The 71,930-nt window shown below is 46.4% G+C and overlaps 1 protein-coding gene across 1 annotated transcript; it reads left to right on the forward strand.

Moving 5' to 3' along the window:
- The first annotated feature begins 34,052 nt into the window (after nucleotides 1-34,052).
- On the forward strand, nucleotides 34,053-41,634 carry DYNLL2 (dynein light chain LC8-type 2). The gene is made up of 3 exons (XM_081218428.1): nucleotides 34,053-34,355; nucleotides 37,375-37,513; nucleotides 39,596-41,634. Exons 2-3 carry the CDS (start codon nucleotides 37,382-37,384, stop codon nucleotides 39,731-39,733), a joined length of 270 nt encoding a protein of 89 aa, XP_081074554.1. The 5' UTR covers nucleotides 34,053-34,355; nucleotides 37,375-37,381; the 3' UTR covers nucleotides 39,734-41,634.
- Nucleotides 41,635-71,930: the final 30,296 nt, after the last annotated feature.

Below are 71,930 nucleotides of genomic sequence, written 5' to 3' on the forward strand. Positions count from 1 at the left end.
GCATAGTGGCATTTGGAAGATTTGCTGGAATCCCAGCCTAGGAAAAGTTAGCTTGTGGTTTGGTGTAGGAGCAAAGGATAGATGATCTCCTGTACTTTGAAGCTTGATTCTGAAGGCCCCAAAACTTATGCAAAAACCCATCCTCATAATGAACAGAGATTCAAACTTGCTTTTACCTTTAAGTCTCAGATGTGGCTATGTGGCTTCAGCTTTTCAGAATTTTCTTTTCCACTAATTCCCTGATAAAAATCCACATAAGAGGGAACAGAACCTTTTGCTCTATAATGAGAAATGAGAGTTAACTGGCCTCTCCCACCTGGGGCACTGTTTTTCACACTAAAGGTCTCAACCCACTGTTGGGTCATGCAATCAATTTATCAAGAGAACATATCAGGGCTTCCCTGGTGGCGCGGTGGTTGAGAGTCCGCCTGCCGATTCAGGGGACACAGGTTCGTGCCCCGGTCCGGGAAGATCCCACATGCCGTGGAGAGGCTGGGCCCGTGAGCCATGGCCACTGAGCCTGCGCATCCGGAGCCTGTGCTCAGCAACGGGAGAGGCCACAACAGTAAGAGGCCCGCGTACCGCAAAAAAAAAAAAAAAAAAAAAAGAGAACATATCAGAATACATTACATTTGATTTGGATAAGTATTGTTTCATGAAACTTTTGTGTCTTCTGTTTTATCTACCTATATGTATGTGTGTCTTGGGTCATTAGGTAAAATGTATTTTTTTTTCCTGTGGGTCACAGGAAAAAAAAGTTCAAGACTACCTTCCTAGGAGAGGTCACAGACTTCACACTGAGACTGAAACTGCTAAGGCAGACCCTCCCCCAGAGCTGGTTCCTTAGGGAAGGAGAAAGAGTAGGCTGCAGGGGGTGGGGGTGGGGGGGATGGAGCCTGACCAAGGGCGTGAGGACAAACAGTGCAGAAAGGAGAAAGGGGCCTGAGTAGAAGCCCACTTCCTATCCCCTCCACCACGGCAGCCACAACGCACTGAGGGTCAACAGCACACCAGGCACTCTGCTGAGTACCTTAAATGAGTTATCCCTTTCAAGTCTCACCACACCTCATAAGGAAGGTGAGTACTATTATTACTGTCCCATTTTATAGATGGGGGAACTGCAGCTTGTCAACTACAAATTGGCATTTTCCACTGACACTTGCCATCTACCTCTACAAGGATTAAATCATATGCTGCTGCAGCTGCTGACTTTCAACACCTCCTGAGAGGAGTTCAGGCGGAGAGCAGAAATGAGGTACTCTGTGCTCTGGGAAAAACTGGCAGAACAGGTCTTCAGATAGTTAGATGTTTTCAGGAGCCAATTTTATGAGCCCAATTCTTGTGTCTCCTCATATCTAGAAAAGCACTAAAATCCTTCATGGTGACGTCTGCTCCTCCTGAGTAGCACTAACCCACAAGAGACTAGCAGAAACCTTCTGTAAAAACATACGTGCTCGGCTGCATGCACTCCCCCTCCCCCAGAACCACGTCTATACTGACCTTCCCCCTGCCTCTGTGGAGCGATGTCTCAGAGCCATCTGGAATGCTGTCTCCCGGGCTGCAGTCCTCATTTTGCCCCAAATAAAATTTACCTCACGGGCTTCCCTGGTGGCTCAGTGGTTAAGAATCCGCCTGCCAATGCAGGGGACACGGGTTTGAGCCCTGGTCTGGGAAGATCCCACATGCCAAGGAGCAACTAAGCTCGTGCGCCACAACTACTGAGCCTGAGCTCAAGAGTCTGCGAGCCACAGCTAGTGAGCCCGCGTGCCACAACTACTGAAGCCCATGCACCTTAGAGCCTGCGCTCTGCAGCAAGAGAAGCCACCGCAATGAGAAGGCCACACACTGCAACGAAGAGTAGTCCCACCTCGCCACAACTAGAGAAAGCCTGCGCGCAGCAACGAAGACCCAAAGCAGCCCAACATAAGGAAATAAAATAAATTTATTAAAAAAAAACCTTGCAACTCTCACGTTATGAATTTTTGTTTAAGTCTACAGGCTCAAGAGGTTAAATAACCTGCCTGAGGTCACACAGCTTGTAGTTGCAGACAACTTGGTCTCACATTCAGGCGTGCCTGATTTTTCAGCTCATGCTCTCATGCAGCCACAGTAAGGAGTTCCTCTTTGGCCTAAGAACAGGATTTGGTGTTGGCCCAGTATCAATGATCTACATAGGCCAGCCATGGGCCTTGCCCCTGGGTGCAGGGCAGGCAGGGCCAGGAAGCAAAGGAGTCCAGGTTTCCGAGCCCAGGGCCAAAGCTGGTGGCTGTGAGGGTGGCAGCCCTCCCCCAGCCCTGTTCCTGCTTGATGCAGGCTGTAGCTTTGCCATCGCAGAATATGCAGCTAATTATAACCAAACAATGAGCAATCACAGCCTGCTGGTGGTTTAGCTCTCCTTAGAGGCCTGGCAGGCTTTTCATCAGGACTTCTCTGCCTCTTGAAGGCAGTGGCAGGAGCTCTGGGCTCCAGCTCCCTCCCCACTTTCTGCTCCCTTCTCTTTGAGCTAGGTGAGCTAGGTCTGTCTAATTCAGTGAGTGTTTCCTTAGCTTCTGAGTCGTGCAGGCTGTGTTCAGTGCTGCAGGGGGGGATTCTGAGGCAGAACTTTGTTCCTGCCTTCAGTGAGCTCACCATTCTCCCAGCAGTCTATTGATCAGAACCAAAAAACCAGACCCATTTGAGCCTGGCAGAGAGCAGAGAGGTTTTGGACAGCTTTGTGTCCTTGGCTGCTTCTCTCTGAGGCCCTTTCTTGGGCATGGTGAGAATTTATTTCTGACCTTTAATAATGTGGGGTACAAAAGCGCTTGCTCTGTATAATTGATCTCTAATGGTGCTCATTTCTACAGGATGTCACAGGGAGAGGAACTCTTTCCAAGTCTTGGGACATGTAAACCTGGGCCAACAAGAGAGACGCATAAAGTCACCATAAACCTTGGAACCCAGGAGAGTTTCTCAAATGCTTTTTTTTTTTTTTTTTTTTTTGGCTGCTTGCACAGCTTGCAGGATCCTAGTTCCCCAACCAGGGATTGAACCCCGGCCCTTGGCAGTGAGGAGTCCTAACCACCAGGGAATTCCCTCAAATGCCTATTTTAAGGGCTTTGGGAAGGGTTTCAGGAAATAGCCTCAGATTGTAGAGAATCTGCTTCTGAGAAAAGGTACACTGGTTACTGTTCCTGGGCCAAACTTCAGAGTCCTTCAGGTTTATCTTTTGCCTCTTCAGCTCTCTTCACCCTTCCTGACATCTAACTTCCTTCAGGTGTACTCTGGGGACCATTCTTCCTGCTTCCATATTAGGGCTTCCTTATCTGCTATCAACCAATCACATTAAGGTCTTCGTTGAAAATCCGTCAAGATAGTATCCCTCCAGGAACCATCATAAACATGAGGGATACTGGGTCTGGATCACTGAGGAATCCCTAATGCCTCCCTAGCAGAATGCCTGCTCAGAGGAGTAGAACATGGTCCATAGTTGCGGGGTGAATGAGTGAGAAGCTGGGAGGGACTTGAAAGGGCATCTGGTCTTCATTTTCCAGGTGAAGGCCTAAAGCCCAGAGGTAGAGTGACACACTGTCTCCGTTTGCCGAGGAATGAGGGATTTCCATGACATGGGACTTTCAGTTTTAAAACCAGACAGGTGGATCACCCTATAAGGGGTGGTGATGAGTAAACCCATGTGGACAAAGTAGGAAGGAAAGAGGACTTGGTCAGATCTTGTTCAGCAGAAAGATGGGAAGCATCTTTCCAGAGGCCTGTGGGAAGGCAATTCTAAAAGAAGAAATAGATATGGCCAATAAACACATTTAAACTGTTTGAAATTACTGGTAATATCAAAATACAAACTAAAGCAATTTTCACTTATTTGTCAAAGATTTTTAAATATATAGGGAATTCCCTAGCGGTCCAGTGGTTAGGACTCTGTGCTTTCACTGTGGAGGGCTCGGGTTCAATTCCTGGTTGGGGAACTAAGATCCTGCAAGCTGCGCAGCACGGCCAAAAAAACCCCACACACTCACACACACACACACACACACACACACACACACACATACTGGGAAGCCAAGACTCATTCACTGTTTCAGGCGTTCTGGAGGGCAATTTGTTTAAAAATGTTTTTAAGATATCCATGCCCTTAGACCAAATAATTGCATTTCTTAGAATCTGGTCTTAAGGAAATAATTAGAGATATGATCAAGATTTGAGTACTTATTTGTTCATGACAGCTTCATAACAAAGTCAGGTTGAAGACAACCTAAAATTTCTCCTTGGGAGGCCAAATGGAAAAAACAAATTCTTTTGGGCTTCCCTGGTGGTGCAGTGGTTGAGAGTCCGCCTGCCAATGCAGGGGACACGGGTTCATGCCCCGGTCCAGGAAGATCCCACATGCCACGGAGTGGCTAGGCCCGTGAGCCATGGCCGCTGAGCCTGCGCGTCCGGAGCCTGTGCTCTGCAATGGGAGAGGCCACAACAGTGAGAGGCCCGCATATCGTAAAAAAAAAAAGAAGAAAGAAAAAAAATTCTTTTTGATTTTTATTTATTTATATTTTAATATTTATTTATTTGGTTGCTTCGGGTCTTAGTTGTGGCAGGCGGGCTCCTCAGTTGCGACTCACCAGCTCCTTAGTTGCAGCATGCATGTGGGATCTAGCTTCCGGACCAGGGATCGAACCCGGGCCCCCTGCATGGGGAGCGTGTAGTCTTAACCACTGTGACGCCAGGGAAGTCCCTCCTTCTGATTTTTAAGCAAAGCAATTCAACTCTCCTTTCGTTCTGCCCTCTACTTTCACATTATGCCTAAAAGCCTATATTTTAGACTCAAACAACTCTTTCCAAAGAGGAATTTTGCCATTGGCCCTTTAAATATTGTTTCCAGCCACTCTTGGTTATCACTGGTCACACAGTCTATCCCAGGACGTTTTTGGTTCTAAATAACAGAAACCAACTCATATTGTCTCAAGAAGGAGAAGAAAAGAATGGTAGCAGATATTGTTAGATGTGGGGGACCCAGGCAAAACTGACCAATGGAGCCTCAGGGAGGGTTCACTTAAGACCTTCTGAGATCGGCTCTTTCTCTCATTTAACATGACTCTGAGTCTGAGTCCCTCACCCTGGCCCTCACTAGCTGTGTGCCCCTAAGCAAGTTACTTAACCTCTCTGTACCTCAGTGGCTTCATCTATAACAAGGGATTATTAATACCTTACATAACACTTATTATGAGGCAGGCTGTGGTATAATAGAATATATTGGGTCTTTGTCCTTCGTTCTGGCACAGAGCTCCTAAAACTCATGGAATTTCCGGAGTGATAGTGGTGTCTTTTGTTATCCATAATGAGCCCTTTTGGACCACACCAGAGTTTATGCTACTGAGATGACTCAGGGTGAAGCCCCTAGAGAGCTTCACGATGGAGGCTGGCCACAAGAAAGACCTAACACGTAAATTTAGAGGATGGGAACTTTCAGTCCCATCCCCCAATTTCTGGAGAAAGAGGAGGTCCCAAGACTGTTCAAGATAAAAACTCTTGAACAGCAAGATTCAAAGAGCTTCTGGGTCGGTGAATCATACATCCACATGCAGGAAGGGTGATGCATCCCAACTCCACAGGACAGAGGTTCTTGCATCAGGACCCTTCCTGACCTACCCTGTGTACCTCTTCATCCAGCTGTTCATTTGTGTTCTTTACTCAAGAAGTGTAAGTACAGTGTTCTCCTGAGTTCTGTGAGTCACTCTAGTATCCGTACACTTGGCATCATTCCTGCGCCCTTCAATGCCTATTAGATGATCTGCCTTTCCATTAATTAATCTCCTCCCACCTCAGTCACCTACTTCTGTCATCTTATCCTAGGTCTTGTCACCAGCACCAACTGTGCCAAGCCCAAAAATCTTCATTTCAAGCCTCTCTCTCTGGCCACTACCTCACGTCTGTTCAATTTGCTTCCCGCTCCGAGATTCTTCCACCCATTCAGTGACCTCTTTTCCATTCAGTGATTCTCTAGTCCATTCATTCATCCCTCTAGACCATCAGTTCTCTCCCTTCCTAGCTTAGAGTTCATGGTCCACAAGAAACTCACTTGCATATATCTTTGTCCTTTGTAATGACATTAAAATATGTCTGCAAGTTCTTTGACACTTGTGTTAGTCCTCTTGGGCTGCCATAACAAAATATCATAGAGTGAGTGGCTTAAACAACAGAAATTAATTTATTCACTATTCTGGAGGCTAGAAGTCTAAGATCAAAGTTCTGGCCAATTCAGTTTCTGGTAAGGGCTCTCTTCTCGGCTTGAAGAAGCAGCGAGCTGAGTCTCTTCTTCTTTTTTCTAATCACTAAGAAAATGTTAAATCTTTTTTTTTTCATTGTTAATTTAGTTCTAAATATATTTCTTTTTTAAAAATTTTTTTATTTTATACTGGAGTATAGTTGATTAACAATGTTGTGTTAGTTTCAGGTGTACAACAGAGTGACTCAGTTATAGGTATATGTGTATCTACTCTTTTTCAAATTCTTTTCCCATTTAGGTTATTATAAAGTATTGATCAGCTGTGTTTCTTCTTATAAAGACATAATCCTATCAGATCACAGTCCCATCTTCATGATCTCCTATAACCTTAATAACTTCCTTCAAGGCCCCATCTCCTAATATAGCTATACTGGAGGTTTAAAGCTTCAACATATAAATTTTGGGGGGACACAAATGTTCAGTTCATAAAAACACTTCTCTCTTCATAAGGTGGAGTCTAATTCCCCTCCCCTTGAACATGAGCTGAACTTGGTGACTTGCTTCTAACAAATTGAATGTGGCCAAGCAATCAATCCATTGTGACCTGAGTCTAGGTCAGAAAAAGATAGCGTCAGCTTAGTTCTCCCTCTTGGATTGCTATCTCTGTGAGAAGCCACATGTCATGTTGTAAGGACGCATGAACACCCTGTGCAGAGGCTCACATGAAGAGGAACTGGATCCGTTTGCCAACAACCACCTCTGGTTTGCCAGTCACGTACGTGAGCCATGGTGGAAGCAGAGTCTCCAGCCCCAGTCAAGCTTTCAGATGACCGACGCCATGATAACACCTTGACTGCATCCTCATGACAGACCCCAGAGCTGCCCAGCCATGCTGCTTCCAAATTCTAAGTTCTATCTCTCAAAAACTGTGAGATAATAAATGTCTATGTTTTAAGCCACTAAGTGTTGGGAACATTTTTTTAACAGCAATTGATAACTAATACAACCACCTTGACCCTCTTCCCTCCCAACCTGTGGGCCTAGCAAGGGCCCAACACTAGTCAAATTAACTTTCATCTATTCTGCGCTTGTACTCCAGCTGCCGAAAGTGGCTGGAGAAAAACACATGACTGTGCTGAAAGGTCTCCCTTTAAAATCATGGCCTTTAACCTCAGGAGGACCATATTGTTGCCCAGCAATCCTACAATCTCTCCCCAGGCAAGCCACTCTCCTACTTTTTGTGATAACTGTATCATACTCCTCCCTTCCCAGGCCTTCACACAACTATCCCTGCTTCTCACTTTCAGCCAATGATAGCATTTTTTTTTCCCCACTGAGAAAATAGAAGAAATCAGAAAAAAAAAACCCAAAACCTTACCATCCCACCACCAAAAATACCAACGTCCAGTATCCAGGTCCTTTTACCCCGCCTCCATCCTCTTATGATGAATGGACCATCCACGCATCTAGCTGAGGCCAGGCCCCCCACACCTTGCGCACTGGATCTCTTCCCTTCCTGCTTATTCAAAGGTATCACTCCAGCAATTATCTGCTCTCTCAAATGCATTGTCAAATTTTCTCTCTCTAGTGCACCATACCCATTAGCATACTAAATGGGATATAATTCTCATCTTTAAAAAAAGAATCCTAGACCCTACTTTCCCCTCCAGTTACTTCACCGTTTGTCTGCTAATCATTCAGAGCAAAATTTAAAAACAATGTCTGGACTGTTTCTATTTCCTCACCTCCTATTCTTTGTCACACACCCTCCAACCAGGCTTGTGTCCCTATCATGACAGTAAAACCACATTTATCAAGGGACTTCTATGATGACAGATTCAATGGTCAATTCTCCATTCTTATTTGACCCATCAGCAAAAATTTAAGTCATTTGGTCACTCACTTGAAACAATTTCTCAGTTGCTTCCAAATACCAGAGTTTTCCAATCTTCCTCCTACGTCACCAGCTATTCCTTTTCCATGTTCTTTCCTGGATTCACTTTTTCCCCCTTTCACAAGCTCTAAGATCGGAGTGTCCCTGGGCTCAGTTCTTGTCTATCCTCACCCCTCCTCTCTTTCCTGCCCTGTCCTCTTCTCTGCTCAGTCCTTCCTCCTGGGTGTCTTATCTAGCCCATGGCTTTAAGCACCATCCATAATGCTGCAGACTCCCTGTTTATATCTCTAATCCAGAGCCTCTCCCCTGAGCCCAGGATGAATAAAGGCAACGTGTGTCTTCAACTTCCTCCCTTTTTGCCATGTTTCTCCCCACCTCTCTGTGGTTTCACTTTCTTCTCCTCATATTCAGTTTATTCCTACTCCAGGGTAACTGGTAGGATTAAAACATTAACTAGTGTTCAGCAGTGCCTTGCACATAATGGAAATATTCATCAAATGTAACTAAATGTCTCCCTTCAGGGCAATATTTACATTTGGCCTAAAGGCGAAGTTATACCTCTTTACTGATGAAATTTCAGATACGGGCAGACATGGTTTCATCCTAATCAGGCCTGGGATGGAAATGGGGGATGTGTGTGGATTTTTTGGAGTGAGAGGCTTTTTCAGAGTAGCTCAGATCATGTTGATCCCTGACTCAGTCTTTCTGTGGCATGTACTTGGCATTCTTCTATCTTTTTTGGTCTTGTTGTGGTCAGGATACGGTAAACTGGCTGGGAAGTGCAGCAAAGTCCCACCCGAATTTTAGTGGTTCCTGTCTGGTTAGGGTAGTCCCATAGTTAGATCACGATAGTGACACGCTGTGGATTCATTTTCCACTGAGCTTTTCAGAGAGACACTGTTCTTCAGCCACTGACTAAATCCTTAACTTGGCCAAAAATGGTAGATATTCCAGACCAAAGATGCAAGTTAGACCTGGACATTTGGCTGAATCATTGTTGAAAGTTTTACATGTCAGAACCTCCATAAATAAGAATGTAATGCTTCCTCCCTCCCCTGTCCACTTCACAATGATAAGGTGAGACTCCAGGAGGTAACAAGTCTGTGAAAGTCAGGGGCTCTGAATCAGTCCACATCCTGTCACTCCAGGCAGTGAGGAGAGCTGGATGAAGGAGCTGTTTACAGGGTTCAGACAAGCGACAAGAGTGAGGAAGCCAGGGAAGGTGGTAACGAGTCCCAGGGACCAGCAGCTACAGGGACTCGCTACTGCCTCCAGGCTGAAGGGGAAAGTGGGAGTAGTGACCGGAGCCCAGGGGCAGCTGCAGCTAGGAGAGGGCCTGGGATGGGAGTCTGAGCTAACCATCAGCTCAGCAGCGGGGGAGCTGTTGGAATAAACATCCCAACCTCCTGCTTCCCATCTCTCGTCAATGCCTCCCATTGGCCAAACCCAACCAGGAGCCAGACAGCGAGGGAGCCTCTAGGTATAGACCACACAGGTCGGCCTCCTGGATCTCAGAGCAGGGTCGAGAAGGCTGGAGAGTGGAGCTGGAGGAGCCAGTGGAGAATATCCTGTGGACTTGTTCTGAGTAACAACCACAGGAGTAGAAGGTATGAGAAGGCAATGTTCTCCAGGTGGACGGTTCATGACCGCCCCCCCATCCACAACAGCCAAAACCACTAAAGCTGATGTCCTACTTCCAGATGGGGTATGTGATGTTGATTTTATGTGTCAACTTGACTGGGCTAAGGGATGCCCAGAGAGCCAGTAAAACATTATTTCTGGGTGTGTCTGTGAGGATGTTTCTGGAAGAGATTAGCATTTAGAATCAGTAGACTGAGTAAAGAAGATCTGCCCTCATCAGTGTGGGTGGGCATCATCCAACCCAAGGAGGGCCCTAATAAAGCAAAAAGGTGGGGGAAAGGTGAATTCCCCCCTCTCTTCTTGAGCTGGGACGTCCATCTTCTCCTGCCCTCAGACATAGGAATTCCTGGCTCTTGGGTCTTCGGACTCCAGGACTTATACCAGTGGCTCCCTGGATTCTCTGGCCTTTGGACTTGGACTGAATTATACCAGCATCTAGGCTTCCTGGTTTTTGAGCTTGCAGACGGCAGATCATGCAACTTCTTGGCCTCCATAACCGTGTGAGCCAATTCCTACAATAAATCTCACAAATACATACATATATATATATATATATATATATATATATATATATATATATATATCCTAAAAAACCCTATGGGCTCTTTCCCTGGAATACATAGCACTAAAAGAATTTATATGTATATGAGACTGGAAGTCTGTTTCCCCAGTGATGCTTATGTGACAGGGACAAGGTTTATTGAAGTGTGTGAGTACTCTAAAAAGAGTTCTGGCTCAACTTTGATAAAGATCTTTTGGGATGTAGAACTGGGAGAATGAGTGGGAAGAGAGCCCAGAGGAAATGGAACAGGACCTGACACAAGAGATTAAATCACCCTCCATAATAAAAAGTTCCAGGGACTTCCCTGGTGGTGCAGTGTTTAAGAATCCGCCTGCCAGTGCAGGGGACACAGGTTCGAGCCCTGGTCCGGGAAGATCCCACATGCCGCGGAGCAACTAAGCCCGCGTGCCACAACTACTGAGCCCGCGAGCCACAACTACTGAAGCCCGTGCGCCTAGAGCCCGTGCTCCGCAGCAAGAGAAGCCACCGCAATGGGAAGCCCGAGCACCACAACGAAGCGTAGCCCCCACTCCGGCCGCAACCAGAGAAAGCCAGCCCACAGCAGTGAAGACCCAACGCAGCCAAAAATAAATAAATAAATAAAAATCAATTAAAACAAAATAATAAAGAGCTCCAAAAGAGGGGAGACATTTGGGTGCTGGAGAGAGCGTGGGAGCTTCTGACATATAAAATGCTCTTGAGTAGCTAGGGATGTGAGAGAATTAGGGATGAGAAAAGGGGGCTTTAGAAAAACTCTGCAAAGTGTTTATATCTCTTCAAAAGATTTAAATAAATAATTGGATTTTTTTTTGGAATTTTGCCTTTTTAAAAAATTTTTATTTATTTATTTATTTATTTATGGCTGTGTTGGCTCTTCGTTTCTGTGTGAGGGCTTTCTCTAGTTGCGTCAAGTGGGGGCCACTCCTCATCGCGGTGCACGGGCCTCTCACTATCGCGGCCCCCCGTTGCGGAGCACAGACTCCAGACACGTAGGCTCAGTAATCGTGGCTCACGCGGCTAGTTGCTCCGCGGCATGTGGGATCCTCCCAGACCAGGGCTCGAACCCGTGTCCCCTGCATCGGCATGCAGACTCTCAACCACTGCGCCACCAGGGAAGCCCAATAATTGGATTTTTTTAAAAAAACATCACTTTCAGTTGCTGAGCCATGTTTCTTTATATGAGCTCCAAACAGTGCCAGAGCCACATGGGACCTGAAGTTTTGGAGTTACACTAACAGACCTTCTGGATGGTTCTGGCAATTGATGACTGGCCCCAAACCACTCCACATACCACATTCTCGATCCTCTGTGATGTAGCACAGAATCCTGGAAACTTCTGAGGACTCAGCTTCATTCCAAGCTGTCGTACCTTACACAGGATCACTGTAAAAGTGAAGGGATGACCATTTCACTCTTTTTGTAGAGAGGCCAGAGAGGATAAGCACGTCGTTCATGATCATTTAAGCCTTCTAAGGAGGAAAGAGGCAAACCCCAGCTCTCTGACTCCCTGTGTGGCCCACATTCCACTCAGCTGACTGGCTGCAGATTCTGTTGCCTTCCCTTTCTAGAAAGTGAAAATCCATCTCCTCTTTCCTTCCTGAGAAGGCCCAGGCTTTTGCCCAGGGCCTGTGTGGGACAAAACCAGAGCCTGAGCTTTTATAAAATCATTTCTTTTGAGTCCTTCATTCCTTTCTTGAAAGCAGTTTAAATTGCAGAGGAGGCCGAGACCAAGGGCTTGGAGGTCTGAGCACTGAGGCAAGCCATCTGTACCATGTTCTGAATTTCCCAGCCAGGCAGCACTCCAAGGACAGAGGCTCTGATCAGGATGGGATGTTTCCCAGCGTGGGCTAATGAGATGTGGGGACACATTGACTGAGGGGTTCTGGAAAGAAGCTTCCACTTTCGTTCATGGAAACTATCAAAAAAGCAGCTTGCTCTCTCTCCCGAGAATGAATGAAGGTGCATAGAGCTTTGGTTGCTGCTGGCGACCGTGTTGCAACTTTGAAGGCTGAGAGTCTTAGGATGAAGTTGACACCGTGGAGGAGGGTGGAGAGACAAAAGGAAACAACACAGAGCAAATGAATCAGACCTTGCATAAAGCCCAGACACCTCAAATTTTTTTTTACTGTCACGGACCGGTAGATCCCTTTTATTGTTTAAGTCAGTTTGAGCTGTGTCTTCTGTTACTGCGATAAAGGTCATCCATCCTCCTGACACCTAACAGCAGCTCAGACTTTGTATTGCAGGCTCAGGAATGGAGAGGCACTGTCTGGTGTGAGGTCCTGTCCTGACACAGTGATGTGTCACTGCATCACTGGGTTTTGACCCTCTTTCTTGGGGAGGGAGGGAAGGTCAGGCAAGTTAATCTTGCAGCTTGGGGCGAGGGGGTAATGTGTTAGTCATTCAGCAACGACACAGCTAAAAGGAAGCCTCATGTGCTTGAACGTGACACTCTGGAAGCTCAGAGGGCAGATCCAGGTGGGGCAGATGCTCTTTGCCTGGGGTGACTGGACTCCTAGGAAAGGCGTCAGAAAGTCCATGAAACCCTGAAACTGTATGGGAAATTTTGTGTGTGTACGTATTCACCAGGTTTTCAAAAGGAAGGTATCACTGCTCTATGTTTAAATGGTATAAAGCCCTCTAACCGCCCCCTGCCTGGGTTTCCCCTTGTTGTAAAGCAGGAGTGACTACTTCTCTTCCTTCTTACTCTTCAGGAGGGATCCTAGACGATAGATAAACCTATTAGATAGAAATTAAAAAAAAATACGATCAGGGACTGTGCCATGCTATTGGGAGAGGAGAGCAGGGGGCAAGTACTGAAGAGGGAAAGTCTATTCAGATGTGAAGACAGCCACGAGCTTAGGTGAAGGAGAGCAAAGAAGATCAGTCCTGCCCTCTCTATAGGAAATCCAGGTACACGGATATACGTGACACGTACCCATGCATGCCACACACCACGTGTGTGTATGTGATAACAGCATTTGCATTGTCTGATGGCTTTCAACGGGCATTTCCATAACACTTGCCTCAGACAGATCATGGCACCTAGGTCTCACACACGTTTCCCCCAGGGTTTAGAGGGTGCAGTGCCCAGGGTTCTTCAATAAATGGTGATGCTGCGACCCAAATTCAGGTGTTCCACTTCCTCTCCTGGGGCTCTGTCCTCTACAGCAGTGGTTTCTAAACCTGGCCAATCAGCAACAGCACCTGGATGCTCCCCTACAATGTCCAATGTCTTGAGCTCGGCTCCAGCCCTAGAAATTTTGATTCAGTATGAATGGGGCAGGGCCTGTGTACCTGCATTTTTGGAAGCATCCCAGGTGAATCTGAACATGACTTAGGTTTTTGGACCAATTGCTCTCTATAAAGAGCACTGTGTGTGTGCATGCAGGTATGTGTGTGTATGTGTGTACACGCATGTGTCCTCCCACAAGCAGGCCTTGCAAACCTGTAAAGTAGGTAATATGTCTTGGATGCCTCTCATCTCCTCTTTTAGGGTTCTTCTACCAACCCTTTGGTCATCCTCCCCGATGTCTCACGGTTCTTTTGCTAACCCCTCATCCGATGGTAACTTAGTCCCTTTTAGGGGTTGGCTCATTGTCACAGTGGACTCTTAGGGATGGATAATCACTCAAGTTCAAAAGTGGTAAATCTCTAGTGGTGGCATTTCAGGCTTTGGGATGGGCCAATGGATGTGGGAGATGTTTTAGGAGGAGAGATGTCTTATCACGCTGTGCGGTGGTTGTGTATTTGCCATGAAAGCTCTCCACCACAGAACTCCCATGTGTCTATCATATGCTTGCATGTATACTGTACAAATATAGTACTCACAAAACTCTCAAAATAAAAAGCAAGCACATATAACAAGCAGGTGGATTTTTAGAACATGCAACCTTTTTTAGGGAAAAAAAATTATGAAGGCATTTTCAGTGTTGAGTCTCATCATAAGGCATCCTCTCGAAGCTGGAAGAGAGACATGCAGAAACACGAGTTTGTCATGGAAACGCCGACAGGGCTTCAGCAGAAGGATGCTCACAGGTGCAGCTTGGAATGGCACAGCCTCTCGTGGCTTATTTACAACCCTGCACACTGAATGAATTCTCTTTTCCTGGTTCCTGGTCCCTGGAAAGTCAGCTGGCCTTCAGGGACCTGGGGGCTTCTTACCAGAAAGGTGGCTGTGTTTCTCTGGGTGGTGGTATTCAGACTTCTGGAGCAGGGAATTGAGGGGGTCTTAGGATCCGGTTCACATCTGGGAGAAGGGCTCCTGGAGGGAGTAGAGAAAGGAAGGCAGGGAGGAAGGAGGGAAGGGAAACATACTGATTCTAAATGCTAAGCACTTCTAGTCTCAGAAGCTTATAGCATCATCTTCATGTCTTTATCACCACCAGCTGTAACCCAGTCAGTTATAAAATGTTATTTCCATGTAACAGGGAAGGAAACAGGCTGGCAGCTCCCAGAGCGGGAGCTTACACCTGCATCCTTGGGGAGACTAGGTGGCCGGGAGGTGTAAGGATTAAGAAGCTGACCCTGAACCCATCACTTCTGTTGATGCCAAAGCCCTCAGGCGGGGCACAAAGGCCTTCCCTTGACAGCAGAGAGAAAGCTGGGAAGGCAATGCCTCCTGGGAGAGGCTGCGTAGCGACCAGCCTTGGGTCTGTCAAGGGGTAGGTGACTGACCACAGACCCTGTGCTGTGGGCTCTGGGTCCCTGAAGATATGGGCTCTCTCTTCTTTTAGGCTGGGCCCCAGGAGTCCTGGCAGGAGCCAGAGAAAGCCATCAGCTGCTTTAGGGAGCCCATGGGCAGGACCTGAGAGGCTGTGGTGAGGATGGTTGGGAAAGGGAAAAGCTGGCTTCTGCCTAGGGGAAGTTTCCATTCGGTGGGGAAAGTGTCGTTCCTTAGGGGCTCCCAATCCCATACAACAAGAGCTCTGCACACGAGGAGTCCAAGGGAGACAGAGGAAAGAAGGCACAGTCCACGCATTCCAAGGGCTCACATTCTGGAGAGAGAAAGACCAGCTTCTTCCATCCTGGCCACAGCCTGTCCCACCCTGGACTGCGGCAAGAGCTGGGGTGAGATAGACCCCCCAGCCCTCTCCTGCACACCTGCAGGGCCTCAAAGCATCCTCCTGCAGCCCTTTCTGTCAGAGCTGCCGCTCCCCACGCCCCCCAAGCCCCCAGGCCGGCAGCTTTGGCCAGGCCCAGCAGCTCTGCTGGGAGGCTGGTTTGCAATCAGGGCTGCTCCGATCGGCCCACCTTTCCTTCCCTTCCCCACCAGGAGCCTTGGGAGCTTGGGAGACATTCCAGCGCTGGCTCTGACATGAATTTGCTGCTCCGTGCGCCAGGCGATCAGAGCTGAGTCCTCTCCCTTTTCCCTTGGAGGTGTTGATAGTAACAGCAGAGCCGAGCTGCCAAGTTGGCAGGAGAGCAGAGGGACTGTGCACTGCGGATGGAGGGGGCGGGGAGCAGCAAGCCGGCGGAGGGCTGGGCCAGAGAGACAGTTTGTTTATCCTGAGATCGATAGGGGTCCCTCCGGTCTGGCAGCCGGCACCTTGCACGAGGAGGGGAGACTACGGAAGAAGGTGGAGGCCCCAGGGGAGGCCTGGGACGGTGGTACAGCATGAGCCATCTGGGAGGCTCCCAGGAGTGGGTGCTGCCAGAGTCTGTGGGAGGGACCTTCTGGCTGGGCCTGAAGCCACCAGCCAGCCTGGCCCCCAGAGGGAGGATAGAGATCCACCTTTGTTCCTGCTGTGATGAAGCAGCTGTGGAGTTTCCAAACAGAAATGGACCTGGGGTGGGGAGCTGGGGAGCTGAAGCTGCTTCCTACCAAAGAGGACCTTAGGAAGGTACCCATGATGTCAATCAAACGGACCTGGTGCAAGTCATCTGACTTCTCCGAGCCTCAGAGATGAGTATCTATATACTTCAGAGCTTTGTGTGAGGCTTCAACACAGCAGTAATAGCAACAACTTACCTACAGCTTACTGCATGGCAGACACTGTTTGAAGAGCTATATGTCTGTGAATGTACTTGATCTTCCAATGACTTCATCAGGTGGGTGCTATTATTATTCCCATTTTATTAATGAAGTAACTGAGGCCCAGAGAGGTTAAGTGACTTGCCCAAGGTCACAGAGCTGGTGAGTATCAAAGTTGGGCTTCAGCCCAGTCTTGTGTCACTTAGGCCACGTTCCCAGCCCTTACACAAAACCGCCTTCATAGTGCAACAGAGTTCTCAGCGCGGTGCCTGGCACAGAGCAAGTGTTTGTAAATGTGAGCTCTCACTGTGACTTCCCAAGAGCAGTTCCAGACAGGGGATCCAGGCTCCTGACATCCTCCACAGGACTCCACGGGGCCCTATGGTTGTCTTCCCTTCCATCTTTGGTCCATACTACCTCACTTATCCTAGGGGGGAAGATAACTGCTTTGGCGTGAGAGCCGCTGGCCTTCCCTCCCCCCTCGGCCTGCCTGCCTGCCGCCTGCCGGCCCGAGGCTGAGCAGAACGGAGCGGAGGAATTCTCAGCTCCCTCTAGGTACCCTCAGCCTGCAAAGAACACAGTCTGCTGTGCTTGCTGCCAGCTCATCTCTGGTGACAGCCATAACCCATCTGCTCAGCGCCAGCCCCAGCCTGTGCTGTGAGTAGAGCCAGGAGCTGGACCCCAGCCTCCTGCAGGAGGTCCTGGGCCCATCACTTCAAGGCTGGGCCTTGGGGGCTGGTCAAAGGGAAAGGTAGACCAAATGATTTCTCGAGGCCCTCTTGGCTCTAAGAGCTATCTGTGCCTGAAGGTTGGTGTGCTGAGTTCACAGCCTCTTCCTAGGGTAGGAAGTCCATTGTACAAGCATGTTTCCCATACTTGACTGCCCGGGGAGGGGGGGCGGGGAGGAGGATCATTAGCGCCGCCTTGCAAATTAGTAACCAGCTTTCCAAGACAACTAAACTGTGCTACCGGCCACCTCTTAGGAGATACCAGGGAATGAATCCTTTGCCACTTTCTGGGCAGCCAAATCTGCCTCCAGTCAGTCAGCTGTGACGTAGTCAAACCAGAGACAAGAGCCTGGACTACTGACTGCTTCCCAGGCCTGAGTTTCCCCCCTGGGACAATTAAACCCCAGCCATCATGACGGAAAAGAACTGCAGAGCAGATGTCTCAAAACAACACTCTTGGGCTTCCCTGGTGGCGCAGTGGTTGAGAGTCCGCCTGCCGATGCAGGGCACGCGGGTTCGTGCCCCGGTCCGGGAAGATCCCACGTGCCGCGGAGCGGCTGGGCCCGTGAGCTGTGGCTGCTGAGCCTGCGCGTCCGGAGCCTGTGCTCCGCGACGGGAGAGGCCACAACAGTGAGAGGCCCGCGTATCGCAAAAAAAAAAAACCACTCTTCTGCTTATGTGTGCTGGGAAGCGTCGTGGGTACGTTGGCTACCGATTCACATCCTAAATTGTTTCCTTCACGTAATGACTGCTGACAGGAGGAGACCAGGTGGGGTTGGGAAGCTGGGGCTGAAATTTTGCCATGGATAATTCAGGAGAAAATGAAATAGTCTACATTTTATACTTAGAACAGAGAAAGCAGGGATATCATGTCTGCTAGTTGGAAACCTTTAATTAAAGGAATGTTCAGTCCCCAGGGATCAGCTGGAGCACCGTGGCCAAGAATTATGAACAGAGAGGCTGTCACAACCGTATAACTCCCTTCTCTGCACTAACTACCCCAGCAGCCCTTAGGCATCTTTAGGCCTGGGCCAGGGGGCTGGAGGGGAGACCAAGGCTCGGAAGCGGAAGACCGGTCCTGAGGTGTTGCAAGGGGCACCCAGAAGGCAGTCGCCCATCATCACACGGGGCTGACCACTGTCCTGGTCTTTGGGGTCCAAAATATTGAACTTGCTTTATTGGAGATTTGCTTCTTCCTAGGAGAAGAATATTCTTCTGTTGTAACAAAAGTCAGAGAGAGAAAGGGCTGCCTTGCAGTTAGCTTGCTGACATATATCAGTTCTGTAAAGTTACAAAGGTCTTTATCCATTGCTTCCAGAGATGCACGTACTCAGTCCGACCCTGAGGGGCTCATGTACAGTGGATGACAAAGAGTCTGGCGGGGCGCGGTATAGAGGGGAGACCCCAGAGGAGTGGGGAGCCACTCCCTTCCTCTTGCTGTTGATTCCATTTGGTGACAAGCAGTAGTCAGAAGAACGGTAGGAAGTCAGGAGAGGTGAGAAGCAAAGAGCTGGAGCTGAAAGACAGGGAGAGTCTACTGGGGGTGAGAGAATGAAGGTAAGAGCCCCAGGGAACGGGAAGGAGGGAGACTACGGCCAGGAGAGGGAGGGCCTCCCCGGTGGGGATAGTAGGCAGAGGGCACAGGCCCCAGCCTTGACCTCCTTGGATGGGGTACATGGCAGGCCAGCCTGGAGGCAGGGAGATGCCCAAGATGGCCTGTAAGGTTTCCTTCCCTCTGGAGGCCTCTGTAGAAATCCAGAATGGGTGAGCAGAAGTGGGTTGAGGTTCGATTTTCCTGAAGAAGCCCTGAGCGGGAGACAGGATGCGTTGACTCTTTATTTATTTACGAGGCTATGGATTCGAATGCAGCTTTTCCACCGGATCCCGAGGTCGCTGGAGTTGGGAGAAGAAACCTCTCACCAGTTAGCTTCCTCTGCCCTCCAGATTCCAGGCGCTCAGATAAGCTGTCCCCACCCTCCCTCCGTTCCTCCTCCTCTCTTCACCCCCCTGCACCCTGAAGGTTGGGGGCTCCAGGCAGCCCCTCTAGTTTCCTCTTTCTCAGGTCTAGCTGTTCTGGGTTCCTTCCAATATTTAGGGCACACTCCAGCAGCCCAAATCCTAACAGCAGGGCATTGCTTCACTCAAGCAGAGATGTTAAATTGCCAAGCTGTAGAAGACCTCTGAGATCCTCCCAGCAAAAACCTCTTGTTTTACTGAGAAGGAACACAGGTCAAGGGGAAGTAATTTCCCCGAAGCTGCGCAAAGAGAGCGGCACACCCTGGACAAGAGCGAGGCCAGGCCTCCTGAGTCCCCCGACGAGAACCCTGTGAGCTGCTCCACGTTGCCTCCCAGTCTGGCCCCTCAACCCAGAGGTGGGGATGCCCCTGAGCTGGGACCCACTCGCTGAGACCTCTGCCCCCTTTTGCAGTCTCCCAGCAGGGCTTCTCCTAAGTTTGTTTTGCACTTGATGAACCTTTGCTCTCAGTCTGCCCCACTCCGAAGTAGGATTGAAAACGTTCTATATAACCACAGAGGAAAGTGGAGGCTGGTGATGATGACTAGGGGGCTGCTCAGCCCCACCTGGCCCTAAACACCCTACATTCCCACCGCCCCCCCTACTGGCCATCTTTCATGAGGCCTCTCCCAGCCTTTGTGCCCCAACACCAGCCTTCAGGTGGGCCGACATGCCCACGTCTACTCATCCTTGTGAAAGAAGATGGCTCTTCTCCCTCAGCCTTGATTCCAGAGCTCAGTCTGCCAGAGAGGCAGAAATAAGCCTTTCTAGGTGGGTAGAATATAGGAGACAGGCCAACACTGCACCAAGCCCCAGGGGCTGCCTCCCCATCTTTGGACACCCTGAAGTTTGGCCCAACTGAACATAACTCTAAAGAGCTATGTTCTGATCAGTTGCTTCCACACATTTCTGATCAGTTGCTTCCCTGGTGGCACAGTGGTTTAGAATCTGCCTGCCAGTGCAGGGGACGCGGGTTTGAGCCCTGGTCCGGGAAGCAACTAAGCCCATGCGCCACAATTACTGAGCCTGCGAGCCACAACTACTGAGCCCACGTGCCACAACTACTGAAGCCCTCGCGCCTAGAGCCCGTGCTCCACAATAAGAGAAGACACTGCAATGAGAAGCCCGCGCACCGCAACGAAAAGTAGCCCCCGCTCGCCACAACTAGAGAAAGCCAACGCGCAGTGACAAAGACAACGCAGCCAAATATAAATAAATAAATAAATAAATAAATTGTAAAAATAAATAAATAAATAAAGATGAGGACCATTGCTCGAGGCCAGGTGGGCACTCTGCCTTCTTAAGGTTGTCTATATTACTGTACTTTTCCTTAGGTTCATTTTGGCATTCAGTGTTCCCAGGTTTAACCTCAACACAATTTACTGGCTTCACCTCTTCTTTCTTCCCTTCTCACAGGCTGCAGCCAAAAGGAATTCCATACAGCACCACATTTTCTTCCTGTGGCCTGACTGTTCTGGAATGCCCTACCCTCCTGCTCCACACATGCAGAAAACCCGTGTTCTAAGCCACTTTCCCTGATTCTAGCAGCTGACATCCATTGAGCTCTACCAGGTGCTGGACCCTGCACTTTATCTTCGCAATAACCTCAAAATTCTCCCAATTTCTCCATAAGTTACAGAGCAAGTGGCAAAGTCGAGATCTGAACCCAGGCCTGTGGTCTCCAGGGCCTATACTTTCAGCCACTACACTTTATTACCTCTCAAGAAACAGCAACCCTTTCCAAAATTATCTTTCTCTTATCTAGGATTTGATCAGCATTTTCCTTTTCTCGCATCGCTTTTTGATTTTTGACTGCAACTACTTAGATCATATGCTTTCACTCTCTCACTAGACTGTGAGTCTTCAAAAGTAGGGCCTGGGTCACATTTGGTGTGTCCCCAGCGTCAGGCTCAGTGCTAGCACATGGCAGGAGGCCATTAAATCTGTTTCCAATGAAAGAATGAATAAACGACCAAATGGATTTGAATCATAGCGAGGGCTAATGTCTGCCCATGGTGGAGCAGGGCGTTGGAACTAACTTTTCTAAAGGCCCCAGCTTCACATTTCCTTTTTAAAGGCACCAAGGGAAATGAAGGGAACGGAAGCGTTTCATAGATGAGTGAGAACAGGAACGCAAACCCCTGCATGTCTGTAATTGCAGAGCCTCTTCATGCCGGCTGCTGCTGGCCGCACGCTGGGGAACGTGTTTTCAGTTAGTTCTCCAGGTTGGGAACTGCAGGTACTACCAATTGCTTTGTGTGAGCTGACATGGCTGTGAAAGGAAAAGAGAGAAGAGGATAATAAACCCTGGGAGCCATGGCTTTGCCAGGTGCAGGGTCTGCCCCGAGGGGAAGGGCCTCCGGCGTGCAGCCCACCTTCAAGACCCACTGGGCAGGGCGGAGGGGCCTCTAGTCACTCTTTCTGTGCCAGACTCTTTTGGGATCAGGGACTCCACATGCAACAGCCCAGGGCAGGGTGGTCTCTGGCTGGGTTAAGGGCAGGGTCAATCCACTGGGAGTCCTTCGAAGTTGAGAAGGGGTAACTAGAGGCTCTTGGGTGCAAGGCAGCGGGCAGAGGACCTGGCGTGTGGGCCTCATCTACACAGGGCGTGTGTTTGTGTGTGCCTGTGTGTTCATACTCTCCTGAGTGTGTCAGAAGCAGTGAGGGAACCCAAATTCAGACTGTGCTTCTTTCAGGTCCCAAGGTTAGGGAACCACCTGGGCAAACTTTCTCCAAGGCTCTGCTCAGGACTCAGCTTTTCTGGTCCAAGGTTAGAACAGGCAGATCAGGCTGCTGGGCCATGGCTTGGGAGGGTGGTTTCTACTCTGCCTTCATGTAAACCCACTTTTGTCTTAAGCTCTAGGTCCCCATCCCCCACCTCCTTCACCTCTCATCTCCTGAGAGGCTCACACTTCATTAGCACCATGCACATGGATTCTCCTGGTGCTGGGTAAACAGACACCCTCCTCAGCGCCTCCCCCTATTCCTACCCACCTCCCCCCCACCCAGGAGGAAGCTCATCTCTGTGAGAATCCTCAGCATAGCTCTTTCTGAAAATGCTGAGGACATGCCAGGGAGCTTTCCTGGGAGGAGAGTCAGTGCTGTTTGCCCTTGCTGGGATGGAGGACGGGACAGTGGTGGCCTGGGTCTCCACAAACGGGCCAGTGCAGGCCTGGAACAGAACCGAAGACCAGGCCACATGTTACAAGTTTCCCTCTGCCTCGCCTCCCAAACTGGGAGCTTAACGGTCACTGGGTGGCGAGACTTAGAAGTCATCTAGTCTGGCCCTACGCTGACACTTTGTTTATCTGGCTTTGGAGTGGGTCATTCATTGATTCAGCACACGCTTGTTGCCTACTGACCACGTGCCGGCTCTAGGTGCTGGGGATACTACAGTGAACATGACAGGCACATTTCTGATCAGTCTGGAAAAGGACACAGTTAGCGGGCACAGTCATTTGTGGGTGGGTGGGGTGAGGTCAGGATAGAGAAGTAATGGGAGCTCAGAGAATCAGGGTAGCTGGGAAGAGATGCATCTAAGCCAAGGCTGGAGTGATGAGTGGAGCACTAAGCCACCCAAGAAGGGAGAGAGCGGAACAGACACAGGGCCCCGGGGCTAGAGAGCACCTGGTACATTTAAGAAACTGAAAGGAGTGCAAGGGGAAGGTGGAGGGAAGGAGGAGGTGGTGAAAGATGAGGCTGCAGGGCAAGGCGGGGGCTGGACCGTGGAGGGCTTGAAAGCCACATTGAGTGGAAGGAGCTTTAGCCTAAAGACAGCGAAAGGTTCTCAGAAGGTGTGTGATGTGTTCAGATTTGAGTTTCAGAAAGATGCTTTTTGCTTTTGTGTGGAGCAGTGCTATTTGATAGATATACAATGAGAGCCACAAATGTAGTTTTATTTTTTATTTTATTTTTTTAATGAAATTTATTTATTTTATTTATTTATTTTTGGCTGTGTTGGGTCTTTGTTGCTGCGCATGGGCTTTCTCTAGTTGCGGCCAGCAGGGCTTACTCTTCGCTGTGGTGCGCAGGCTTCTCATGGCGGTGGCTCTCTGGCCTCAGTAGTTGTGGCTCGCGGGCTCTAGAGCGCAGGCTCAGTAGTTGTGGCACACAGGCTCAGTTGCTCCGTGGCATGTGGGATCTTCCTGGACCAGGGACTGAACCCGTGTCCCCTGCCTTGGCAGGTGGATTCTTAACCACTGTGCCACTAGGGAAGTCCCACAAACGTAGTTTAAAATTTTCTAGTAGCCACATTAAAAATCTGAAAAGACAGGTGAAATTAATTTTAAATACTATATTTTATTTAATCCTATGTATCAAAGCTATTATCATTTAACAGAAAACTTAAGATACTTTCCATTTTTTCATATTAAGCCCTTGAAATCCAGTGTGTATTTTGCACTTACAGTGCATCTCAGTTTGGACTAGCCATCTTTTGAGTACTCAGTGGCCACATGTTGTTTGGTGGCTAACATGTCAGACAGTGTAGATGTAGAGAATGCATTTGAGAGGAGCAGGAATGGTGAAGTTGTTGCAGGTGACCAGGAGGAGGATGGTGGCCTGGGGATAGAGACAAAGTGACAGATTTCAGAGACATGAGCCCCAGGTTGTCATCCCAGGTTTGGACTTAATACCTCTGAACTCCTTTTATCTGAAAGAGAAATCTTGTTTGGGCCATTTTACTTGGGGTTTCCCCTCTACTCATGGCTGGACCTAATTTTAATGAAAATAGCACCTAAATGGAGATGTCCAATGGACAGCTGGATCTGATAGGTCTAAATAAGCAGAGAGGTCTGAGAAAGCCACCTAGAGATTTGGGAGTTCCCAATCCATATTTGGTCCTTGAAGCCATGGCAACATATGAGATCTACAAAGGAGAATGTTCTAGTGAGGAGAGAAAGGATCTAGAACAGAACTCTGAGGCACACCAACACTTAGGATGGGCAGAGGAAGAGGAGCCTGCTGAGGAGACTGCAAAGGAGCAGCCAGAGAGGTAAGAAGGAAATCAGGGAAGTGCTGCACCACGGAAGCATAGGGAGGAGAGAGTCTCAAGGACGTGGTGATCAACCGGGGTAAAGATTGCTGTCTCTGCTTGCTTCTAAGCATGAGGAGGCCACCAGGGAGGCTGAATAAATCAACCTAGGCTTCTGTTGTGGCCCCAAACTCCAGCAAAGGCTGGTCATGTCATCCTCCAGCTCAGTGCCCTTCAGTGGGCTCCAAGTGTTTTAAGGACGAAGTTCTAGTTCCCTAGCACATACTTTAGGCTCCTCCAAAGTCTGGCCCTAGCTTTTCTGTCCAGCCTGTCCTTTCCCCAGCACACTCTGCCCCTGCGAGGCCTGGCTTCCTACCATTCCCTGCCTTGGTTTGTGTGCTTCTCTCTGACTGAAGAAGCTTCCCTCCTTCCCTTTTTCTCCCCCAATCCTGCCATGCTTCAAGACTTACCTCAAATGCCAGCTCTTCTGTGCCCTGACTCTTCCAGACAGAAGACCTCCCAACCCCAGCCCCCCACGAGCATTTTTCTCACTCTCAATCACAGCTCTCATTGTAGTCCAGCCTGTGTTAAAGCTGGCTGTGTACATGTGTGCCTTCCCAGCTAGACGGTGAGGTTGGACAGTCTGAGGCTGCTTCTCGCTACTCAGCCCTGTCCTTGGTGCCTTCCACATAGCTTGTAACAGATGTTTAAGAAATGTTTATGGATTTAATGGAACTGTTGTCCCTCACAGCCCCCAAGTAACAACGTGGTCTCTGTCTTTTTTGTCATATTACTCCGGGGGGATGAGGGAGACACTAAAATAGAGAGAAATAGACAAGGAGATGAGTTTGAATCTAGCTGCTCAAAGGAATAGTCCCAGTCTGAGCTTCCCCTGACCTAAGCAGCTTGTATCATCTGGGTGCTCAAGAAACACCTTATTAACAGAAAGGCAATAGAAAACAGTTAGTGAAATTAAAAGTTGGTTCTTGGAAGAGATGAACAGAATTGACAAATCTTTTAGCTAGACAGACTAAGAAAAAAGAGAAGACTCAAGTTACTAAAATCAGGAATGAAAGAAGAGATCTTAAAGAAATAAAAAGGATTATACAGGAATACTATGAACAAGTATATGCTATGAAATTAGAAAACCTAGATAAAATGGACAAATTCTCAGAAAGACACAAACTACTGAAACTACTTCAATAGATAATCTGAATAGACCTAAAAGAAGTAAAGAGATTGCACTAGTATTTTCAAAACCTCCCACAAAGAAAAATCCAGGCTTAGATGGCTTCACTGGTGAATTCTACCAAATGTTTAAAGAATTAATGTCAATCCTTCACAGTCTTCCAAAAAATAGATTAGGAGGGAACACTTCCAACTCATTCCATGAGTCCAATATTACTCAGATACCAAAACCAGACAAAGACACCACAAGAAAACTATATATCAATATCACTTACGAATATAGATACAAAAATCCTCAACAAAATACTAGCAAAATGAACCCAGCAACATATAAAAATGATTATACATCATGGCCAAGTGACATTTATCCCAGGAATGAAATATTGGTTTAATATTTGAAAACCAATGTAATGCACCATATTGATAGGTTAAAGGAACCAAGCCATATGATCGTCTCAATAGATGCAGAACAAGTATTTGAAAAAACTCAATACATTTTCATGATAAAAACACTCAACAACCTAGGAATAGAAGTGAACTTCCTCAACATGATAAAGAGCATCTACGAAAACTCCACATCTAACGTTAGACTTAATGGTGAAAGGCTGAAAGCTTCCCCCCTGAGACCAGGAACAAGACAAGGATGTCTGCTCTCACCAATTCTATTCAACACTGTACTGAAAGTTCTAGCTAGGACAATTGGCAAGAAAAGGGAAAAAAAGGCACTCAGCTTGGACAGAAAGAAGTAATACTATCTCTATTCATAGATAATATGGTCTTGCATATAGAAAATTCTAAAGAATACACACACACACACACACACACACATGCAAACTATTAGGGGTTAATGAATGAGATCAGCAAGGTTGCAGAATATAAAATATAATATACAGCAATCAATTGTATTTCTATACACTAGCAATGAACAACCTGAACATGAAATTAAGAGAATAATTCAATTTACAATAACATCAAAAAGAATAAAATACTTAACAATATATTTACAAAACGAAGTGCGAGACATGTACACTGAAAATTATTTCACATTATTGAAAGAAACTAAAGAAGACCTAATAAAACTTAATACTGTTAAGATAGCAATACTGCCCAAATTGATCTATGATACAACATAATCTCTATCAAAATCCCAGCTGATTTTTTTTTAACAGAAATTGGTAATCTGGTCCTAAAAGTCATATGGAAATTGAAGGGACCCTGATTAGACAAAGAATCTTGAAAAAGGCAAAGTTGGAAGACTCACACTTCCAGATTTCACAACTTACTGCTAAGCTACAGTAATGAAGACAGTGTGGTACTGGCATAAGGATATATAGACCAGTGGAAAATAATTGATAGTCCAGAAATAAGCTCTTCTATTTATGGTCAACTTATCTTTGATCATTTAGTGATGAAAAAATAGTCTTTTTAACAACAGACGTAGGACAATTGGATATCTACATGCAAAACAATGAAGTCAGACCCAAACACGAAAATGAACACAAAATGGATCATTTAGCAAGAGCTAAAACTCTTAGAAGAAAACATAGGACACATCTTTGTGATCTTGGGTTAGGCAATGATTTCTTGGATGTGACATCGCAAGCACAAGGGACAAAAGGAAAAACAGGCAAATTGGTCTGCATCAAAATTGAAAACTTTAGTGCTTCAAGGATCACTATCAAGAAAGTGAAAATACAATCCATAATGTGGAAGAAAATACTTCTGAACCATGCCTCTGATGAGGGTCTGTTATCCAGAATATATAAAGAACTCTTACAACTCAATAATAAAAAGACAACGTAATTTTAAAAATGAAAAGATCTGAATAGACATGTCTCCAAAGAAAATACACAAATTGGGACTTCCCTGGTGGTCCAGTGTTAAAGAATCCGCCTTCCAATTCAGGTGATGTGGGTTCGATCCCTGGTCAGGGAACTAAGATCTCACATGCCACAGGGCAACTAAACCAGCGTGCCACAACTACTGAGCCCATGTGCTGCAAACTACAGAGCCCACGTGCTCTGGAGCCCGTGCGCCACAACTAGAGAGAGAAAACCCACACGCCGCAACTAGAGAGAAGCCCGCACGCCACAATGAAGAGCCGCCACAACGAAAGATCCCGCACGCCTCAACAAAGACCCCCTGTGCCACAACTAAGACCCGATGCAGCCAAAAAGTAAAATAAAATAAATATTAAAAAAAGAAAATACACAAATTGCCAATAAACACATGAAATGATGCTCAACATCATTAGCTACCAAGGAAATACAAATGAAAACCACAGTGAGATACCCTTTCACACACACTAGGCTGGCTGTAATCAAAAAGACAGATAATAACAGGTGTTGGTGAATACGTGGAGAAATCGCAACCCTCACGCACTGCTGACAGGAATGTAGAATGGTGCAGCTGCTTTGGAAAACAGTCTGACCGTTCCTCAAAAAGTTAAGCACAGAGTTACCATAAATCCCAGCAATTCCACACCTAGGTGTATATCTAAGAGCATTGAAAGTATATATCCATACAAAACTTGTACGTGGATGCTTATAGAGGCATTATCTACAATAGCTAAAAAGTGGAAACAACCCAAATGTTCACCAGCTGGTGAATGGCTAAACAAAATATGGTATGCTCATACAATGAAATATTAACCAGCCATCTAAAGGAGTGAAGTGCAGAGTCATGCTACACCATGGATGAATCTTGAAAATATTATACGTAGTGCAATAAGACAGTTGCAAAAACCATAACCATATATTTTATGATTCCATATATATGAAATGTCCAGAATAGGCAAATACATAGAGGAAGAAAGTAAATGAGTGGGGTTTGGGGGGAAATGGAAGAATGACTGACAATGAGTATGGAGTTTATTTTGGGGGTGGTGAAAATGCTCTAAAAGTAGATGGTGGTGATGGTTGCACAGCTCTGTGAATATACTAAAAACCACTAAATTGTGTACTTTAAAAAGGTGAAATTTATATGTGAATAATATCTCAATAAAGTAGTTATATATGTGTATAAATATATATGATTATGTTGAAATGTAAGGTGGGCCTCCATTTCCTAGTGGGAAGATAATTTTTTTTTTTTTTTTTGCCAGCTGGAGTATATCACAATATACCTGACAAGGCAAGGTTTTCCTCCAAAATTTTCCTCTGAAAGGACGGCAAAGTTGTGCAGACCTCATTTTTTAGAGCTCTTCTCATCATTTCCCACCTCACCCTAAGGGACTGAGGGTGAGAGAGCAGAGTGTTTTTATGACTGTGGGGATGAGGATCTCCCTCATAAATAAATAACATTGGCTCCCACTCTTGAGGCTCTCCAAGGTAGATATCTGTGGTTTCTGCCTGCCCAGTATGCACTCTCTTGCTTCTTGTAACTGCATGTAGATTTTCCTTCTGTCAGCTATCCGCCCCCTCCATCTCAGAAGGTTTACCAGTCTGGTTGCCCTTTATTTCCATCGCCAAAATGTGGACTTATGACCCAGTTTGTCCAATCAGATGCCCTTCTTTGGGAATTTGAATTGAGAGTCGGGTGACTCAAAGAAAAAGCCAGTGATGTGCCACACTGAGATGCCCTGTGGAAACTGTTCCATGGTTCCTGCTGCCTGGAGTCAGGGGAGCTATTCAGGTACTGTTTTCTTCTTCAGGTGTTTCTTGCACCCAAGAACCTAACTTCATCTTTTGGATATTCAAGGGCTGACACATTCCACGTCATTGTCTTGGTTCTCCCGCAGCAGGGGCAGGGTTCCTCAGAACTGTCCATACAACGAAGGAGGAAGACTCCTAAATCCTAAGGAGTCATGACCTAGAAACCACGAGCTCCATTGGAACATCTTTTCTTTGGCTCCTTCTTGGTGACCATTTGCTTTATAAATTTATGTATTTATTTATTTTGGCTGGGTTGGGTCTTCGTTGCTGCACGCGGGCTTTCTCTAGTAGAGTAGCACGCGGGCTACTCTTCATTGCGGTGCGTGGGCTTCTCTTTGCGGTGGCTTCTCTTGTTGCTGAGCATGGGCTCTAGGCGCGCGGGCTTCAGTAGCTGTGGTGCGTGGGCTCAGTAGTTGTGGTTCGCAGGCTCTAGGGCGCAGACTCAGGAGTTGTGGCACACGGGCTTAGTTGCTCTGAGGCATGTGGGATCTTCCTGGACTAGGGCTGGAACCCACGTCCCCTGCACTGGCAGGCAGATTCTTAACCACTATGCCACCAGGAAGTCCCATGACCATTTGCTTTAATATTTTAATTGAAGCTCTAAACATTAATTGAATCTTAACTATGTCAAGTTGCTTTGTTACTTGAAGGAGTAAAAGATGAACAGAATTATCTCCCAACTTCGGTGGGTGGTGTGAGTGTAGAGAAATTCTCTTTGAATTCTGACCACACGGACAGAGAGAAAGAACAGAAAAGGGGCATTTAAAGTTGGCCTGAGGTAGAGGCTCCTAGCCTGAGAAATTTCTCCCATCCACATGGAATGTGCCCTTTGGGATGGGGTATTGAAATAAGAGAATCATAGACTTTGGGGCTGACAGGGACTTTACAGACATGACTTGACTAGAGCCAAATTGGGCTTAAGACTTCTCCTTTGACTCCCAGTCCAGGGCTCACCTCACTAGCTCCCAGTCATGTGGTTGACCTTGGCAATCCTCCTCTAAGGGGATTGGAGAGGAGGAGGGGCAATATTTGGGGCTTGGTAAATGGTTGCCTAGGGAAGTATGTCTTGCAAGGCCACCCAAGAAATCAGCAATGAACTGGAGCAAATTCCAGTAGTCCTAGTCACACTGTTTCTTCCTTAAGTTTTCCCAGTGGGGACGTGGCAGAAGGGACTGATAGCAGGGTTTGCACTGCAGTGTGTCAATGTGTGTGTTCCCACCCTCTTCCATCCTCCTGGAGCTCTTGAAGCAAGTCAATAGCAAAAGGGATTTGGTGAAATGACCTCTGTCACTGCCATGGTCTCTCTTCTGTAGGTGACCTAGTCAGCTGGGGTGGGAGAGCCTTGCTAGTCTTTACCTGTAAGGTGTAAGGATATCAGGCAAATAACCAGAGAGTGTGAGAAGGAAATCAATTCAGAAATCAGGCCTGGACTTCCCCCAGGGCTGACAGTGTTTTACCTTAGTTAGCAACTTGCACTGGGCAGGAAGGACCCAGTGTAAATAGTGTGCATTGTTGGTTCTAGGGAAAGAGACAGAAGAGCCCAGACAAGGTTCTTTGGGTGGAGAAGAGATGAAGTGTGTCCTTCCAAAATGTATTTTTCAGCCATTAATGGGCATGATCAGTTTAACTAATACTGACAGAGAATTTCCCATGTTCCAAGAACTGTGTCAGGTTCTGCAGCCCACACATAAGTAAGATGTGATCCCTGTATGCAAGGAACTACAGACAAACAAAAGACCAACAAGTTTAATAAAATGGGGTGGTTGATAAGCCCTGGATGTTACCAAAGCATAGAGGCGGGGTATGCTTCCCAACTGGGATTCAGGGAAGGCTTCCTAGAGGACAAAGAGCCAGGAAAGAAAGCCACGAGCCTCACAGGCAAGAGAACCACATAAACAAAGGTGTGGAATCTGGGTTCTGGGGGGAAACCACAGGCAACAGCTGATGGTGTTACTAGAGCCTGAAGAGGGAGATGGGAAGTGTGGGGAGATAAGGCAGAGAGGCTGGGGTGTGTGTGGCTGGGAGGGCAAGTAAGTTATGGGAAAGAGCATGGGTCTTTTTTCAGAGCAGGGAAGAGGGAAGTGCCTGGGAGATTTGTATTTTAGATAGATCACTGCAGTGTGGATTTGGGGAGGAGGAGTTAAGAATGGGGGCAGGAAGCCTACTGGAAGTGATGATGAGTACTAGATGCAAGGTATTCACAATGAGAATGAGGCACTCCTTATGAAAGGGGCGTGGACTGGAGACACGGCCAGGAGGTGAGTGATGATAGAAATGTGGTAGGGGAGGGAGAGACACAAATCCAGAGGGGACCGCAGGTTTCTGACTTGGTACCTGGATGGATAATGGGGCGAGGAACTGAGATAAGAAATGCAGGAAAGTGGGGCTTCCCTGGTGGCGCAGTGGTTAAGAATCCGCCTGCCAATGCAGGGCACACGGGTATTCGAGCCCTGGTCCAGGAAGATCCCACATGCCACGGTGCAGCTGAGCCCGTGCACCACAACTACTGAGCCTGCGCTCTAGAGCCCGTGAGCCACAGATACTGAGCCTGAATGCCACAACTACTGAAGCCCGTGCACCTAGAGCCCGTGCTCCGCAACAAGAGAAGCTACCGCAATGAGAAGCCTGCCTGCACACAGCAATGAAGAGTAGGCCCCGCTCATTGCAGCTAGAGAAAGCCCACGCAGCTAGAGAAAGACCCAATGCAGCCAAAATAAACAAATAAAATAAATTTTAAAAAAACCCCAATGCATTAAAAAAAAAAAAAAAGAAATGCAGGAAAGGGAAATAAATCTGGAAGAGAGATGTTGGTGATAGCTAACATTTATTAATCACTTATATGGACCACACATTGTGCCAAGAGTTTTTCGTGCATTTTCCTCATAACTCTATAAAGTAGATATTATTAGTCTCAATTTATAGATGAGGAAAATGAAATTTTGAGATGTTGAATAGGTTGGCCAGATCTGCACAGCTGGTTGAGTGGTGGAAAGAGGTTAAAACCCAGGCATTCTGGCTCCCGGGCCAATGCTCTTAATGACCAGGCAGTATATATGTGTATGCGAAGAGTCCCAAAGAGCCTGTGGGACACCCACAGTGGAGGTCTGGAATTTAGACAGGTCATCAAGGCTCAGATCATGGTATAAACTACTTAAGTTGACCACAGTGCCCTGGGGAACCCTTAAGTTAAAGAAACAGCCAGTGGGTAAGGGGCTCACAGATGAGACAAAAACAAAAGTCCCATCTGATTTTTAAATCTGAAGACATGGCTCTGCTATCGGGGCAACAGGAAACTGGACAATCATGAACATGTAGTGGCATCAAATAGAAATGTCCACCAAGTTAAGTAGACATATTAATTACAACAGTTACTATGTTGCATAGTAATTATCCTAAACAGTAAGCAGTTTACATAAATAGTAGTAATTAGCATAGCACAAGTTTCCCAAACTGTGTCCTGTGGAATAGTAGCTCCTGGAGATGTTAATAAATGTTTGGATAAAAAAGGTCTTTGGAGTCAGATAACCTTAGAAAATGCTGGTATAATTTAGATAGGACACCCAACACCTAGTTTACAGTTTTATCTTTTTTCTGTCAGGAGGATAGTGGAAAGGCTAAAAGTGTAGGCACTGGGAATTAAATACTGCTGCTGACAAGCTGGGGAATTTTGGGCAAGTTACTGAAATTCTCTAAGAGGTAGTTTCCTCCTCCCCACACATGCCCCGCCCCCCATTCATTCACACTGAAGCTGACATCAGAATACCCTTGGTGTGAGGGGAAACCACAGGGCTTGCCTATTTCTTTCAAATCTCCCCATTGAGGTTGAAGATGATAGAGCAGGTTGGGAAAGCATAAGTGAGAGGGGATGATTTTCTAGGTTTCCCCTGACTTATAATGAACACTAAATTATGATGCTCCAAATCAGAGCAGGTCAGGGCCAGAACAAGCCTGACTTCCTGACCATGGTTTGGGGCAATGAAGGGTTAGGGTTAGGGTTATAGGATGAACGGAAGCTTCTTAATCCATACTGTGTGGCCCAAATGCTTGGCTTCCCATAAAGACCCTCACCACCCCTTTAGGTAGACACTTCCTTTGGAAAGAAAAGAGCAGCTGCTTCCCGTTCTCCTTAGGAGGTGGGTGGTGTGGCATGGACGGCAGGCACTCCCCCAGTGTGCACAGGCACTTACACACACCCCCACAAACCCCAGGGGGACTGCTGCCTAGAAGCACCACTTTTCAGCCTAGGAGCCAGGTCCAGGCCTGACCTGTGGTGGTCTGGCAAGGGCTCCCCCCTCTCTGTTCCTTGTTTCTCTCCTTTATAAGGTGAGGAATATGGATGGGGTGAATTTTAAGGCTCCTGGCTGTACAGACATGCTTTGGTTTGTACCTCTAGGGGATTCTATTCCCTCCCCTCTAGTCCTGTCTAACCAGACGGGTAGACTGACTGGAAATGGCTTACTCTCATCTCTCTTCCTGGGGCCTGTGTATCAAAGACAAACCTCCCCTCTCACAATCGTGCTTAGGGTTTGCCTCCATTGCTCTTGAAGGGAAACAGCACCTGGGGCCCCAGCTGGGAGTTTAGGTCCTGTGGCCTTGAGACTCCGGAACAAAGGCAGAGCAGGAAGGGGAAGGGGCCTTCCCAGAAAGTGAGAGGGGGGAGCCCTGCGGCTGTTTGTGGCTTTACCTCTCCATAGGGCTGGCTGTCCTCTCCTTCCCACAGCTTTGGGGGGACGGAAGGGGTCCTGTCTTTTCCTCTAAAACCGATGACGTCACCTCCTCCCCCTTCCTCGTTCTAAGGTCAGGATCGCTACTCCTTCCCCATGGACTCCCAGGGTCTGAAATCTCCATCCCACTCTCTTCCTTTATTCTTCTTCGAATTAGGGTCTTTACGCCCCTCCCTCTTTTTCTCTCTCATTGAACCCGGCCTCTTTATTCCTCTTTAGGCCTGGCCTCTCCAGCCCTGGATAGTGGGGTCTGTACACTTCTTTTATCTCGTCTGAAGGCCACGTCTCCCTCCCCCAACCTTTTCCAGCTCCCCCTCCCCACCCCCTCCCTCCGCCCCGAGGCATTGTGGGAGGAAACAAGATGTGGGGCGAGAGCGGCGCGGGGAGAAGCCCGCAGTGCGGGGCCGAACGGGCCCAGCCAATGGGGAGCGCGGACGGCGGCGCGCGCGGCGGGGGGGGCGGGGCGGGGCGCTATTTCAGCGGGGGGTCGTGCGTGCGCCGAGCTCGAGGCCGAGCGGAGCGGAGCTGTGAGGTGCCAGCGCGGAGCCGGCTAGCTGGCAAGCAGGCGGGCCGGCGGGCTCGAGGCGGAGCGCGGGCGGCGGGAGAAGCTCGAGGGCGGAGGGCGGCGGCGCGAGTGCTCGGCCCGGGCCTGCGGGAGCCGGAGACCGCGGCGGCGGCGGCGGCGGCGGCTGCGGCTGCTGCCAGAGGCGCCGAGGGGACACCGCCCTGCCCGCGCTCTGCCGCAGGCCATCCCTGCTCCCCCCGGGACCCCGCGCGGACTCGCCTCCGTAAAGGTGAGCGGTGGGTGGAGGCTGCCCCGGGGCGGCGGCCCGACGCGGGGGGTCCGGCCCCGAGGCCCGGAGCAGTGCTGGCCTCGGCGTGACGCCCCCGGCGCCTCTCCTGCCCAGGGCTGCGCCACCCTGTGCCCTCCCGAGCCCGGGGCCCCCGGCTGCAGCGGTGAGGCCTCCCGACCCCCCGGGATCTCTCTGCGTGCTCGGAGGCCCTTGCTGTCTGGGCCGAGGGAGAGCCGCGGAGCGGGCTCGGGCGTGACGCGGTTCGTCCCGCGGTCGCCACCCTCTGGGGCGTCCTTCCTGCAGCGAGGACGCCCAGTCACTACGGCGCTGCTCTAGGCCGGCCGGGGGAGGGCGGCCGGCCGGGCGGAGGTGCGGGGGGAGGAGGCTTTCTCTTGGCCCAGGTGCCGGCCTTCGGGATCGCAGCCACTGGAGGACGGGGTGGTGGAGGGAGACGGCCCCGTGGGGATCCGAAGGGAGGAAATACAAGCGTTTGTGCGTGTTGGGGGCTGGGGAGGGCGGGTCGTGTCGTTCGGAGGCTTGGTCTTTTTGTTGCAGGGCCGGGGAGAGAGGAGAGTGAGCTGTCCTGGAGTGCCCTCTTCGCTTTTCAGAGGAGCCCCCGGCTCGTGACTGAGGCAGCTGGCCTGGGGCCCTGTGGTCATCCTTCAATCTGGAGGCCCAGGTCCCTCGCCTTTTTCTTTCTTTTTTTTTTTTTTTTTTTCGTTCCCGGGGGGGAGGGGCTACGTTGGCCCCTCCCTTTCCTTTTCTCATTGGCACCTTGGACAGGGGAGCCTGGGGCTGGGCCTCACCTCTCGGACGCCTGGGGGGTCGGGGGTGAAGAATCGTGGCATTGTAGTCACGAGAGCAACGTTATGTAACTGCAGGCTCTCCTGGAGGGTGAGGTTGTTTTCATTACTGTGACCACGTTGTTCCTTTGGACTTTGGGAATGCGGCAGTGGGCAGGTGCGCTTGCTGGGGAAACGGTGCCGGTTTCAGACTTCAATCAGGCCCCACCCCAGCCTTGGATTTGCAAACAGTGCCCCCTGCTGAGTGGTAACCTGGGGTAGGCCACCAGGTGACACTAGTTTTCTTCCCTGTGCTGCTGCTGTTGTACTTTTGCGCAAACCCGTTGAAGTTGCCACATGTATCTGATGTTGGCCATTGTTTTTTAAAAAGATGTTGGTTTGCCCCGGGTCACATAGACAGCTCGGCCTTGAACAGGGGTCTCCTGGCCTTTTCCTCCGCCCCAGCTGGTGCCCACAGACTCCTCTTGAGGCTCGGACTTTCCCTCTCGGGCGTGTGGGCGCAGAGGGTGCTGGGGCACTAACCCTTTGCTCTACCAGCCTTTGCAGGAGTGGAACCAGCCCTGCTTAATTGGCCAGTGTGAGACCGCGGTGCCCCGGATGCAGTAAAGGGTTGCCTGGCTGGCAGCTGGCACGCACGCGTTCTTTGCATCTAGTGAAGGCTGAAGAAGCAGTCATGAATTTTGCTTCCCTTTTCAGCCCACCCAGCCCACAGGCTAGTGTGGACTCAGATCAGGGTGGCCTGGAATGATACCAGGGATCTCTCCTTGAGCAGTCAGGTCCCTGGGTAGCTTTGTGTCGGACAGGGCTGCAACGACAACATCTTTTATCCACTGGGCAGGCCACAGAGTGGCGCTTTGGGGGAGTAGCACATGGGGTGGGGGGTGGATTGCTACTGCTCTCTGTGATGGAACTGTGGTCAAGGCCAGAGGATAGGGTTTTGCAGCTCATCTCTTTCCCTGCAAAGCACCTCACATGCCATAGACTGCTAGGCAGGCCGAGGCCAGCCCTCTTGGAATTCCTGTCATCCTAGGAGGGGACCATGCAAGGTGAGCTCAGGAACTCTGGTTGCTATAGGATGAATGCAGTGTCTTTGACAGCATGGATATGAAAGAGTGCTATTAAAATCATAATTCTTTACCTTTTGTTGTCTCGGTCACCACTGGGCATTGGTAGCCTAGGGCTTGGCAGTCTTTTTCTGTGAAGGACCAGATAGTAAATATTTTAGGCTTTACAGGCCATACAGTTTCTTACAACTGTTCAACTCTGCCATTGTAGTGTGTTCCTATGAAACTGTTTACAAAAGCAGGTGGTGGGCTGAATCTGGCTAACGGGTGAGACCACTGTATAGACTGTACTTGTTTGCAGTGTTCTCATAGAACCTTAATTAATCCTTACAACAGCTCTTGATAGAGAGATATCCTCATTGCTAAAATAGAGGTAATCAAATGCAGAAAGGCTAAGTAACTTGTCCACGAACCAGAAGTCAGGCCTAATTCATCTTTCCACTTTGATATCAACGATATAATCATAGTCATTAAATCAAGGACTTATTATATTCAGGTGTTACACCACCAGGCTTACCCTGAGGTTAACTCAAGTCCGCATTTTAAGATGATGAATGAGAGCACAAAGTTTAAGCAACTTGCCCAAGGACACAGCTGGTAGATGGTATATTGTAATATCTTGGCTATTGGTGCTATTCAAAATATTGGAAACAGATAAATTTAGAGTTGGAAAAGCCTCATTTTACATGTGATAACAACTGATGGCTTATTATGTTTTTATAATTATTTACCTTGTGTTTCCCAGACTTGGCAACCACGTGTCTGCTAAAATCTTAGGAGCTCCCTTTTCTTTTTCTTTTTTTTTTTTTTTTTTTGCGGTACGCGGGCCTCTCATTGTTGTGGCCTCTCCCGTTGCGGAGCACAGGCTCCGGACGCGCAGGCTCAGCGGCCATGGCTCACGGGCCCAGCCACTCCGCGGCATGTGGGATCTTCCCGGACCGGGGCGCGAACCCATGTCCCCTGCCTCGGCAGGCGGACTCTCAACCACTGCGCCACCAGGGAAGCCCAGGAGCTCCCTTTTCTAATGCCTCATATCTCTGTTTTCTATTGCCCTCATCTTCTGTGCTCTCCGCTCCCAGCCCCACGCCCAGCTGTTAGTGTTCACTGCCCAGAGCATGGGATTGCAGCCTCACCTCTCTGCTTCTTCTGCAGTGTCACGATGTCTGACCGGAAGGCAGTGATCAAGAACGCAGACATGTCTGAGGACATGCAACAAGATGCCGTTGACTGCGCGACGCAGGCTATGGAGAAGTATAACATAGAGAAGGACATTGCTGCCTATATCAAGAAGGTGTGCGAGCTGGGCGAGCTGTGCTTGGTGGTCGGGGGAGGGGTGGACAGCTGAGCTATGCCCCAGGGAGGGCTGGAGGAGGCCTAGGAAAGTAGGTACATTCCATGCAAACAGAAACCTACGAACTTGCAAAGGAGATAAGTTAGGGGATGATTCTTATTTATTAAAGCATGTACCTTAAGAGTTCTTAATAGGAACTCTGCTGGGGTTGTGTGTACGTTTACAGATAGTTATGTGACTGCAAAAGCAATGGGGAGAGAAGCTTCAGGATTAAATATAACTGCCCCAATTCAGAACTATTCAAAATGAAGATCAAGGATGTTTGACTGGATAACATAAGATCATATACGAATTTTCAGGGAGCTACATCATTTAAAGTGGGGTAGCCCTATAAGTGATTCTCATTATGTAGGAGGTGTCCTTTTCTTTAAAAGGACTCAGGTGGGGAGTTCCCTGGCCATCCAGTGGTTAAGACCTCGGTGCTTTCACTGCCATGGCCCGGGTTCAGTCCCTGGTCAGGGAACTAACATCCCACAAGCCGAGCTGTGCTGCCAAAAAAAAAGTGACTCACATACTAAATCGTCCACTTCTCCCTACCTTCTTGAGGAAAGGGTGGGCTTGAATATATATATATATATATATATATATATATATATATATATTTTAATAGATGAGCATTATTGGGGCAATGGGTTTAGTCCCTGAAGAATTCCTGGGTGAATGGATATAGTTTACATATATATAGTGAGGAAGCTGCTGAGCTAGAGGTGAAAGGTGGTACCCAGGGTCCCTGATACCCAGTCAGGATCCATGTCCGTTGGTGGCATAGTCCCAGTCTTTGATATTCTTAACTCTGGTATCCCAAGGCTGCCTAAGAGCCATGGCATTCTGGTCCATACAGGTGGTAGAGTGTCCTTGAGTTTTACAGAACTCTTTCCTGTCTGTATGGGTGGTATGAGAAGAGGAAACGGGGGTCCTGAGAGACTTTTTCTTTCTGTGTGTGTAGCCAGGCGTGCAGAGCTGGCAAGGCTGCTAGGCGTGCTGCTTCCTTGTTGAGTGATGGTTTTTCTGTTCTATTCAGGGAGAAAATGTAGAATCATGGACTCCTAGGGCCAGAAGAATCGCTTTCTCGTTTTGCTGATGGGGGAAATGGGGAAGCAACTATGGCTCTCCTGTGTGACACAGGGTCTTCAGTGAGGAATAAAGCTGAGTGGTGACCCATGCCCTTTCCACCGTTTCCTAATACCTTTTGGAGTTACGTGGTATGGGGGCTAAACAAGTTGCAGGTGGAGCCCCTAGGGGCCAGAGCCCCAAGGGTGGCAGCATTGCTGGGCCCATGGGGGGGGGGGTTGCTGTCCTTTCACAGCCGTGGCAGCAGCTAGAACTGAGCCATCTGTTTCCTGCTGGGTCCACAGGGTGGGAAGGTCTGTCTGATAAGGTCGTGAGGATTTCCTTGCTGGCTCTGATGCTGAACTTGTACTACCCCTGAGAGAAGTGAGGGAATTGCCTTGATCTCATGGTTGAGGTCCTTTCTCTGGTGTTTACAGCCCACATAGTACCTGGCACACGGGAGTGTCTTTAATGTTGGCTTACACAGAATTGCTTCCTGGTACTCCTGCAAGTACTCCTGGTACTTTTGTTCCCCATCTTGCTTTAGTGTCTTGGTTTTTGGCATTTGGAAGTGCTGGTTTAGTAATGTGAGAGGTGGCAAGTCAGGGAGGCTTGCTCCTCTTTCACTCAATGCTGTGTGACACTGGAGTGGTCCTTTATTCCACTGGCTTTTCTGATTCCCTTGCTGAAGAATTGTGGGGTGGGCTTTTGAAAAGCAGGGTAGCTAGAGGAACGAGAGATGATCGGGGTGTAAAGTGCTAGAGAGAAATAATGGAGCCTTTGTGGTGTTACATTATTAATGAAGGAGTGTCCTAGCCAACCTCAGAACCTGAGCTCCTGAGGCTCAGAGAACCAAGGCCGTGGACTGGGGGTGGGGTGGGGGTGACAGCTAAACTAATCAAACTCTCATTCTGATTTCTCATCCTCCAGCTGTCCTAATCACCTTTTTTCTCTTTTTTATTCTTCTTTCAGGAATTTGACAAGAAATATAACCCTACCTGGCATTGTATTGTGGGCCGAAATTTTGGCAGCTACGTTACACACGAGACAAAGCACTTCATCTATTTTTACTTGGGTCAAGTTGCAATCCTCCTCTTCAAGTCAGGCTAGGTGGCCGCAGTGAAGGTGTCAGTGGCGGCGGCAGTGATGGCAGGCAGGCGGCCTTGCTGGGACTGTTTTGCACTGGGGCCAGCATCAGGATGTCCTCTCCAATGGCTGTGCTACTGCATGGACTGTATACTCGATTTCATGTGTATGTCGCAGTAAACAAAACCAAACTTCTTTCTGTTTAGTTGCCTGGGGAAGAAGGCTGCTTTATGTTTATTTTTCAAGACTTAATTTTTTTTTTTTTTTCTTGGTTGTATTGCACTAGGAAATCTCTCCCACCCCTCTCTTTTCTCTTTCTCTCCTATACAAATAAAAAGCCCTCAACAAAGCCTGTGAGACTAGGAGGGCTGGGGAAAGGAAATAGGTTTCTGGAGGTGGAACTAAAACTGTAGCTGCCTCTTCCTGGTGGTGGATGCTGCTTTGGGAGGGCCAGGGAGGCTGCACGGGGGACAGTGTTAGGATTGACAAGGGGAGAGGGATAGGAAGGAGAGTAGGGAGATGGATCTAGTACCAGGGAGAATATTCCACTGAACTGTGATTCCACGCCTTGGGGCAGGGGGTGGGGCAGGGGCTGGATTCTTTAAGGGGCCCTGAGACGTGTTTGTCTGTGGTGTGTGGGCGTGGGGAGCAGACTTAACTTGCTGTCTTTGTCAGAATGAGTTTCTGAGTGAGGGCTGTGTCTTTTATTCTTTTATTCTTCCTGCCAGAGCTCATGCTAGGAGGATGTTGAGGGTGGGATTAGCTTGATTTTTTTTTCTTTTCATTCTTCTCTCCTCCTGTCTGCTTCCTGCTTAGCTCTCTGTTTTCTCATTCCTCCAGAGTTCTCTTAGAGCAGCCCCTGGTAGTTGGCTGGTAAGGGAATTTCTGGTGACTAGTTCTTAGTTAGGTCTTAGCAATCAAACCAAATCAGTGTGTCCCTTGATTTTCCTCTGTATATGTGTGTGAGTGTGTGTATATCTTGGTTTGGGGTAGAGGGGAGGGAGGGGCAGGACTGTGGAATCTCTAAGGTCTATGGGTAGACAAGTGGGCCTTTATGTTAAAAACCTCTGGGGGCCTCTATTTTGGGGGTGAAGACGGGTATCACCCTGCCCCCCCTCAGCCATCTGGCCTTGACACTGCTTGCCCTGTGGCTGTCTGCTCCCAGGAGGGCTTTAGGAGGATAGTCCAGGATGAGGTGGTCATGCTACCATCCGTCCTGGAGCCTGGGTCTCAGTGGAGAGGGAAAGTGACTTTGTGCATGGTGGCAGCCTCTTGTGGGAGGCCGGGGTGGAAGTGTGATAAAGGGCTGTTGAGGGGTTTTGGGGGAACTTTGGAGGTCAGTCTTGCAGTGGTGAAGCCAGGAATCGGGGGATGGAACAGGACCGCTAGTGGGAGGAGATTCCAAGGGGAGTGCTCGGGAAATCTTGTCTGTGGATCAAACAGTGATGGGGTGGGGGATGGGGTGGGGGAGTCATTACTGATTGAGCTGTTGATTCTTGTAGATCGCATTAAAAACTCTCATGTGTAGGGTTGATGCTGTGGAGGGGGTTTGGGATCCAGCTCATTCTCTCTTTTTTTTTTTTCCAAGTTCATCCTAGAGGTTGGTGGGGAGGCAGGAGAATGCCCCCTTCTCAAGCCTTCTGTGTGTGCTGAGCTTTCTTTTTGACGTTGACAAGGGAGAGTGGGGACCGGGATGGTGAGTGAGTTCCCTATATAAAACCCTTCGGTGTTGAGTTTAGGTTTATTTTTTTATGAGTGTCCAGATCCGTTTCCCCCTGCCCTCCCAGACTTGTGTGGCCAGTTGGAAATGTCTGGTTTGTGTTCATCTCTCCCTCATTTCTGGAGCAGGGGCTGAGACCCCGCCACATCTCCTGTGCTCTGCATCCACGCCTCTTTTGGACATTAAAGATCGATTGATGCACTTCTGAGCTGTTTGGGTTTCTTTGGGGGTAAAGGGGATGGCCTGGTGGCGGTGGTGCCACACATGGGTGGGGTGGGTATCTAGGGTGGAGTAGAATGGGGTCCAAAGAGATACTGAATCAGGTCTTAGAGGGCCTAGGCTTGGGCCCCTTAAGTGGAGGAAAATAACCAGCAGCACTCACCCACAAGATTTCTTGGGTCATTGGTGGAGGTGGTCTGGTGAGCTGCATTTTGAGTCTTCCATATAATAGATGCTGAGACCTGGAGACTTTATATCAGCTCTAGCCACTCAGGAATGGAGAAGCTGAGGGTCTTCAGAAAGGTGGAACCTGAGTGGTTCTCTGACTCTTGGGTTATCCTGGTTGTCCCACTTGGGGCTCCTGCCCACACACACCTGGAGAAGTCGGCAGTACCAAGACGCTTGTGAGAGTATCTGCGCACCCCTGTGACCCTATGCCACTGGTGTCTGGGCTCGTGGCTACAACTCTTGTGGAGGGTGTCTGGGAGCAGAGATGCTTTGTACTCATCTCTGTTGTCAGTTATTCACTGAAAGACGTTTCTGAGTTTTATACGTGGGCCAAGGACGCTGTTCACATAGGAGAACAGGACAGGAAGTTCTGTTCTTTCACGGCACGTACATTGTAGTGGACAGAGCAGACGTACACACTAAAAAGTCAGTAGTGATCAATACTATCGAGGAAGTAAACGGGGCAATGAGCTATTGGTGTTGGAGGTAGGTGGATCCGGCTCCTCCACATAGTTGAAAGTTGGTGGGCTGGATCCTGGGGAGAAAAACCTCCAGGGCAGTGAGGTCCTAAGGGAGTAAGACGAGGGGCTCTAGAACCTCCACTTCTGTTCCCACCTTTGCTGGTATGAATGATTTGACAGAGCTGGAGCTTTGGAGGAGGAGAGGAGGCCACAGTCCACATTTCATCTGCGATGGGTGCCTCTAGGGTCCAAACTCATCCTGTCCTGATGGGAGAGGCAGTCCAGGTAGCATCTGTGGACAGCACACTCCTGCACAGGTAGGTTCATGGTGCTCATCTAGAAGGTTAATCCTGCCACGCTTCCTGATGAGCCCCCACCCCATGGGGCCCAGGAGGGGCAACATGGGAGGATCGACTACAGAAGGGGCTGTGGAAGGCAGATGGGAACTGTGGCAAAGAGGAAGTCAGCCACTGTCGGAACTGTGGCCACGCAGAGGAAGCAGGAGCTTCAGTATCCCACCTCTCTTTCATCCTGTTCTCCAGTCTTCTGGGGACCTCCTTTTGGCTGAACCTAACAAAAGTCAGCAGAGGACAAGGCTGACCCTGGGATGCAGTCTGTAGGGGTCAACCCCCCTCCCCCCAGGGAACATAGCAGGAGAATGAATCTAAGAGGGGCAAACCAAACCAGCCTGGTAGGAAATTCTCTGTTGCCGTGGACAACGTGTCTGTCTCTCCCCAGAGCTCTAGTGTCCTCTAGCCTAGACAGAAGGTGTGGCTGTCTCCTAAACTATCCCCTTACTTCCTTCAGGTCTTTCCTCAAGCATCCTCTTATCAGAGGGGCCTGCTGACATCCTACAGAAAAGAGTACCACTCCCCCATCACTGTTAACCTTACCCAGTTTAGTTCAGCATAGCACCTGCCAGAGCTTGACATTCGTTTACTTATTGATCTTTCACAAGTAGAACATAAGCTTGAGAGCAGAACCATTTTCTCTTTTCTTCACTGCTTTATCTTCAAGCCCCCAGAACAGCATCTGTGCTGTCGGGAATGCTTGATAAATGTTGATTGGCCAAATGAAAAAAGAGTGCAAGCAAGCATGGGCAACTCGGCTTTTCCTGAAGATACTTTTGCTTTTGGCTTGACTCCCCCTTGCTGGCCAAGCCCTGGAGAGGCGTCAGTGGGTCATTCTCCAAGTGTGTTCAGGCCCCAGCCGTTCTTCCTTATCAGCTATGGGAGAATGAAAGAGTGTGTTCATAAAGTACATTTTATTTATTTTTTTTTGTTTTTATTTTTTGCGGTACGCGGGCCTCTCACCGTGTGGCCTCTCCCCTTGCGGAGCACAGGCTCCGGACGCGCAGGCTCAGCAGCCATGGCTCATGGGCCCAGCCACTCCGCGGCATGTGGGATCTTCCCAGACCAGGGCACGAACCTGTGTCCCCTGCATTGGCAGGTGGACTCTCAACCACTGCGCCACCAGGGAAGCCCAAGTACATTTTATTTTTAAAACATTTCCGTTTATGTCCCTGAAACCTCCAAGCACCCCTCTGAGCTAGACCCCAGGCAGTCATTAGCCATGTTTTTGGATAGCAAACTGAATCAGAGAGGGTGGTTGACTTGCCAAAGCACACATAGCTGGTAGCGTTACTAGTGCCCAGGCACTGTGACTTATAAGGGCTGACCTGGGTTTGACAGCAGTGGTCTCACTGATACTCCTTGAGATTTAGGCCCAGCTCTCTGAGCTTGGGAGTGTCAATGCCCTGTTCACTGACGTTTCCTTTCCTGGGCTCTGCTTCAGCAAAGGCAATGAGGGTAATTCCCAGGCCTTCTCTTCTCCTCACTACTCTTGTCTACTAAGCATTGAGGAAGTGCCCCTTCCTTCTTGAAGCTTCATGAAAGGGGTAATGAGCCTTCTGGATTTAGGAGAGAACAGACTCCCAGAGTTCTGGCTCAGGACTCCCCTGAACTAAAGGCATAGCTTCCCCACCACGCTGGTAACAAGGAGTGACCTCTCATCTGTTGAGGTCATGGGTACCGGTATGTATATCTTTGTGACACCATGGGCTTGGTGTCCACACCAGTGTACATGCATGCTCCTACGCACAGACGGCTGCTGTACCAGTGTAGAAGGGTTCATAAGAAAAGGTCAAGGAGGACCCAAGTCCTTGTGCCTCTCCTCCCTTGCTTTGTCCAAACAAAGATGTGTTTGTAGTGAGGCTGCTGGACATGGCTGTCTTGGGCTTTAGAGAGAGGCCAAGCATGCAAAAACAGTGTGCTGTTGTGGGCAGAACTGGGGTTGAGTCCCAGCTCCTACACTTAACCACTGTGTGAACTTGGGCAAGTCGTTTGACTCTGAGGTTTAATTTCTTCATCTGTAAAATGGGGATAATACCTATCTACCCTAAAGGGTGGTTATGAGGATCAAATGGCATCATGTATGTGAACGTGCTTTGAAATGGGAACATGATGATGATGAAGATGCTGGTTATTAGGGTCAGTGATGATAAATCTTGGGGAAAGAATAAAGGACTCTGGGAAATCAGGCCCCCCCGAATCTCCCCTCATGTCTCATTGTACTGGCCTTCTCCTGCATTGTCCAATTGTATCTATTATAGAGAAGGAAATTAAGAACCAGACAGGGAAACAAACTTACCTAAGATCTCATGGATGCTTGGGATAATTGGGATGTAGAACTTGGTCCCCTAACTCCCTGGCTGGTTTGATCCTGAGGTGGTAGAGGGGACTAACTTATCACTCGGTGCTAAGCCCCCTACTGAACTCTGAAATGCCCTGTGCTTGGTGATGGTGTACAATTCAGTGGTTTTTAGTATATTCAAACAGATGTGCAACCATCACCACTATCTAATTCCAGAACATTGTCACCACTCCTCAGAGAAACCTTGCACCCATTTGCAGTCACTCCTCATTCTTCTCTCTAGCCCCTGTAAACCACTAATGTATTTTCTATCACTGTGAATTTGCCTAGTCTGGACATTTCATATAAATGGAATCATACAATATATGGCCTTTTGTGTCTGACTTCTCTCACTTAGCGTAACGTGTTCCAGGTTCATCTGTGTTGTAACATTTAGCAGTACTTCATTCCTTTTTCTGGCCAGGTAATGTTCCACTGTGTGGATATATCATATTTTGTCATTTTGTTTATGTATCAGTTGAGTGACTTTTGGGTTGGTTCCACTTTTTGCCTATTGTGACTAGTGCTGCTGTGAACATTAATGTGTAATTTTTTTTTTTTTTTTTTTTGCGGTACGCAGGCCTCTCACTGTTGTGGCCTCTCCCGTTGCGGAGCACAGGCTCCAGATGTGCAGGCTCAGCGGCCATGGCCCACGGGCCCAGCCGCTCCGCGGCATGTGGGATCTTCCCGGACCAAGGCACGAACCCGTGTCCCCTGCATCGGCAGGCGGACTCTCAACCACTGCGCCACCAGGGAAGCCCAATGTGTAAGTTTTTGTGTGGACAGATGTTTTCAATTCTCTTGGGTCATTTTTTTTTTAATGTCAGTTTACTTTTCTATTAAAAAAATCTAGATTGATATTGGAAAATTTTTTCTGTAAAGGGTCTGATTGTAAGTATTTTAGGCTTTGTGGGCCATATGACATTGTGTATGTTGTGTATGTAGTTGTTCCAATTACTGAACTCTGCCATTGCAGCTTGAAAGCAGCCATAGCCAGTATGTAAACAAATAACATAAATGTGTTCCAGTAAAACTTTAAACAGGCAGTGGGTCAGATTTGGCCTGTGGTGTACAGTTTGCCAATCCCTAATTTAGATGACAGACTCACATAATCCAACATTCCAGAAGTACAAACAGTGAAAATCCTCCCTCCCACTTCTGTCCCAGAGCCCAGGGGCTCCCCTCCTTAGAAGCAATTAATATTATGCGATTTTGTATCCCCTTTCAGGGGCAGTTGATAAAGAGCATATTTTTTTAAATTAATTCATTAATTGATTTGGGGGCTGCATTGGGTCTTCGCTGATGTGTGCGGCTCTCTCCAGTTGCAGCGAGCGGGGGCCACTCCTTGTTGTGGTGCGCGGGCCTCTCATTGCGGTGGCTTTTCTTGTTGCGGAGCTCGGGCTCTATGCGTGTGGGCTTCAGTACTTGTGGCATGCGGGCTTAGTAGTTGTGGCTCGTGGGCTCTGGAGTGCAGGCTCAGTAGTTGTGGCGCACGGGCTTAGTTCCTCCGCGGCACGTGGGATCTTCCCGGACCAGGGCTCGAACCTGTGTCCCCTGCATTGGCAGGTGGATTCTTAACCACTACGCCACCAGGGAAGCCCTATAAAGAGCATATTTTTAAGTGGCCGTGTAGCATTCCACTGCGTTACAGATAGTTTAATAAATATGAAAGGACTAACATATCCGAAGGCATGCCCTGAAAGACGGAACACTATTCTAGGAGTGTCGCCCTGACCTGCCCAATTGATTCCTCCATTAGAATAATCCTTTGAACTCCTGGAATTTGCCCAGGAGTTTTGGGGGCATGTCTGATAAATATGTTGACTGATCCCTTTTGGATCAAAAACAAGCTCTGACTCTCAAGGGATGCAAGATTTTCTTAGGTGGTTTTTGTGGCAGTCAGTTCCACCGCAGAGAGAGCGCGATGCAAGCTGTGGATATCTATCCATCCATCCTCTATCTTTCACTTATCTATCAGTCAATTTATCTATTGTATCTATCTGTATCTATCTATCTATCAATCTATATTTGTTGCGAGGAATTGGCTTTTGTAACTGTAGGGCCCAGTTAGGCAAGTCTGGAATCTGTAGTGCATGCCATGAGGAAGGTCAGGCTGCAAACTCTTAGGCAGGTGCTGACGCTGCAGTACACAGGTGGAATTTCTTGAGGGAAACCTCGGGCCTTTCACTTGGCTGGATCAGGTCCACCCAGATTATCCAGGAAATTTCCTGTACGTAAAGTTGACTGATTGTAGGTGTTGTCACACTCACAAAATACTTTCACAGCAACACCTAGGCTAGTGTTTGATTGAATATCTAGATGCTAGAGCCTAGCCAACCGGACACATAAAACTGATCATCACAGACCACATCTGGTCAACCTGGCACCAGTACACATCTCCCAAACCATACTTAATCTCCAAATAAAGACAATAACAAAGCCATACTTCCACCTAACATGATACAATTATCCTGTGTACAATTGAAAATGTGCTAGCCCTTTCCCCAGAAGAGGAGGCAAAGTCTGTGGATGATGTTCACTCCTCTCCTTGATAATCCTATAACTTCTATAATGTAAACTTAATTTTTTTTTTTTTTTTTTTTTTTTTTTGCGGTACGCGGGCTTCTCACTGTTGTGGCCTCTCCCGTTGCGGAGCACGGGCTCCGGACGCGCAGGCTCAGCGGCCAAGGCTCACGGGCCCAGCCGCTCCGCGGCATGTGGGATCTTCCCGGACCGGGGCACGAACCCGCGTCCTCTGCATCGGCAGGCGGACTCTCAACCACTGCGCCGCCAGGGAAGCCCCTAAACTTAATTTTTATTGATACATTTTATGTTAGATGACAAGGGGATAAGAGGGGGAAGAAAAAATACACAAACATTCTCACAATAAAATAAGGAGTAAATACTCATAATAATACAGCCTTCAGTTCTGAAATTGCTCAGGTGGTCGTAGCTGGTATTTATAACTACCTTCTTCTACTACCCATTCCATATTTCCTTTACCCTCAGCAAGCACCTCAGTGCTGGTTGTGGTTCTTTTCCTGGTGGGATGCCCCCAAACATCCGTTCTTGAAGGGTCTGTGCCATTAGAAGTCTTGCCTGAATTGTGTTGTTATAGTATTTCATTGGCTTTAGTCACAGGCTATGAGAGTACTAAGAGATGCCCTAAGGGATCTCCTGTATTCCAGACATACTTTTCCTTACCTCCATTATGTAGTAGCAGCCCGCTTTCCCCTTGGCAGTCAGAATCAATCACCCCAGCCAGTACAGTAACTCCCAGCTTTGTCTGTATATTTAGAAGGATGAGGACTCTAAAATGGAGGTAGCACTCTTAACTTCCAATTCAATGGAATCATTGTTGTGTTTCCAGGTGGAAGTGTTCCTCCTTTTGGAATGAAGATGTCTATATCAGCAAGCATAAGGTTGCAGACAGGAAGCAAAATTTTTCTTATGAATCACTAGGGTTAATATTGAATGCTGCCATGCCATTTCCACTCCTTGATTCCTGGAACCATGAATCCTAGCTGTGGGAGAAATAACACCATACATGGAATGCTGATTTGAGTACGGACAGTCTCCTGAAGGACGTTGCCCCAGCCCTGCAAGGTGTTGCCACCTAGCTAGTTCTGTAACTGGATCTTCAAAAGGCCATTCAACCTTTCTATCAAGCCAGCTACTTCAGGATGGCGGGCAATATAGTAAGACCAGTAGAGTCCACGAACGTGAGCCCATTACTGCACTTCATTTGCTGTGAAGTGAGTCCCTTGACTAGAGGCAATGCTCTGTGGAATACCATGATGGTGGATAAGGCATTCTGAGAGTCCACAGGTGGCAGTTTTTGCAGAAGCATTACATGCAGGGAAAGCAAGTCCATATCCAGAGTAAGAACAAAGCACTATCCCTTCCAGGATGGAAGCAGTCCAATGTAATCAATCTGCCATGAGGCAGCGGGCTGATCACCCCAGGGAATGGTGCCGGGTCTCAGGGTTGGTCTTTGCTGCTGGCAGACTGGGCACTCAGCACTGGCTGTAGCCAGCTAGGCCTTGGTGAGTGGACACCCACGTGGCTGAGCCCATGCATAGCCTCCATCCCTGCCATCTGGCTACTTTGCTTATAAGCCAGTAGACAATGTTGGGGTGGCTGGTCACCCTATCCACCCGATTACTAAAATCCTCTGTGGAGGTCACCCTTTGGTGAGCATTCACATGGGACATAAATATCTTCACATTCCTTGCCCATTCAGAGAGGCCGATGACCTAGATGTCACCAATTTTCCAATCACATTCCTTCCAAGTCCCTGGCTATCTAGTCAAACCATTGGCCACAGCTCATGAGCCAAACTTATGCCTCTGGCCATTTCTTTTCAAAATGAACAACCAGGTGCCCTGATCAGAGTGCTGCCCACTGGGAAGATTTACCTTCACCACTGTCCTATAGGATGCACTAGAAAGGGCTGCAGTGCTGTAGCTATCCATTTTTGGGGAATGCCTACGTATCATGCAGAACCAACCGTGAACCAGTCCTGAGTTTTCTCTTCCTCAGTCAACTGGTTGTAGGGAACTCCCCATGAGGCCATAGGTGCAGGCTGGGAGAGAAAAGACAGTGTGGCAGGAGTAGGGACTATGGGTGTTTGGGCCACTTCGTACCAAAGAAAAAGAACTGAGATACAGATATTTATATATATGTGTATATATCCCCAAACCATATATAATATACATTCATACATATATTATACTATTGATAATATATAAGCAATAAGATAATATCAGTATATGATTCTAATAAGTATGTTAGGATATATAATATATTAATATATGATATATTCTCTCTGTGTAAAGAGATTTACTGTAAGTACTTGGCTTATGTGTTTGTGGAGGCTGGCTAGGCAAGTTTGAAATCTGTAGGCTGGCAGGCTGGGACTCTGATAGGAGCTGAAGCTCCAGTCCACAAGCAGGATATCTTCTACCTCAGGGAAACCTCAATTCTGTTCTTATTTATTTATTTATTTATTTGGCTGCGTTGGGTCTTCGTTGCTGCGCGCGGGCTTTTCTCTGGTTGCAGAGAGTGGGAGCCACTCTTCGTTGCAGTGCGCAGGCTTCTCATTGCGGTGGCTTCTCTTGTTGTAAAGCACAGGCTCTAGGCACACGGGCTTCAGTAGTTCTGGCACGTGGGCTCAGTAGTTGTGGCTTGCGGGCTCAAGAGCACAGGCTCAGTAGTTGCGGTGCACGGCCTTAGTTGCTCCGTAGCATGTGGGACCTTCCTGGACCAGGGATGGAACCTGTGTCCCCTGCATTGGCAGGCGGATTCTTAACCACTGCGCCGCCAGGGAAGCCCCCAATTCTGTTCTTAATGCCTTTCAACTGAGTGGATCAGGCCCACCCATATTATCCAGGATAATCTCCTTTCCTTCTTTCTTTCAACTGATTGTAGATATTAATCTCATCTACAAAACACCTTCACAGAAACACCTAGATTAGTATTTGATTGAATAATTGGGTACCATAGCCTAGCCAAGTTGACACATAAAACAACTGACAGAATTTGTAAACTGAGAAAGTTGTAACTTCTCATAGAGGAACCCAAACATGTTCAAAGAGGCAGGTCATGTTTAAAAACAGTTTTATTGTAGTGTAATTGACATACAATAAATTGCATGGATTTAAAGTGTACAATTTAATAAGTTTTGACACATGTATATACCGTTAAAACTATCACCACAATTAAGATAGGAAACATTCCCATCACACCCAAAAGTCTCCTCATAACCCCTTGAAATCCCGCCCTCTCCCTTCCTTGCCTCCCTTGTAGCCCCTGTCACCAGACAACCACTGATCTAATTTTTGTCCCTATAGATTAGTTTGCATTTTCCAGAATTTTATAAAAATGGAACCATACAATGTATACTCTTTTTGGGTCTGGTTTCTTTCACTCAGCGTAATTATTTTGAGATTCATCCATGTTGTTCTTCTGTGTATCATAGTTTATTCTTTTTTGTTGGTGAGTAGTATTCCAGTGTAGGGATATATAAGATGTATTAATCCATTCCCCAACTGAAGGACACTTGGGTTTCCGTTTTGGTGATTATGAATAAAGTTGCTATAAACATTTGTGTATAAGTTTTATATTAATGTCGGTTTTTATTTCATTTGGATAAATAAGAGTGGGATAGCTGGATTTTATGGTAAGTGTTTGTTTACGTTAAAAGAAACTGCCAAACTATTTTCCAGAGTGGCCACACCATTTTACATTCCCACCAGCAATATATGAGAGTTTCATTGGCTTCCATCTTGTTAACACTAGCTATTGTCAGTTTTTCTTTTTTAATTTTAACTTTTCAAATAGGTATATAGTGATATCTCATTGTGGTTTTGATTTACATTTCTCAAATGGCAAATGATGTTGAGCATCTTTTCATGTGCATATTTACTACCTGTGTATCTTTGCTCATCTTCTTATTGTGCTGTTTGTTTTCTCATTGTCGAGTTTTCAAAATTTCTTATATGTTCTGGAAAGAAGTCCATTATCAAATATAAGATATGCAAATATTTTCTCTTGATCTATGACTTGTCTTTTCATTCTCTTAATTGTCTTTTACAGAGAAAACGTTTAAAGCCTTTTGATAAGTCTAATTTTTTTTCTTTTTTCCATAGTGCTTTTGGTATATCTAAGGACACTTTGCATAACCCGAGGTAACAAAGGTTTTCTCCTATTTTTTTTTCTAAAAGTTTTAGAATTTTACATATAGATCTATAATCCATTTGGAATTAACTTTGTATATGATATGAGGTATGGATCGTGGTTTATTTCTCTTCTCATCTCTTCCTCCCTCCCTTCCTCCCCTCCCTTTGTATATTGTTTCCCTTCCAATGGTTTCATCATCATTTTTGAAAAGACTCCCCATTCTCCATTAAATTGCCTTCGCACCTTTGTAAAGATTCAATTGGCCGTATCTTTATTTCTGGACTTTGTGTTCTGTTCCATCCATCTACTTGTCTATCTGTCTGCCAGCATTGTACTGTAGTTTTATAGTAAGTCTTGAACTTGGGTAATGTAAATCTTCCAAGGTTATTCGTTTTCAAAATTAATTTGGGTATTCTAGTCTCTTTGCCTTTGCATATAAATTTACAAATCATGTTATCAATATTTGCAAAATATCTTTCTGGGATTTTTGTTTGGATTGCACTGAATTTATAGATCAATTTGGAGACAACTGACATCTTAACAATATTGAGTTTTCTGATCCATGAACCTGGTATTTCTCTTTTTTTTTTTGGTCTTCTTTGATTGTTTCCCATAACTGTTCTGTAATTTTCAGTGTACAGATTCTGCACTTATTTTATCAGTTTATATCTAAGTGTTTCCTTTTTATGTGCTATTGTAATGGTACTTTTTTAATGGAAATAATGTAGAATTTTTATTCTGTTGTATTTATATATTTATTTAATGTGTCAACATTATTATCATAGATTTTTTAAAATGTTTTTTATTATCTAGTAGAGAGAGTTACCTGCCATTATCCTTTTTCAGAGTATTTTTAGGTGTTTTGCTTGTTTAAATTTTTTTCTTTTTCTTTTTTTAAATTTAATTTTTATTTTATATTGGGGTATAGTTTATTTACAATGTTGTGTTAGTTTCAGGTGTACAGCAAAGTGGTTCAGTTATACATATACATATATCCATCCTTTTTCAGATTCTTTTCCCATATAGGTTATTACAGAGTATTGAGCAGAGTTCCCTGTGCTGTACAGTAGGTCCTTGTTGATTATCTATTTTATATATAGTAGTGTGTCTATGTTAATCCCAAACTACTAATTTATCCCTCTCCTCCACCCTTCCCCTTTGGTAACCATAAGTTTGTTTTCTCTGTCTGTGAGTCTGTTTCTGTTTTGTAAATAAGTTCATTTGTATCATTTTTTTAGATTCCACACATAAGTGATATTATATGATATTTGTCTTTGTCTGACTTACTTCACTTAGTGTGATAATGGCTAAGGCAACTTTAAAAGAATGTCCATTAACTGATGTATAGACGAAGGAAAGTGGTGTATTCATACCATGGAATTTTTTGGGCCATGAAGAGGAATGGAGTGTGGATTCATGTATATAACGTGGATGAATCTTGAAAATGTTATGCTAAGCGAAAGAAGTCGGACACAAAAGGCCACATAAAACCTGTGAGATAACAGAAGTTTATTGTTTTAGGCCACTAAATTTTGGGGTAATCTGTTACATAGCAATAGATAATGAATTCAGTGGGTTTGTAAGGATTAGTGTGAATAAGGGAATATATGTGAGATGTTTAACATATAGAAGGCCACCATGGACTTCCCTAGTGGCGCGGTGGTTAAGAATCCACCTGCCAATGTAGGGGACACAGGTTCAATCCCTGGTCCGGGAAGATCCCACATGCTGTGGAACAACTAAGCCCGTGTGCCACAACTACTGAAGCCCGGCTGCCCTAGAGCCCATGCACTGTAACTACTGAAGCCTGCGTGCTCTAGGGCCCACGTGCTGCAACTACTGAGCTTGCGTGCTGCAACTACTGAAGCCCATGCGCCTAGAGCTCGTGCTCTGCAACAAGAGAAGCCACCGCAATGAGAAGCTTGCACGTCGCAACGAAGAGTAGCCCCCGATCGATGGAACTAGAGAAAAGCCTGTGCGCAGCAACAAAGACCCAACACAGCCAAAACAAAAAAAAAAAAAAAAGAAAAAGGCCACCAGGATGAATGGTAGCTAGTACGAGTGGGAAACATGTCATCCAGTTCCAGAGGTTGTCTCTTGTGGGCAACCAGGGATGAGGAGAAGGGTGGGCCCAGGGGCAGACCCTCCTCAGGTCACTCTCTGCCTGCCCTGGAGGAAAAGGACATGGATACACATACACCCCTTCACCCCTTAATCTACATCTACCTCCCTTAGGGCGCTATCACTTGTCTGTTGAGCAGAGTCCTATAAAAACCAGTTATATACTATGTAACTAGCATATAACTAATAATTACCTATATAACTGATATATACCAGCTATGTAAATAATCTTTAGTACTTATGTGACTGAGGACAAAGCCTCGCCTCATTTACTTCTGCACATCTAACACAGTGCCCTGCACACAGCAGACACTCAGTGCAGATCTGTGAAAAGAACACATGAATAATAACGTGGGGAATAGCTGCTGAACTAAAAAAGAATGACCCACATGTATTGACCTAGCTCACTTCTAGGATCCATTAGAAAGGGGTGTGAGGAAGGAAGCCATATGTCCAAGGATGGGTATTGCAGCCTTGCTGGAAACGGTCAGGAAGGAAAACTTGGAAACAACCTGACTGTCCATCCTTAGGAGAGTGGGTGAGTAAATTGTGTCCCATCTGTATTCTGCAATGTCATGCAGCCCTTCAGAAAGAATGAGTTGAGGGTCTACCCATTGACCTGAAAAGTTAAGATGATGTTAGTTGAGATAAGCAAGTGGAACTATCCTCTGTTGTCAAGGGATGACCAAAGCACCCTCTAAATAGGATGTGTGTGTTTGGACACGGCTGTGTGAGTATGGAGATGTGGGTAGAGAGTCACATCCAAGCAGCTAATATTGAGGGGGTGGGGAAGAGATTAATCACATTCCTTTTTGGGGGGTATTATACATACAACTGTCTCATTGGAAGCAATAAACATGTTATTTTTGTGATTTTTGAATAGTTTAGTAAAATTCTAAAGGAAACCAATGGCAAGATCTTGGACCTAACTGTTGCCACTCTCATTTGCCTAGAGGTGGATCCCGGATGTTCTATTAATGAGCCAGGTGAGAGGAAAATGGATCCACTTCACCCTCAATTTTAAGGTACACCACCCTCTTGCCTTCCTGACTGAACCAGGCGAGAGTTGCCCATCTTCTATAGGGAACCTACTCTCAGCCTCAAAACAAACTGTCCCTGTCCCTGTCCCCAACGGCCGGGCAGGACTGGGGATGAGGGAAGGGATTGTCTCCTCACGGCCCTGCCTCTGGCCTGGGAGTGAACTCTTCCCTGTTCTCTAGAGAGAGAGTTCCTTCCCAGCCAGAGAAAAAAATATCTGTGGCTACAGCCTCTTCTCTGAGGGAAGGAAGTATGGTCAGCTTAGGAAGTGTTTCTCTAACCTGACTGTGTGCACGATCCTTTTAAAGGGAAAGACATTCCCAGGGTCTCTCGGTGTTGACAAATTAATTTCATTATCATATTACTTAAGTATGTAGAAGCATAAAACTAGGTATACATGTATGCTTATAGCTCATATGTGACTATGAGACCAGAAACAAATTTACAAATTAAATACAAGCAAAATTACAAAATTTCTAAAATTCAAATGAATGACACTAATGCTATTTTTTCTTTCTATATCTAAGTCACACTTCCCGCCGGGAACGAGTGCCCACCAGCCACGGCACAGTTTCGCCTGGCATGCTGCCCTGGGTGTGCCAAGCAGATCACTCACTTCTCCTCCTTGATTTAAACCCCTGTAAATCTTCCCTTCTAACAACGCATCTTGGGGTCATTTGACTTTCACGTGGTATGAGTGCATCATTTAGGTATTAGGTCTAACTCTCATTGGCGCTGAATAATTAAAGTAATTAAAGTAGCCGAAGCTACCGGAAAATACAGAAGAGGACACTGAAATTGGGAGGCAGCTGTTAGGTTTAAAGCAGCCATTCATTAAAAAGAAAAAAAAATTATCATTTTGACAATATGAATAGCCCTTGAGGGCACTGTGCTAAGTGAAATGTCAGACTGAGAAAAACAAATACTTAATGAGCTCACTTAGGTGTGGAATCTAAAAACACTGAACTCATGGAAACAGTGAGTAGGATGAAGTGGCCAGGGGCTTGGGGGGTGGGGGAAATGGGGAGATGTTGGTCAGAGGGTACAAACTTCCAATTATAAGATGAGTACGTTCTGGGGGTCTAAGGTACAGCTTAGTGACTACAGTTGACAACACTGTGTTGTATACTTGGAAGTTGCTATGACGGTAAAGCTTTAATGTTCTCACCATAACAACAACAACAACAAACTTGTAACTATGAGAGGCGGAGGATGTGGTAACTAAACTTACTGTGGTAAAGGTTTCACGTTTTCATAAAACATGTCAAACCATCACATTGTGCACCTTAAACTCACACAATGTTATGTGTCAATTATATCTCAGTAAAGCTGGGGAAAAAGTGAACAATGAAAACACAAAGTGAAAAATTATTCTAGTGAGTTCTTGTACCCCCATAAACACTCGAGTTAAAAATGCACTGGTGTAGGGGATGAGGGGCAGACTCAGAAGCTCGGGACTTCATCTTTAGGTCTGCCCCTCAGCAGTTGTGTGTACTTGGGCAGACAACCTTGCTAAGCCTCAGTTTCCTCATCTGCAAAATAGAAATAGTAATACATACTCTTCACGGTTCCTATGAGGATTAAAATAAACAAAAGAGTGCATATGAAAGTGCTTGACCACTTATCAAGATCAATAGAAATAGCTTACAAACATTATTCTTAGGGGCAGGGCTCAATGTGCTTCGAAGTCACCTTGTGACTTTGCCAGGCCCCTTGTGACAGCCTCAGTTTTTCCATCTGTAAAGTGGGGATAAAAACTATTGCCTTATGGAGTAAGGGATGATGTGGACAAAAGCACTTCATCTACTAATTCAGCAGATGTTTGGTGAGAATCTGCTTTGTGCCAGGCACATAGTTTTCTTTCTCTTTCTCTCTGGCCTTCATTTTATATCTAGAAATTGTAGTTTTGGACGGAATACTCTCTTTGGTCCTGCTACACTAGCTCAGCCTTTGGTTTTCTATCTGCGGTTACAACTCAGTCAATCAATCAGTCAATCAGTCAGTCAATACTTACTGATCATCAATCAAATGCCCTCTGCTATGAAGGCTACAAAGATGGGGAAATCAAATCAACATTTACTAAGCATCTACTTCTTCCTTTTATCATCTCTGAGCATGAGCGGACCTGGTTTTTAAAAGAAGGGTTGTAAAGTAGTGGCACAGTACCTGGCACGTTCCGGTAATATTTAGTGTCTTTCCAGAAAAGTCCCAATTCCCTTCTAATTTCGAATTGTCCTTGGTGCTTGTGATTCGAGTGTTCTGGAAAGGAAGGGACACACCGTGACCCTCTGCACTCGCTCTGTGTCCAGCTCGGTTTGTGCACGTAATAAATGCGGTTGAACGCACACGGAGAAGCAACACCACCTTCTGGCCTAAGGTGGTAATGCTGCACTAGGGCTGGTGAGGGAGAGCTAGTTCTACGTTCAAGAAACCTTTGGAGAGAGGCTCAATAAGAGGCTCTGCGCGCGCGCGTGCGTGTGCGTGTGCGTGTGTGTGTGTGTGTGTGCATTCCAACTGTGGTAGATACCACTCTGCTTTTCCAACTCTGCCATCCGTCACATCAGAATATTAGCCAAAGTATGACTGAGGCATCCTGGCTTCTGGAATGAGAGGGTTGCTTTGAGGAATCACCCCCTCCCCCTATCACAGGTGGGTGAATCAGGATCAGAGGGGTGAAGGCCGGCTCAAGGTCACCTTGAAAGATAGTGGCAGTACCCAGACTGGAACTAGCACTCCTAACTCTTCATTCAGGACTTTCCCCAGGACCCCAGCCAGAGAACACTTTCCTCCTGAAGTTGGAGTATTTGGGTTTTAAAAGCCATAATTTCTTTGAAGTACAAGTGCAGTTTGGGAAAAAACATTTGGTTGCTCGTGGTTGCAGGCAGGGAGGGAGGGTGAGGAGTTAAGAGAAATAGCATTTATTGAACATGCCAGCACTTTATATGTGTTATCTTAGACTTTACCATCTGTACAGTGGGGATAAAAACCTATTTGAAAGGGTTTTAATAAATAAAGTCATAGCAGTGTAGTAATATATGTAAAATGTTTATGTATATGTAAAGTTGCTGGAACATAATAAACACTCCTTAAGTTTTAGGTTTCTTATCAGTTAGATTTTCTGAGATGCAGTGAAGTTACTTAGACACAGTCTGATCATTTGAGATCTTGTTTTTATTAGGCAGGTCTGGAGGAGTGTTCTGTTTAGGACTAGTTATCCCCCCACTACTGAAGCATGACCTTCCTGAGTATTCCACTCAATGCCCTGTAGATTGAGTTTTTACAGTCTGGCTGGAGAAGCAGCCCCCATTTCTGGCTCTGGGTGAGTGTGGGGCACTGTTCTCTCATCCTTTCAAATGGGTCTTTCCCTGGCCTCAGGTAGTTTACTGACACGCACGTGCTAAGTACCCTGCTGAATACTCGAGGCGGGGACTTGCAGGTCTCCAGGGTTCTCTCTGGGAGCAACTCTCTCGTCTCCAGCACTCTGTCCTGAGAACACCACCCACCTTGGTCTCCCCAGGCTCTCAGCTATGTCTTCTCAGCTCAGACTCCATCTGGGTCCCCTCATCTGCACTGAAGCCTGGACAGTAAGCTGGGGTGATCTTAGGGCTCACATCATTTGTTTTCCTGTCTCTTGGGGATCACCGTCCTTCAGTACCCACCCAATGTCCAGAGTCTTGCTTGAGTATTTTGGTTTTTTCAGGCAGGAAGATAAATCTGATCCCTGTTACTTCATCTTGGGCAGGAGCATAAGTCTATCAATTAGATTTTACTGCATAACAAACCACCCAAGACATAGTGGCTTAAAACAAGCATTTATTTGCTCATGATTTGGCAGCTTGGCAATTTGGGTTGGGCAGTTCTGCTGTCTTGGCTGGGCTAACCCATGGGCCTGCAGTCAGCTGTGAGTCAGCCACATGACTCTCCTTCCTGGGCATTTGCTGGCTGTTGACTGGAGTGATGGGGTCAATTGGGCCTCGTGTCTCATCATCCAGCAGGCTAGCCTGGCCTTCTTCACACGGTCTCTCGGTTCTAAGGGCATGAGAAAGCAAGGCTCCATGATTCAAGTCTATTCTAGCATCACTTTTGCTATTATCCCTTTGGCCAAAGCAAGTCACGAACTCAGATTCATGGGCTTAAGAAATAGACTCCACCTCTTGTTGAGAGGAGCTACAAGGTCACATTGCAAGGGCATAAATACAGGAGGACAAGAATGTGTATGATTTTTTAGGATTAGTCTATCAATAGCCATTATTACTTCACTTTAATCCTCACAGCAAGCCAGGAGGTAGATCTTACCATTGTCGTTTTACAGATGAGAAGAAATCTGAGGCTCAGAGACATTTAGAGAGTTGCATACGATCTCACAGCTAGCAAAAGGCAGAGCCAGGACTCGAACCAGGGTCTGCTTGACTCTGAGCTCTGCCTGTAGTCACTGCCTCATGTGCTTGGTGTGGCGTATGTGCACGCGTGTGTGATTCTGATTAGGTACGTCTGTGTTCACCACCATCAGTTGTTCATCCCCTACCCTGGTCCCTGCTGCCCTGTGGAGCTGCCCATGCTCTGGATCTTTCCTGATACTCCCACCCTCCCTCCCCAGACAGAAGGCCCTGGCCTGGGACCCTCCTCTCAGGCCCTCTGGGCTGATGGATGCTTGGAAGGGACAGCTGTGTGTCGGTGTCTGTGTGCAGGAGCTCGCAGGTGCTGTTGACCTCTCTTCCCACCCAGCTTGCTTCTCAGTTGGTTGGTCCTTTCTCTCCGTGCTGCTTCAAAAGCCTCCTTACCTCCATGATCTCCTTTGTCCCCATCTTTCCCTCAGGCCAAAGACAGATGGGCCCATGTCTGATCCCATCACTCTACTGTCATCAGACCTTCAGTGTCTTCTGATTTGTTTTCCTAGATGAAAGCTATATTTATGTTCCTGGCATCCAAGCCCTCCATGATCTCATCCTAACCTATTTTCCCAGCCTGTTTCTTACTGCTCGTGTTCACTGCCTCCATAATTTAGCCAAGGGCACCGTGGCTTTGCCCCCCTGGGTCTGGCCCCTGGATTGTCCTCCATGTCTGCATGGCCAACGCCTACTCCCTTGTAACACCTCCTTGCTCTAGTTTATGTGTCATGTCTGATCATTCCATTCAGGCTGTAACTTCCTGAGGGAACAGACCTTGTCTCATTTGTGTTTGACTAGTCGCAGAGCTTTCTGTGGTGCGTGGGACCGAACTGGTGTTCAGTGAAGTGCCCCAGAGAAAGACAATCTGAGAGACACACTGCCTTACTCTCCACCCCTGGGAGGCTCCACTGTCGAGTTCTGTGAGATGGACCTGTGTCCTTACAGTAAATTTCCCTTCTCTGCCCAAAACAGTTTAGATGAGTTCCTGTTACTGGAAATTAAGAGAATCTTGGTCAGGATAGGAAGAACGTGTGGTGTTTTAGCTTTCCTGGATAATATTTCTTGGAATCTTGCAAGCCTTAAACACAAAGATGCTCTTTAGTGGTGGAAACCTCAGGGAGCAGAGGCAGGTAAGAAGAGAAGATATTGTATTTGGGGATTAGGAGGGTGTGCTTTGCTGTTCCTCAGAGCCGAGTCCTCAGGGGACAGCTTCTCTGACTGTATGTATAGCTGGATCAGGGACAGGAGAGGGGAGGTGTCTCCGAGGGGTAGTTGTGACAGAGGCCTCAGGAGACCACCAGTCGGCTCCCCATTTGGTAGATTCCTGGCTCTTCCTTGAATTACACTCTGAGGGACATCGCTTCTGTGACCACTTGTCTACAGCCTTGGTTTCCAGTTTGGACCTAAGCTCTGCCTTATTGTGACAAAAGCAGCTAGTGCTGCAGGAGAAAGCCCAGGCCCTGGGAGGGGATTGGGAGAATTCTCTGTCTTTGTGTGGTGCTTTCAGCCCAGAGACAGGCACAGAGAGCCTTTCCCAGGAACCCCTGCAATTCCAGCCCAAGACTGAGGCCCTGACAAAGCAAGTGGAGCTCCAGTGGCGGAATAAAATCTTGTGGACTCTAGAGCAAGGTCAAGTGCCCCTCATGACCTTGGGGGGGTGAAGAGAGTACAAAAAATGCTGTGTGAATGCACCAGTGGGGTGGCAGAGAAGTGGGCAGTCTAGGGGGGCAGTGCCTCTGGCTGGGATACCCACAGTGCTGGCCACCAGACACTTCTCTTCTCCCCTCAGGTACACTTTGAGGTATGTAGACCATGAGACTTGCTGTGGCTAATGAAATATGAGTGAAAGTGACATATGTCCCTTCCAGGTGGAAGCTATTTTTAAAAAATCACATTGAGTATTTATTTATTTATTTTGGGCTGCGTTGGGTCTTGGTTGCTGCGCGCGGGCTTTCTCTAGTCGCGGCGCGTGGGGGTTACTCTTCGTTGTGGTGCGCGGGCTCCTCATTGCGGTGGCTTCTCTTGTTGCAGAGCACGGGCTCTAGGCACTCGGGCTTCAGTAGTTGTGGCTTGCGGGCTCTAGAGCACAGGCTCAGTAGTTGTGGTGCACAGGCTTAGTTGCTCCAGGGCATGTGGGATCTTCCCGGACCAGGGCTCGAACCAGTGTCCCCGGTATTGGCAGGTGGATTCTTAAGCACTGTACCACCCGTTAAGTCCCAAGGTGGAAGCTTTAAAAGCCAGTGTTTGAGTTGCCACATCCCCTTGCCCATGGGCTGTGGTCAAGATGGATGAAGTCTCATTAGCCTGGTTTCCTGAGTAATGATGATGAGCAGATCTGCCCACCCTCCCATGCTGACCATGAGATGTGGGGGTTATTTGTTACAGCAGCATAACCTAAACTGTCCTGAAGATACAAGAGAGGAGCGAGGATTTTAGATGTTTCAGGAAGGTGGAGAGACAGCTTCAGTTTGTTTCCTGGCATGTGTGTCAGCCTCAGGGAAGTCCTGCAGGGGAGGGGTCTAAGAAGACAGAGACCACTTGTAGGGGCTCCGCCTCTCTCCAGCCGACCCTGGTTCCCTGGATTTGGGGGATGGTGACACACTGACTATTCCCCCAGAAGTCAAACCTGCTCTATCTCCACAGACCTGGATTCGAATCTTGGCTCAGGTACTCACTAGCTTTGGCCTTTGGCAACTCACTTTACCTCTTGTGAATTTCAGTTTCTTTATTTGTAAAATGGAGTGAAGAGTACCTACCTTGAGGATTAAGGTAACACACATAAAGCACACCTCTTGTCATGTAGTAGACAGTCATTTAATGGCTGCTGATTTTTTTTTTCTTTTCCTCCATCTTCTATCCCTGGAGGTGGTGGATGGGTAGGGGAGAGGATGGGCCACTACCATTTCAGAATACCCTCCTTATCCACCTCAAAATTCTATTTCGCTTTGCTCAGCTGCCTCTGCTAGTGATGTTGGCCAAATGCAATCATGAAATATGGACCATCTCAGACAGATGTTGTATTGTAATAAAGATCCCTAGAGCTGCCTGAGTGTGTGTGCGTGTGCATGCATGCATACACATGCATGCGCAGGAAGGAGAGATCAGAGGAAGTGATAACCTGAAATCAGCAAAAAACAATTGTTTCTGGAAAAACTTGCACCGGCTGCTGGGGAGCCTGAAGGCAAAGGTAGGCACAGGCCAATTCAGAGAACAACAGGCCTAAATCAGGTGATAGTAATGACAGTGATGGTGGTGATGATGGTGATGAGGATGGTGGTGGTGGTGGTGATGATGGTGACGGGGATGGTGATGATGATGATGGGGAGGATGATAACAGCTACATTTGTTGAGCACCGGCAGATGGATGTAATGGTTCAGAACAGGGCTCTGATGTTAGGAAACCCTGAGTTTGAATCCTGTTGAATCCTGAGTTGAGGGGCATATTGGTTAACCTCTCTGTTATTCTTTCGTAAATGTGGAAACAGTGGCCTCTACCTTTTAGGGTTGATGTGAGGATAGAAAGAGATAATATGTGAATTCTTAGCAGAGTGTAGTTCATATTAAGTACTCGATACTTGGTGACTATTGTTAGTATTATTATTCTCTTGGGCCAGGTATTGTGTTAAGCACTTTACATACATTTTCTCCTTTGACCCTTCCCAAAAGGATGTCATGACAGTATTATTATCTTCATTTTGCAGGTGAGGAAAGAGAGGCACAGGGAGCCCAAATAGCTGGCGCAAAGTCACTTAGCCTGTAAATAAAAGCATAATTTAAACCTTGGTTGAACTTGCTCTGAGCCTTGGCCTTATGTCTAGAGGCTGTGATGGTTTTTATTACATCAAAAGATTGAAAATATAAACATCCACTGGTTGGAAATTGGTTAAACAAGTTACAGGACAGCCTCTCAATGTATGTAGCCATAAGCAAAGTATTTAGGAAGATTTTCAGATATAAAATTAAGGGAACAGGGCACAGTAAAGAACACTGTATAGCACATTACCGTTTCTGTAACAGGAGGAAATTATTATATGAGTGTATGCATTTACTTATATATGCACAGGATATGCAAGAAACCAATGACATTAGTTTCCTATTAGGAAGGGAACTGAGTGACTGGAGGACATGGATGAGGAAGACTTGGCTGTATATACCTTTTTATACTCTTTGCGTTTTTCCATGTGGTTCAGAGCTGGTCTATAAATTAACATGTAACTAATCAACATGGCTTCACTGACTTAATTTCCTAGCATGCTCTTCCACTCTCAGCTGCCACAGCTACACTGAGCTCTTGTTGTTCCTCAAATACTTACTATATGATATCTTGCTCAGGAGAGTCTTCTAAGCCTGACTTGGAAGAAGAGCATGAATTTGACCTGCTTGGAAGAAGAGCATGAATTTGACCTGCTAAGAGCATGAATTTGACCCATTGCCAGCCCTGACTGGTCTCCTTGGAGGAACTTGCAGGGTGAGGGTTGGAAGCTTGTTTGGGCGTCTGTGGCTGCATGCTACTGTCTGTGGTTCTGAATCATTGCTCTTTAGGATGTGACTGATTCTTCTCACCCAGGGACACTAATGGACACTGATTCTTCTAACCCAGGGACTCCTGTGGAACATCTCTCAGAGATCTGGAAATGGGTAAGGAATAAGAAGGTGGAGGAAAATAGAAGAAGTCGAGGGAGAGAGCAAGATCGAGTGAGAGAAAATATAGAGGCTGTTAGAAAGGCACAGTCCCAAAAGAGTGCCCAAGAGTTTTGGTTTTGAAATATTTGTTTCCACCGTGAAAGAAATCACCTTAGACTTGCACAATGTCCAAAATACTGAAAAGCTGAAGACTATGGAGAAATTCATACACCAGCTTAAGCAAATGTGGGTGAGTATGGATGAGATTGGGAGAGCAATATCAAGATGGTTCAAGTGAAATGATATCAGTTATTATACTAAAGAGCCCATAGTTTTTATTTTCTTATCACATACTCATTATAAAATCAAACCATATGAAAATTTACATATTCATTGCATATTATTATGTATTTTTAATATTTGTAATATGAAATATTACACGTGTTTAATACATACTATATAATATATTAAAATTTATAATGTATAATATACATAAAATATATTATAAATGATATGTAATTAAGATATATAATATTACATGTAATATGTAATATTCCTTATTATATATTCATTACAAAGTTAAGCCATATAGAAAAATTTAAAGATGAAAGCAACAAACCATCCAGTTATATCACTCAGAAATACCATATTTCATCGAATCCACGTTTTGATTCTGACAAATCATTTTTTGTATCATATAAAAATGCTGCCAATTAAACCATGACACAATGCTTTTTATCACTTAGAATTTTTATTGAAAAACTCTTTTAGACTTATTTAAACATATGTTTTATATTGTTTTTTTGTTTTGTTTTGTTTTTTTGGCTGCACTGGGCCTTCTTTGCTGCGTGCGGGCCTTCTCTAGTGGTAGCCAGCAGGGGCTACTCTTCCTTGTGGTGCACAGGTTTCTCATTGCAGTGGCTTCTCTTGTTGTGGAGCATGGGCTCTAGGCACATGGGCTTCAGTGGTTGCAGCACGCAGGCCCTAGAGCACGTGCGCTTCAGTATTTGCGGCACGCAGGGTCTAGGGCGTGTGGGCTCAGTAGTTGTGGTGCATGGGCTTAGTTGCTCCGAGGCATCTGGGATCTTCCCGGACCAGGGATCGAACCCGTGTCCCCTACATTGGCAGGTGGATTCTTAAGCACTGCGCCACAGGGAAGTCCCTTATATTATTCTTATGCAAACATGAACATGGAAATATATGTGACATAAATTGAACAATATATTCCTAAACCATCTTCACATTTTTCCCCCGTTTGGCCACGCCGTGTGGCTTGCGGGACCTTAGTTCCCACACTAGGGATTGAACCCAAGCCCCTGCAGTGAAGGCACAGAGTCTTAACCCCTGGACCACCAGGGAAGTCCCCATCTTCACATTTAGAGTTCAACTTTTCTGAATCACTTTTTGACTCCATGTCCTGTGTGTATGTGTGTGTGGGGGGTGGTTGTTTATCCTTTGTGGTTAAAGAATATGGGGGATGCAGCATTTCTTAAAAGCGTGCTCACGACTCGTCTCTGGACTTTTCTTTCGAAGCACTGATAACACAGTTATGCATTTTGATGCTGGCACGTTCTTCATCTCACCAGAAGGTGGCACCAATGTCAACTATTGTACTCACTTCTGGCACCTGTCCAGCAACCATTGCATGAACTTACTAGATTTCAAAATTGCTTATACGTGAAAAAATAAATCTGCATTTTAGAATGGGTGAAACAGAAACTCTGATAAACATGACTTCAAATATCTTTCTGTGCTTATATACTAAAAGAAGAATAAGTGGAGAAGTGAGAGAAAATTTTAGATAAGGTTAGACAGAAATGATACTGTAAAATTGGTCCCTACTCTACATTTTATCAATATTTAAGCTTAATTTTAATAAAATTCAACACGAGAAATTGAAGTAGGTCTGAAGAAAATGCCATACTTTAAATATTTGTCCTTCACAGGAGATATTAATTACTGAAAGATCACCCCCCCCAGAATAAAGAAAAATGATTATGAAAACCATAAAACCATAAGGAGGTTCGAGTCATTGATTTTTGAACCCCATGGTTCAGTTTTAGACAGTATTGATTGATTCCCTGCTCTAAAAGCTGAGGTGGTTAGCATACTATACTTCCTCCTCCCGTTATCAACCTCCTAATTTGTTACTTCTGTTGCTTTTCCTTTCATTGGGGTTTATATTATTTATATTGCATTCGGTAATCATAAGTTCCACATTATATAATTAAATGTATCTAAAGCTGATTGCTTTAATAATCATGAAATAAAAGAAATAGTAATAAGGGTTGGTCTTTTTATACTGTCTTCTCCATCCTTAAGTTCTTTTGATTTTATAATTTTTTTTCAAAGTAATATGTGCACATAATTAAAAAGTCAAATTTTACCACTTGGCTCTAAATGAAACAGCATTTCTCTGCTTCAAGTCTTCACCCACCCAAATCTCACTGCTCCAAATCCCTACCTCCTACAGCAATCTCCTTCGCTATCACATTCACACCACAAAGCATTGACTTCCTGCTGTTGAGGCAGTTGAGGCTCTAGATAATTTACTTGGCCCTCATCCTAACACATATGCATACACTCAACTTCTCATACTATATAATTATCATTCATTTTCCATTGAATCAATATCCACCTTGCATATATGACAGGTGGATTGGATCTTTTTTTTTTTTTTTTTTTTTTGGTCGCACAACTTGTGGGATCTTAGTTCCCCGACCAGGGATTGAACCCGGACCCTTGGCACTGAAATCATGGAGTCCTAACCACTGGACCACCAGGGAATTCCCATGGACCTTTTAAAAAATTTATTGATTTATGGCTGCGTTGGGTCTCTTGCTGCGCGCGGGCTTCCTCTAGCTGTGGAGAGAGGGGGCTGCTCTTCGTTGCAGTTCGCGGGCTTCTCTCATTGTGGTGGCTTCTCTTGTTGCGGAGCACGGGCTCTAGGCGCATGGGCTTCAGTAGTTGCGGCACATGGGTTCCAGTAGTTGCGGCACATGGGTTCAGTATTTGTGGCTCACGGGCTCTAGAGCGCAGGCTGAGTAGTTGTGGCACACGGGCTTAGTTGCTCTGCGGCATGTCGGATCTTCCCGGACCAGGGCTTGAACCCACGTCCCCTGCATTGGCAGGCAGACTCTTAACCACTGCGCCACCAGGGAAGTCCCCCAAGTATCATTTTTTGGTACTCCTCTGTATGACAACTTTACTTACAGTAATAATCATGAAACAAAACAAATAATAATAAGGGCTTGAGAAGAAACAGAGTAAAAATTTTCTTTTATTGAACTTTGTATGTATGTATAATGCCAGTAAAAAAAAATTTAAGTACAAAAAAGAAAAAATAATCACTTGAATCTTTTTTTAAAATAAATTTATTTATTTTATTTTTGGTTGTGTTGTATCTTCGTTGCGCGCAGGCTTTTCTCTGGTTGTGGCGAGCAGGGGCTACTCTTCGTTGGGGTGCACAGGCTTCTCATTGCGGTGGCTTCTCTTGTTGTGGAGCACGGGCTCTAGGCATGCAGGCTTCCATAGTTGTTGCACGTGGGCTCAGTAGTTGTGGCGCACGGGCTTAGTTGCTCCGCAGCATGTGGGATCTTCCTGGTCCAGGGATCGAACCTGTGTCCCCTGCATTGGTAGGCAGATTCTCAACCACTGTGCCACCAGGGAAGCCCCATCACTTGAATCTTGTGTTGTTTCTGGTATAGGTGCTATGGATACACTAACTTGTACTTCTTAAGATTTTTAAAATTAACTTTATGCAATGTTGAAGGTTTATATATTTCAAAATAGACCCATACATTGCTCTTTTATATTTTCCTTATTAAACTCCACTGGATTAACATTGTTTCATGTTAGTATGGGTACCACACTTCAAGTATCTTTATGAAATTAAAAATAATTACAAACTGAATCAGTTGCTGGTTTCACAACAGCACTACAAATGACTGCAAGTTCTTCCAAGTTTCTGCAGGACAAAAAAACACAACTATTTATCTAAGAGTTTTTATGTCTACCTAATAGAATTTTTCTTGAAATATAGCTGACAATATTATGTGAGTTTCAAGTGTACTACATCATGATTTGATATTTGCATACATTATGAAATGATCACCATGGTAAGTCTAGTAACCATCTGTTCCCATAAAAAGTCATTACAATTTTATTGACCATATTCCTTATGCTGTATATTACATCTCTGTACTTATTTATTATATAACTGGAAATCTGTACCTTTTAATACCCTACATCTATTTCACCCCTACGTCCCTCCTTTCTGGCAACCACCCATTTTTTCCCTGTATCTCTGAATCTGTTTTTGTTCTGTTTTGTTTGTTTGTTTTGTTTTTCAGAGTCCACATATAAGTGAGATCATTTGGTATTTGCCTATCTGACATCTCACTTAGCATAATACCCTCTAGATCCATCCATGTTGTTACAAATGGCAAATTTTCATTTTTTGGTGGCTGAGTAATATTCCATTGTGTATACATACCACATCTTTATCCATTCATCTATATATGGACACTTAGGTTGCTTCCATGTCTTGGCTATTGTAAATAATGCTGCAGTGAATCCTGGAGTGAATATACCTTTTCTAATTGCTATTTTTGTTTTATTTGACTAAATACCCAGAAATAAAAGTGTTGGATAATATGGCAATTCTATTTTTAATGTTTTGAGGAACCTCTGCCCTGTTTTCCAGAGTGGCTGCATCAATTTACATTCCCACCCACCATGCACGAGGCACAAGGGTTCCCTTTTCTCTACATCCTCCTCAACACTTGGTTTTTATGTTCTTTTTGATAATAGACATTCTGACAGGTGTGAGGTGGTATCTCATTGTGGTTTTGATTTGCATTTACTTGATGGTTAGTGATGTTTAGTATCTTTTCATGTGTCTGTTGACCATATGTACATCTTTTATGGAAAAGTGTCTATTAAGGTCCTCTGTCCATTTTTAATCGGATTGTTTGGGTTGTTTTTTTTTTTTTTTGGTGTTGAGTTGTATGAATTCTTTGTATATTTTGGCTCCTTATCGGATATATCGTTTGAAAATATCTTTCCCATTCAGTAGGCTGCCTTTTCATTTTGTTGATAGCTTCCTTCACTGTACAAAAGCCTTTTAGTTTGAAGTTGTCCCATTTATTTTTTATTTATTTTTGGCTGCTTTGGGTCTTCGTTGCTGCGTGCAGGCTTTCTCTAGTTGCGGTGAGCGGAGGCTACTCTTCGTTGTGCTGCGCAGGCTTCTCATTGCGGTGGCTTCTCTTGTTGCGAGACACGGGTTCTAGGCACTCAGACTTCAGTAGTTGTGGCACATGGGCTCAGTAGTTGTGGCTCGCGGGCTCTAGAGCGCAGGCTCAGTAGTTGCAGCGCATGGGCTTAATTGCTCCGTGGCATGTGGGATCTTCCCAGACCAGGGATCGAACCTGTGTCCCCTGAATTGGCAGGCGGATCCTTAACCACTGCACCACCAGGGAAGTCCCCCATTTATTTTTGCTTTTGTTTCCCTTGCCTGAAGAGTCAGATGCAAAAAATATTGCTAAGACCAATGTCAAAAAGCATGCTGCCTGTGTTTTCTTCTAGGAGTTTCATGGTTTTAGCTCTTGCATTTAATTATTTAATCCATTTTGAGTTTGTTTTTGTGTATGATGTGAGAAAGTAGTACAGTTCGATTCCTTTGCATGGAGCTGTCCAGATTCCCCATCCTTTTACTGAAGAGGCTGTATTTTCCCCAAGGTATATTCTTGCCTCCTTTGAACATCTAAGTGTGGGTTTCTTATGTTCCCTGCATCATTTTTGTTTTCTTCCCATTAATTTTTCTATTTATTTTGTTTTCACTCTTTCATGAAGAGACTTCCCATTAATTTTTCTATTTTTTCCACTCTTTTATCGAAGGCTTTCTTAAATGCCAGTTGATCCTTGATTGTCTATATCCATTTAAGAGTAAGGCACTAAAATGTTGATTGGAATCTCTGTGTATAGGCAGGGCTTTTATACTGATAGATTTTACTTTAGGGAATCGGGCGGCCAAATCAGTACTTCACAGGAGGACTTCCAAGTGCCAGCATGTTAAGGCCAATTTTTCTGAGGCTGTTGTTTCTCCAAAGAATAATCTTGGTTTCTTGTCTTTACATTAGTTGCTAAAGTTTTACACTGGGTTAAGGAAGTAGATGAAACTAAGTCCTCTTTTAGTCAGGGAAGTTCCCACCTACATCCTCTCATTTATATTGCCTACATTTGAGTTTGTGACCCCTGATATTATAAGAATTCTTTTGTACAAGACAGACTTCGTGTCATTCTCAAGATTCTCTTGCTTTTGGCCCATCATGTTCATTCTTGTTGCGAGGTGCTTTACAACAACATGGCAGACACTACAAATTGCCTACCCAGCACTTCCATTCCAAATCCCTCTCTCTTGCCTGCCTCCTACCAAAGCACCTAAAAAAGCCAGGTATTTATGTCCCCAAACCACTTGGTAGCTAGGAGTAGTCATGTGATCAATTTAGTATTGGCCAATAAGACATAGGGGTGTTCACTGGGGAGTTCTGGGGAAAGACTTCTCTTCCATGATTAAAGGCAAGAGATTCATAAAGAGAAAGATCTTGTCCCACTCCCCTTTCCTCACCTCCAGCTTTTGAATGAGATTGGAAACATATATGATGATTGAAGCTCTGAAGGCCATCTAGGCTCATGAGGGAGAGGCCAAGGGCACCACAGACTCACTGAATCAGGGTCTTGATATCACTGAGCCATGGGTCCCTGTTGGCTCGTCAGCTTTCACACTCTGATTTTTCTTAATTACCTATTTATCCTCCTCCTTCTTTCCTTAGCTCCCATCTCCTTTTCCCTTTCTCCTTTAGCTCTTCACCCTTCTCACATCTTTAAGAGTTTTGAAGCTGGGATGGGCTGAGTCACAGACACAGGAAAAGTTATAGGCCCTCAACTGCTTTCACCAAGTCTTTTCTGAAACAGGATGGGGTATGAATAAACAAAGGAGCTGCACCCACTATGTCCATCCTCTCAACTCTCCCCTCTCTCCTCCTCCCTGCTGCCAGAGAGACCCTCGTCTGTAGGTCATTCTTCTGTATGACGTCCTCCACTGGCTTCTCATGTCCCACAGGATAAAATCTAAACTCATTAACCTGGTCCCTCAAAGCTCTCCAGAGTCTGGCCCCTGCCTCCTCTCTACACACATCTTCTACCACGTCTCCTGTGCTCCAGCCTTGCTGAGACTCAGGGGGTTCCTGGAGTGTATGCTGTGCCATTACGTCTCTGGACCTCTGTTCTCCCTGCCAGAGACACACTTCTGCCTACATGGATAAACTTCCCCTTTATTTAAATGTCTCCTCCTCTGGGAAGGCTTCCTCTCTCTCCCAGGCATGGTTAGTTGCTCAGCCATTCAGCCTGTGAGCATTCCCCTAGTAGAACTATTTCCTCTCTGAGGTGCATTTATATATTTCTGGATCTGTTTTCCCCATCAGCCTGTGAGTTCCTTGAGAGCAGAATGTATGTCTTATTTTTGTATCCTCAGCATTGAGCATAGAGGTGTACCCAGAACTGCCTCACACTGCTTTTCAACTCTTCAAGAAATTTAATTTCAAATTATTAATACCTAACTTAACAAAAGTTTGCTGAATGCCTAAATAGACCAGGCATGATTATGCCAAAACAATAAATCACATTGTAATCAATTTGTAAAATAGAAAAAGGAAGAGGATAAACCATCCATAACCCCACAACCCTTAACACATTTGTTGTTAAATCTGGGTATTTACTACAGATATTTTAGAAAAAAACTTTTAAAGTGGTTCCAGTGAGCCTTATTAGCTGCAGTGGCCGTGGCTCTCTGCCCGCTGTTTCCATTAAAATTTTATGGGCCCCAGGAGAGGTGGACAAGCCAGCTTAGACCTCCCTTGGGTTCTGACCTTCCTCTGGGGTACAGTAGTGAGTCAGTTTCCAGTGGGGATTGTCAATGAAGTTAATAACCTCTCATCTGAATACTATTTTCTGTTTTCCATATTCTTACAGCAGCATTAGCTCATTTGTTC

This window comes from Mesoplodon bidens, assembly GCF_964165515.1.
Source record: "Mesoplodon bidens genome assembly, chromosome: 19".
NCBI classification, from domain to species: domain Eukaryota; kingdom Metazoa; phylum Chordata; class Mammalia; order Artiodactyla; family Ziphiidae; genus Mesoplodon; species Mesoplodon bidens.

Excerpts from the sequence above, each read along its gene's own strand:
- DYNLL2 (XM_081218428.1), top strand. The coding sequence starts at position 37,382 with ATGTCTGACCGGAAGGCAGTGATCAAGAACGCAGACATGTCTGAGGAC. Across the intron at positions 37,514-39,595 it reads TTGCTGCCTATATCAAGAAG|GAATTTGACAAGAAATATAA; the intron begins GTGTGCGAGCTG and ends TTCTTCTTTCAG.